Raw genomic sequence first — 72,089 nt, 5'->3', positions numbered from 1 at the left:
GGGATTTACAACGTGACGAATCTAGGGAGATGTGTCACGTTGTAAAGCCCTCCGCCACATGAAACCTGCGTCAGGTTTCATGTGGGCGTACCGGCACAGGGTGGGCGTTCCGGCGCAGGAACGCCTCGGAAAAGTGCCTGAGTGAAATCTAGAAGTCACTTTTCCGACCCCGCTGCGTCAAAACCTTGCGCCTGCTTTAAGCAGGCGTAAGGTGTGACGCACCATGTGGAAGATAGGCCGCGCCAGTGACACAACTCCAGCACTGCGCCAACCTTACGCCGGCAGATGCGACATGCATCTGCCTATCCTTGCGCCATGGTGCGCCGCATTGTTGCGTCGCATCCGTGGTGGCGCAACGATGGCATTGCGGGTCGCACATTTCTTGGTACATCCCTGCTGATTTAAAGAGATGCGCCAGGAAACGTAAATCTGCCCCACAATGTCTAAGAATGGACTTAGACACTGTAGGGGTACAGGGCTCATGCACCTGTAGCCTCACCACTGGTATACTGCACCCAGCTAGGCAGTGTGTGAGTGTAGTGGTACAGGACCTCTAAGGGTGGCACAATAAGTGCTGCAGCCCTTCAAAGGCCTTCTCTGGTCACAGTTCCCTGGGTACCTGTGGTACCATTTACCAGGGACTGACCTGTGGCCAGAGATGCCAATTGGGTTAGTTTTGGGGAAAGAACACAGGCCATGGAAACCTGATTGGCAGGGACCCAGGGCACACCAAGTAAAGGTGCATCAGTAGTCTGGCAAAAAGTCGAGGGGTTCCTGCAACAGCAACTCACTTTCCTACAGCATGGAGCAGTCAGGTCTTTCAGGTAGCGGGTCATTTGTATTTCCACATTAAAAAGATGACATGTATCCCTCAACACCTTTAGCTAGACATGAACAAAAGGGAATCACAGAACTGATATTCAGCACTGATGACAAATCAAGGGGGCCAACAGGAGTTCTTATTATGGTCTGAGACATTGATAGGACATGCAGGAAATGTAACTATTTGCTGTTGTTTCATTTTAGATTCATATCTATTTAAATTGTGTTTTATTCTTCTTTAGTGTTAAGATAAAGAACATAATAGTTGGCTTTGACTAAGGCTTAAGTTATAAGAAAGTGTGTGTGTGTGTGTGTGTGTGTGTATCAATACGAGACATTTTCCAGGTGAAGAACGAGCGGTCTCAAATTGCATTGCTGTAACTCATACAGAAAATATGATCAATAAAATACCAATCAGATGTATTACTTTAATATAATACACTTTTCATTGAGAAAGAAATATCCTATTAACAACTGAATTCAACAATTCTAATATAAGGGTGGCTAAGCCTTAACAGGAGATGGAATAAAACTACTATGACATTGTATATTGACAATACCAGCACTTCCCGCCCCATCCCAGCAGGGCGCTCTATTTTTGCTTTGCTACTCTGGAACTTCTTGCCAGACTATTAATGGGACAGTACATGAACTACTCTCCAGGGCTGCTGTAATTTTAATGCGACAGTACTTGTGCTAGTCTTCGGGCTGCATTCCTTTTAATGGGCAGTACCATAACTTCTCACCACGACTGCCACACTAACAGAACTGTACCTGAGCTTCTTTGTGGTACTGATGTACTTTTACTGGACAGTGGCAGCATTCTTCAGGAATGCTGTGGGGCTGGTGGGACAGAGTTGTATTTTGCTAAAGGGATGCCGTATGCTTGCCTCGGTCATTCAAGAACTTCTCCCCAAAGTGCCAAACTGTCAATGGGATGGTATGTGTACTATGGCTAGCTTCTATACTCTTAATTGACAGTAACACCACTTCATGACTGCCACGTTAACAGGACATTCAGGGGGTAGCTGGATTAGTAAGACTGGAGGGGGGGTGAGCTTCAGATTTTCCGTCAATCACGCAAGTGTATCATGTTAATCATTATATGAGAAGCAGCACATGGGGAGGCTTAAGGGCCAATGGAAAGGGAAAGGAGTGCGGATTGTGAGGGGGTACTTAAAACACAGAATTTTGTAAAATAGCCATGTTTTAAGATATTTCAAATTAGAAGTGTATGTGTTTTTGTCCATTTCAAAATTGCTGCTTACCATACTGCTCTTGTACCCGACTATTTACTAAATAATACATTTATTAGGGGGGTCTAACACCCCAAACACCTCCCCCCCCTCCCCCAAGCTATGCTCCTTAGGCCATTACCTACGTCTTTTTTTGTGATACTGTTATACTTTTAATGGACAGTACCACTGTCCAGCGCCTTGAGGCTCTTAGGGGTGAGTAGCCGTGCTTTACAATCCACGTGATTGATTGATTGATTGACCATCAGGACAGCCACAGTGACGGGACTAGATTAACTTTTTTTTAAACACCCAGTGCACCAACGGGAAGCATGTTCTTTGGGGTTGGGGGGCACCTGCACCTTTTATTTTCTCTCCTAGTCTGACCGGGTCCTCCAAGGCTGCTCTCTGCGGCCGCTTCAGCCGGTGTTTGGAAAAGGACGTCACTCAAGACGCACTTTCAATTGAACTGACGAGAAAACTAAGTAATAGGGAGGTAGACCAGGAAAACGGAGGGTGAGGGGTGCACATTATGCAGGAGAAACAGTGACCTGAGGGACAAATACACCCTTTGGTTAAGGGGCGCCCGGCTGTGCGCGCGAGCTTCAGGACAGGAAGGGTGATGTTAATGGCGGCAGGAAACACGGCGAGCTCGTCACTCATCTCCCGCTCTGCAGGTACAGATGTACTCGTAATTACCCCTTCCCCTGAGGGCTGCAGGCACAGGTGGGCCGGGACTTGTTGTGCCGCTGCCAGCGAGAGGCCTAAAGAGGGACGTGTGGAGACAATTGGAATGTCATTTATTGAGGAAAACACAATAAAACGCAGAGCTCTCTTCCTGCTTGCGAGAACCATAAATTATGAAAATTATACTCCCCGGATGAAGTGGGGGGAAGAGGGAGCTATACATATTGTTTTAATGAAGTTTCAAAGAATGATGAGACCCTCTAGGCGGCCTCGAAAACAGGCTGGCTTTTGCCAGAGTCGAGAGTGCATTGAGGTGCGCAGGACTGAAGCTGGGGTGGCTAGCGAGATAGACAAAGGACTAGTCAGATGTTACAAATGAAATAACCCCATGTTTGCTTCTGAACACGTGAAATTGACGAGTCAAGAGTGACTTGGGAAAATTAGGCTAATGAACCAGAGGAAGGTGACAAACGGACAATCTTATAGATCTCAACCCCTTTTTAAAGCTGAGTTTGGGGAGTTTTGTTTCTTTTTTTTCTGTATTGTGCAGCAATTTGTTTTATTATTTATTTATTTTACTGAATAAATCATATGGTTTCAAAGTGTTTTCAAGATTTAAGGATTAACAGTGGGAACATGTGAAGAGGCGTAACCGACAGTGGCTCGACTATCCTTAAGAGCTGTGAAGTAACCACTGAGAGATTTTCAGCTAGTCGTGGTCTTTCTGCCAACTGCAGTAAGCATTCTGCAACTTTTAGGCTCCTCCTTATAGGTACATGTTAAACTACAAATCCCAGCATACTTGCTTAATAGTGTCCGGTGAGGACCTGGGATTGAAGCAATGCCTCCCTCGTTACATGGGGCAGTTGGAAGTCTGCTGTGTGACACTCACAGATAGTGTTGGATTTTAACCACTAGTACTGACCTATCAGCATCATCCCCAAGCCCTAAAAAAGGATATCAAGACATCTGCATGTAACACTGCGAGTGTGTTGAACGTCCCTTGCTTCAGGCCTGTATGTTTTAATGACTAACTCACCCTTTCTAGAGATTGTGTGTGTCCATCTGCATTTTCCCCTATGTTTTCATCAACATTTCTGTTTTATTGTGCCTTGCACCAGAAGCTCGATCTTTGGCTGGACAGAACTTTGCTCCAAAGAGCGGAAATCAAAGTGATAGCATGCTACATATTAATCCCCCGCCCACCCATCAGCTGAAGGAAAGCCTCCTCACTGCCCAGGAGGTCAACATCCATGAGGTGACGGGACCAGTGATTAGACATTGGATAGCAGAGATAACCCAGGGCTCCAGAGAGATTACAGGTGTAATGAGTCATTTATTGCAAGGAAGAGTCCCGACTCACCTCCTTCATTGCCTGACATGATTCCTTATTTAGAGAAGAAGCCAGGTTCATCGAGTTCAATGTCCTTTCGGTTGCCAGAAGCTTAGCCGTTATATGGTAGGTGATCCATTGGCAAGCATACAAAATAAAAAAATTGCCTTTGCTATTCTTCTGCCCAGCTTCGAAGTCAAAACACGACTGCCCAACTAGAAATGTCATAATCTGAAATAACAGAAAAAACCTGGTGCCCACCATCTTCATGGCTTTCGAAGGTCTCCTCCAGCAGGGCCTAAAGTGATGGGGATAACAAGTTCCACTGCCTAAGAGGACCATTTCCATTTAATATTGTGCCAGCCTTTAAAATATAAAAAAAAATACTTCTTCTCACAGAGATTAAACCAATTTCCTTCCTGCCTGTGCAAAGGGAGGCACGTTCTGTCTCTTCTTCTACCTCTGTCCTGGTCACATCTTTAGATTCGATTTTGCCCATGTATTTCTCAAACAAGTCCTTGGCCTCCTTTTATAAACAAAAGGAGCCAACTGGTTGAGCCTTTCATCACAACTTAAGTCTTCCATTCCTTAAATTACTCTGTTAACTCTTTTTAAAAGTATTTGCAGCAAAGTAATTTCAATTTCACATTTTGCAGCCAGGAAGTCCACATAATATAAATGTGCCCTTCTTTTTGGGCAATGTTGAGTTGCGGAATGACTTCACAAGGCCTATTGTCAATGCTTCTACAATGTGAAATTGTAAGTGCCTAGCTTTGCAAGCTGTTTTATGGGACTGTGGGCGCAGATATTGTTTGTGGTGCAGGAGTGGGAACATACCTTCTTGACTTGCTGGCTCACCTAGCACTCAAATTTTTTTATTCTTGGATTGTGTATTCTTCCAACACAAAAGCATCGTCATGCTTCTATCCACAACAAACCTCATCTGTAACTGGCCTGTCTACCAAACATACCATATTTCAAAACCAACTACCTATGTAGGCATTAAAATTAGTTCAAGCCACTAAAAAAGCCCACCCCGTATGGCTAAAGCTTGCTGGTTCAACATTTAAATCACAACAAAGAGGGGCCATTGATTTGTCGAGGCAAACCAGTCAGCTTTGGCTGACACTGTCCTATGACAACAAGTCTTATCTAGGAGGCTGAAAGGCCATTTTATTAACTAGGAATTCAACACTTTCCTGCATAACAACAAAAAGCAATAGAAACAGCCTAATGTATCCCAAATAAAAAACACATAAATGTTTTATTAGATATGTTTTTAATGTTTTTTGGGTGCTGTTACTTTAAAGTACTGCCGAGGGGCCTTTGGAAACTAAAGTGCTCCGCCTTTCAAGACACAGTATGGTCTAGGTTTGGCACGGCAAATCTTCCCGACTGTTCATGTGACTTCTGAGACCCCTACGTAGGTTCACACAAGCTGCATCTCTTGGTGCTATGGGACTGGTGAATTGAGTCACACAAACCTGTCTTATGCAAAAGGAAAAAGTCCATAAAACACATACCACAAAAGCCACTCAAAAGCATAATTGTCACGGAGGCTGGTCTTCTGAATTTGGCAGCACACAGCTTGTGATGTCTGCTATACCAAGGGGCCATGGAAAATCCTTTCAGTTTTCCAGACGTGCCCAAGAGCCTGTAAGACACCCCAATTAACAATAGACAAAACCCCCAACCAGCATCTCCTAGTAAGAGCTCAGCTAGCTTTATAGAATACAGAGGAAAAACCCTGGGGTATCTGAAACAAATGTACCATCCCTCTCAACTATTTAATGGAGAAGGTGGCTAATGGTGATGGTAGGGTATTCCCATCAAAATATAATTTCAAAAATATCAATATGAATGGAAACAAATATAATTTCAACAATACTGTGATGTAAAAAAAAGAACCAGGATATGGAAGGGAAGTATATAGCGTTTTAATTATTTTATCTTTTTCTTAAATATAGTTGAACTTAACATTGTATTTTTATTGTTTTGATTCTATTTGTTAGTTTTTTGTGTTACAAGTTGCTTTTATTTTAATGTTATGTATGCTTAATTATTTTACTGTAGTTTTGTATTTTCTGATTTGATAATATATTTAAAAGCTATTTTATTTCAATTGTTTTTGCAAGATTGTTGGGTTTGTAGGGAAATCAGGAGGTTTTAAAAATATTCATTTGTTAATTTATGTTTTCAATAAGTTTGAATTTGTTCATTTGATTATTATGTATTTTGTAAAATTATTTAATAGGTAATTTTAAAACATAGCAATACTTTTTTTAATTGTTTATTAGTTAATTAGACAACTGATTTTAAAATAGTCATATAATGACTAAATAATCAGTCATGTTATTATTTTTAAATATTGGGTATTATTTAATGTTAGGTTATTTTGTACCGTAATTCATTTTATTGTGCTATTATTGTTTAAATAACTACTGTTTTTTATTATTAATTTCATGTTGTTTGTGGTAATAGGGTGGGAAGGGTGTTATAAAAAAATGTGTTGATATATTTTTAATATAATTTTATGTTTAGGGTTTTTAGTTTTACATTATATATAAATTAAATGTATAATGTTAAATATTTTTGAATGTGTTTGTGGAAATATATTTTCTTTTGCTTTATTTTATATATGCATATTTTCTTTTTTATTATTTTAGGATAGGGAAATGGTAATCTGAGTTTCCGAAAGCTCAACATTTTCCCTACTGTTGCTTACGCTGGAGTGGGAATTGTAGTTCTGACCCATTCAAAAGGCATCATTTTCCCTAATTTTGCTTACGTTGAAGTGGGAATAGTTAATCTAACTCCTCCAAAGTTTAACACTTTCCCTACTGTTGCTTATTCTGGAGTTTGGAACAGTAAATGTGATCCTCCAAAGTCCAACACTTTCCCTGCTGTTGCTTACTTTTGAGTAGAAAAAGAAAATCTGACTCTTCCAAAGTGCAGCACTTTTCCGACTGGTCCTCAGGTTGGAGCGGGTATAGTAATTCTGATACTATAAAGTCCCAACTCTTTACACATTTTGCTCAGGTTGGACTATCAATATTAAATCTGGCCCCTCCACATTCCAACACCTTCTGTAGGGAATTTGATGCCTCGAAGTCTATGTTTTTATCTGATTTTTTAAAATTGTTTTAATATAGTTTTAATTTTTACGTATGCTGGACCCGAAGAAGGTGGTAGTAAAGGAACAGTGGCCACCGAAACATACGTTGAACATTCTTGTTTGTGGTTCATCATCTGATGCCCAACTTTGTTTCACGCATCTGGAATATGCGCAGCACACCGCTGTTGAGCACTGCGTGTGATATCTGTGAATCTCGTTTTTTTTAGAGTACAATAGGGTGTGAATGAGTGCACAAATTCTTTGAGGACACTGGGTATAATAGAGCCATGAACAAATTGATTATTGGAAAGAAAAAATGAATTCTTGCATGAATAGTTAAATACAAATATGAAAATGTGTATCAAGCTGTGTAAATATGTTCCCCATTATGATTTTGTTTGAAAATAAATTAATTTGTTGAGTGATGCGTGTCATTTAGTCGGATGGTTAACTGGATAAAGGGAATATATTTGAACATGAGGTTTCCTGTTTGTTCCTGGTTCAATTACCCCTCTTCCAAACCTATACTTTTTTGAGGTTACTCGTTGGCCATATATACTGGCTTGTACATTCTAAAGTACAGGTACCATACAAAGTTAGTCACTACGTGAAATGTCTGCCTATCTCTTTTACCTGTGTGGTTATCCATTCTGCTGGTTGCATTGAGAAGGTTTCTAGGGTCATCTGTGGTGATCTCTTTCTATCCGACAGTGCACTTTCCATAGTTCAATGAAACCCACCCGCTACATTATTTTTGCCTAATAGAAACCCTTCCACTCAAATGCAACTTCACTACCAACATCAACCTAGTGTAACAGATAAACTGCGACAACATGGAGCACGTCTTTGATTATTCCTTTGGGCTACTTTTGCAAATGGCCGTTTGCTTACTGATCTTCAGTGCATGGTGGTTGTGAAGCAGTGTCACCTGGCAGTGACTGACACTGATGTCTAGTCTCTCCTCAAAGTCGTGAGTGATCTATGGCGGTCCACTGGCTGAATGATTTGTTGACAATACATCTCCAAAGCATGCCATTTACAGAAAGATTGATAACACTGCAAGTATTCTAACCCAAAGAACTTCAGCTGCTCAATCTGGTTGGCGACATGCAGTATTTTTGAGGTGTCTGCTCATGCTCACTGAAAGAGTAAGAAGTCATTAGTAGAACTACAGAGTCTGAAGCCGTGCCACAAGACAAAGAAAAAGGTATGAATGGGCTGGCGGATTTCCTTTGAGACATCACTTGATTCCTCATCTCTGCCAATTTCTCATACTCGATTAGAAAAATAGCGAAGCTAGTCAGGGCCAGACGGCCATTCTTCTCCTGTGGCTTTTATCGGGCGGGCTACAAGCTGGGAGGCTGCTCCCACAGCCGATAAGCTGCCATGACCTAACCATGAATCTGCTGGTCCCCTTTTTTGTCCCAGCCTCTTGCAGTGTGGCGATACTTTGAACAATATTGCAATAGCTGATTTTGATTTCCACTTCAGGACTACTGATTGTTACATTAAATGAGGTTTTATGTTGAGAATGTAGCATCCTCTGGTTTTGGTTCACCTTCCCCTTTACCATGTTCAACAATGAGCTTTATAGCTCACGTTCTCTATTGTTTACAACCTTCTTCTTCTTTGCTCTCCAATTTTTCTTGTCAGCAACCGTAAGGTCTATTGGCATTGTCATATAAAATATTTTTGTTATTGGTCAAATTGTTTTTATTTTAGTTAGGGCTTAGCAGCTCCTCCAAACATTTAGTTAAAAAAAAAAAGAAAAGAAACACAAAACAAGCAATGACAAAAAGTTGGAGACAGGGTTACTGCATTTGTCAATGCTTGTTTCATGTTTCAGTCAAGGCTCAAAACGCGCCAGACCCATTGCCTACTCCAGTGCTTGTTGTTTAGTGTGCTAAGCCACCTTTTTTAGTTCAAAGATTTTCTTGCTTTCATGAGCTTCCTCTTTACACTCTGCTGCCTATTCCACCTTCTCAACCCTCAAGTGTTCAGTCGTCGTTGTTGCTGTGCTCAATGTTATCATCCCTCTTTCGATTTATCACTGGACACATAAATGGTGAGGCCTTATCACGCCTACTGTTCCCAACTATAGAGGTCACATGCTGATATGTATAAAGACTTATTGGACACGTGAGCAAAATAATAAAAGGGCTAAACCACCAAGTTTTATTAGCAAATGTGAACATGTGTACACTGGAGGAAAGCAGGTATGTGGAATATAGACAGGTTTAGATTTCCAGAGTAAATAAATTGTACAAGAAGCTGTCATTTTTCTTGGCCAAAGTACTGCTGAAACTATGCTACAATGACATCTGAAAGAGGGAGGCTCAAGAATAAAAAAAGAAAAAGCAAGCACTGGCAAAGCGAATTGGTTTGGCCTTGAAAAACCTGAAAAGATGTTTTATTTTTGCAAATGTATGCGATAACCAATGTAAGTGTAAAATGAATAACAAGTACAAAATATGCTGCAGTCTAATGGTGGCATACATGTATTTGCAGAAAAAAAGCAAAAATCCGCCTACCGGACCTGGCAATGAAGTTGACTCTTTTCTAGATGGGTATGCACAAATGCCCAAGCAAAACGCATTCTCTCACTGTGAAGAGAGCCAATAGATGAAGTGGGCTGTCCTGTGGCCTCATGCTGTGGTGAGCAGAAGCAAAATGTGAATGAAACTTGATCAGACCAATGGATAAAGAGTGCTGACTGGAAGCCCTGTGTATATACATAGGTATGTGTGTATTTTTATTAGGGATTTTATAGTAAACATGAAGCATATAAGACAGCCACCTCTGCCAAGACCTAATAACAGGCAGTGATTGTGCGGTATAGTACAACAGAATAATAATTATGTAGAAAGGCCTTGAACAGGAAAGCAGCAGTCATTTGATAACAAAGATATTAACTGATGCCACTGTATGGCCAAGGATGTGAGGGTAAACGATGGTAACTATAATCATATTTTGTTTATCTGTCCAATGGGGTAAGGAGATTTCAAGTCAAGACCGGAGGCTATCATTTGGCCTCCATCTTTTATTGCTTACTCCATGTGTAGCCATTTAAAGCAACTTCTAACCAAACTCAAAACTCTAGAATCAGAATGAACATGCCAGCCCTTATAAACTCTAGCCTAGCAGCCATCTTCCTCTTTTCTTTGCTGTTCCAAGTTAATTAAGTAGCTGCATTATCTTTTTCTTGAATTCATTGTTTAAATGTTTAAGAGATTGAATTTTATGTTTAAAAAAGTTTGATTTCAATGAATCATTTTCTAGTTGTCTGTATTTTTGGGATAATTATCTTTTAGGTGATATGTTTGGAGTTTTTGCTAATATACGGGATAATAAGTGTCTTACTTGAAAAACATCACCTAGGCCTCGACTATACGAGATTTTGGGACCTTTTAGTACCTGTACTGCTGACCACCGAGTTTTTGACATGAGTTGGCGGCACGGGGTGGACGATCTGCAGCCCGAGGTGCTGCAGGGTTCAGTTTGTGTTGGGGGCGTGCGATTGATAAGTCCTTTCTGGCCTTTCAAGACTAGCGTACACAATTATGTCATCACCTGGAGCGTGCGCGATGATGTAGTCACTGGCGGCCATTTTAGTACAGGCAATACATTTCTGTGAGAAGCGGTCAAATATGATAATAGGTGGATAAAGCGTTAGCAATTCACATTTTACCTTGACTACACTGGTCGTCTTCTCACCTGTAAGACCAGAGGAAAAACGGCAGTGGAAATTGCACTAATTGTCCAATGGAATTATTGTAAATTGACGCTTGTCCAGAATGCATACTAATAGGTTGGCCTGCCCTACTGTAGTGGTTTTAACAAACAAGCATTTGAGAAGCTATTAGGTTTGATGCTTGAACTTAAGTACTTACAAAACCAATAAAAAGGTCTGCTGTAGTGAAAAACGAAGTACAGGGCATGGATGAGATTAAACGTGAAATGTGCGATGAGAGTGTGTACATTTCAGATGTAAAATATCTCTCATGTATTTCATTGGAGGTGGAAGGGTTCACACAAACAGGCAACAGAAAGAAGTTGAGACCAAGCATTGGCATAGCCAATAGGTCTCGCCTTTGGGATCCTTATAAGTGTTTAGCCGTAACAGTTGATGTTGTTTCACCAAGGATATTGTGCTGCATAACTAAATACTTATAAGGTCCCAAAGGCAAGACCTATTTGCTATGTCAAGCAAGTAGCAGTGAAGAATATGTGTAAGTATGTGGCATTCTTGTCTATAATATAGCACTTCATATAGCACACTAGATATTGTTGGCCTTGTGAATGGAGAGTAAGTGATATGCAAGTGTTATGTAGGCCATGGAAGCTAATGGGGCATCTGCGGTTGTCATTGATGGTTCTACTAAGCACTGCCTCCTTGAGCATGGACCAGTTTAAGGGTTAGTCACTGAGTTCTTGTAACCATTTTCTTCACTGCCTCTCAGAAATACTGGACATGCCAGAAAAGCTAGAGTTTTAGATTGCTGGTATGCATTTACTTCTTTTAATTTGAGTGGCTTCATATTTCTATTTCCTGCTGCGTGCATGGCACCCTGGGCGCCTGTATTGGGCGATGGCTAATTTTTGGGCACACGTGGTAGTAGTTTTCTGGCATATATCAGTCCTCCTTGAAAGCAGAGTGTATTTTTCGAACTTGTATTTTTTCTTACACTTGAATGTTCTGTATATTTCCATGCGGTCTGAAAATCGTGCCCCAATAAGTTGGTTTCGATGAGTGTTAGAACGCCAGCCAGGTTCTTTATTGGCACAACGTGACAAAGGGAATTAGAGGAGGCAAATTATACTTCGGGGGGGGGGGGGGGGGGGGGGGGGGAGGTTGAGTCCGGAGCAGTTTTGCAAACGGGACCGATGCCAGGGAAGCGTAAGGCAGTGCAAGTGGGAGGGACGGCGGAACGAGGACAGTGAATGCGCGTTTGTCCTGCTGCACTGGCCATGTGAGCGGCTTGAAAGCTCTAATTGTGACGGTTCCAGAGAAGATATTCTGCCTTCAAAGGAGTGGATGTGATGGGCGAGAATGCAGACTCCCGTGGCGCAGTGTCATTCCCATTGCAACGGGACACTTTGAAGGTTGAAAGTGCTGCTTTTAAATCAACACGGGAGGTCCTGGATTTCTGGGGGTGAGGGGGCGAGGGGGAGGCTCACAAGAGACATTCAGAAATCGAATCGTCCTATGTAGATTGGATTGGCCTAATGTAGTTTTTCTTTGCATCTGTGTTAATTGGTTCTGGCAGTCCCTACTTAGAATAGCAGGTGTATGATACAAACAAGCAGGCTTGTGGTTAAAAGCCATGCATCTGATCGTGGCAAAACATTAACTGTGCCAGAGGGTCAATGCCCTCACTGTAGTTCCCAAAAACCCAGTAAAAATCATCAAATCAAAGATCTACCCGTAATGCCTATTTTAAAGAAAATGTATTTTACCTGCACAGATGGCACCTCTGACGACAAGCAGTGGCAGTAGGTTTGTTTAATATGGTAACAGAGGCAGCATTAGACCAAGACCTACGGGAGGCTTCCAGCAAGAGTGGACAGAGCTCATTGTGCAGTGGTGCGTGCATGCGTGCGCAAGCCAGCTCTTTTTTTAAGAACATACTCGTGCTTGTGGTACGTATGCGTATGCCGCCACAAGCACGAGTATGTGCTTTGTAAAAAGAGCTGCACAACGGCTAAAGGTCTCCTATGCAGTGCATGCGCACTGTGTAGGCGAGACCTAATAAAAAAGGGTCTGTGGATTGATCCAAGATGTGACTGTCAATGTCTCACACCAATGGCTGAAAATTCCTGAGTCAAAGAAGCCAATGGCTGAACTTAAGCTCCTCAGAGAATGGACAGAACACAATATGTTCGCCATGAAGGGTGCAAGGGCCGTTACAAATCAAACTAAAACTGAGCCATTTTTTTTTCTTCATTTGAAATGTTCTTGCCTTGTGTGGTAACTAGGCCCAACTATTTTTAAGTGATGTGTCCTGCTTTCCTGGCTTACGGGGCAAATATCCCAGGCAAGCCCTATAAACCTGTGCCTCTGGACAGTGACAAACTGTAGAAAGAAGGGTGCAGCCAGCAGGTATCCTAAAGGCAGAGAGAAAAGTTCTGTGGAAGCACTTTCCCAGGATTTATACTGTGAACTCTGACAGGCTACTGCGGCACAACAAGAGGTAACGCACTGACTTCCTCCTTTCCACCTTCTCCTCTACTACACTAAAAGCAGGAGCATGCCTAGAAGAGGCTTCCTGGCTCTTGCGCTGGTCGTGGAAGGCAGCCACATAATCAGTGCAACGCGGTACATTTCTTGCCACTGCAAAGACCTGGAGGAAAAAATACAGCACAGTATGCGGTTTGTATAAAGCACAACATTCATACAATTCATCGACCCCTTGGTGTTTTCAGTTTAATAATCCCGACAAATGGTTGCCCAGATTGGAAGGTGCTCCTAGCGGCTATTAGGTCTCACAACCCTCAGCTTTGACTAGGGTCTGGGCATTCGTACCTCCAATTTAATTTTGGTCTGACCCGTAGAATGTAAATCCTAGAGTGTAGTCACTCAGACTTCGTGGTGGCTGTGTGCCTTAGTGCTCACTTTCCATGCCCTCCCTGTTCCACAGAATGTGAATTTCAGTAGTAGGTTTCCACAAGAATATCTTTACGAGTTGGCTGGTCTTGCACTTGCCCTCACGCCTCGGGAATGCAGATACAAGGTTGAGAGCTATGCCAATGGCTTTACCACTCAGTTCCGGATTACCAAATAGGCAAAGTAGGCACTAGCCTATGGACCCCACTCCTTTTAGGGGCCCCACTACAACGGATCAAAATAATATTGATTTGATCTTGAAAGAAAATTACAATCAAGCTTTCTTAAATATTGTTTCTAAAAGATAGAAAAAAATAATCAACTCAGAGAAACAAAAACTTTAAAAAGACTATAATGAAAATCCTGCATTAATGTAATGAACCCACTAACAACTTAAAGTACATAAACCGGAGACATCAGGTTCACATAACAGTTTGTCTCTGAAAAGCTCATCTTCTGGCAGCAGCAAGTTTGTAAATAAATCTGGTGCATTGGGTATTTGGAGATAATTTGCAATGGGGACCCCGAATTTCCGACTGCCTAGGGGCCTACACAGGGTTTCATCCAGGAGAGTTACCACGGGATGCTGAAGCATCTCAATGTATTCCAATTACTTAGAGAAACTTTCACAGGCTATGTAGTCCCAAATCCAGTTCAGTACTGCTCCTCACAGGTTCAGATGCCATGACTGCAGCAACGACAGGTTTTTTCAGCATTACCACGGCAGTGCCTCATAAAATGGGGCCCACAATGGGAAGGACAAAAACTGTTCCTGCACAGCATGGGCTGAAAAGGCAATTCCGTATAGGAAATGGTGTGCATGAACACCTGGTGGCACTTGTTGTGCTCCCCTACATGCACCCCAGGGCGCAGACTTTGTTTCCTCTGCGCCAGCCTTTTCATGGAGGAGGAACCGCCATGAAAACCATGGTAGAGAGGAAACTCCTAATATGCTTGGCGGGACTGCAGTGGTCCCGCCTAGCATACTGATGCATCCTTAATGCCGCAGAACTGCTATGGAACATGGTTCCCTGGAGGCTGCGGCGGGGCAATGGCAGTCCGACCACCCTAATCACAATAGGGCTGTAGGGAGACCGCCACCGCTGCGCCCCCACGAGTCTGGCGGTCCTTGGACGGTCAGACTCGTAATTGTGCCCTCAGTGTTCCAGCTATTGCCAATGTGGAACCGGGGGCCACATCGTTCTCATAGTAAGCCGTAGTTATGTTTGAAGCTTTTGTCGAACTAAAGGTTTTGTAATTAATTAACCGCTTTTTAACGGTTTAGAAATGTATCCCTCTTACAATCTGAAGACACCATTTTTTTAAATCTAAAGTTCCTGCAATAAAAAAGGTCATATCCATTAGATTTAAACAGATGAAACTTGTCTTTGCATACAAGGAAAACAGCAAAAGTCATAAATAGTAAATAAAAGTCAAGGGCCATTCGTATATTTAACAATATATATTTATATATAATTCTAGATCAGTACATTCAGGTTTTAACTTGCTTCTTCACAAACCAGAAGAACTTTTACAATAGTAGACTTTCTAAAATAAATACTATTAAAATAGAGCTTCAAAATAAATATTCTATACATAAGAAACCTTCTGTTCGGCCATGTCTTTCATTAGGGAATAGGGGGTAGGGACAGAGGTGAAAATGTCAACAAAACTTTTGCATCAAACAGGTGCTAGAAAGTTGCTAGCCATACATCTGGAAAAATATAGGACACCATCTTCCCACCATATCTTTATACTTTAGTAAAGAATGTGGTCCCAAAAATGACCATAAATGCACTTTTTGTGCTGGTACCCATCACATTACAACAGATCTGCCATTTTTTACATGCAACGCTTGGAATATGCACAACTAAGAAAATTAAACTCTGGGTTTCCTCAAAGACACTTGCAAGCGCCTCATTTGCTTATCTACCAGGTAAACTCTTTTTTCCACGTCATGGGTTGAAAGATGAGCACATGGAATCCCTCCTGCCTCCAGGTCCCTATTTCCCTCAAGAAGAACAATACCCAGGCTAGTATCCATCAAGTGGGTGAGTACCTTGAATTAAAACAATACATATATATATAAAACAAACAAAAAAAAACCAAGCAGCTTGCACGATCCACCCTCATCGCACTCTTGCCGTAGTCTGCAGAGTTGACTAGAGGATGTCAAAAAAATTACGCAATTCTTTCAAATTCAATGCTGAGCCGATATTTTGCCGAAACATTTTGCTGTGATCTTGCTGGTGCAACAAGTATCTTTCTGATCGATGTGCCCACCCAACTGGCATGAAAAAAAGTCACTTTTATTTTCTTAAATGTACCTACAGGTACCAGTACTCTACAGGTTACCCACACATGGTGCACTTAGACCAATATAGCTTATTAAAGCCACTGTACTTATAGATGTCCATAGATTGTCAATTTTTCAGTGGCATGCGCTGCACGTAAAATACCTTTATGTATGGCATCTTCAATGTAATCTTGATGTGAAGCACCAGTTGTGTTACCCTTAGCTTTCAAGGGCCAATGGAAACACATCAGTGCAATGACATCATCATCCAGGATTTGGGGGGAAATGCCGATACTTAGCCACCAAATACTGGACTGTGACTTGGTCAGGAAATTCTCACTGATAAACCAAACTATCCTCCTACAAGGATGGTCAAAAAGTTTCAATAAATTCCACCAGCAACATTTGTTGGCCTTTGGGCAATTATTATACAAAGCGGATGCAATTACAGACAATGCCAAAAATATAAATTTTGCAGTAGAGTGGCCTCACAAAAGGCTAACGGTGGGAACCATCCACTTAATTCACTTCTACGTGTGAATCACTGTCTTGCTACATGGAGTGCATGCACATTTTAGGTTAGATATTACAAGACCTGGCGTTATGATGAAAAAAACTAAATTTGCTCTTGTCAAAAGTGTTACATAAAGAACATTACAGCCTAGTGTTTAACATCAAATGTGGCTATGCATTGTAATATCCCAGATACTGAATCTCTTTGGCACACCCAGAAGCAAGCAATTGTGCTTGCTGATAAGTCTATTCTCCCCTGTGCAGTGTATGTAAAAAAATAATGTATTGTTCCATTAAATACTAACGTTCACATCACTTTGCAGGGTGTCACTTGTGAGCTGAGCAGAGAGGGTCAGGTGTGCAGACGATATAGAGGGTAGAGGACTGATATGTGCTGTATACTACAAACAATCAGCCAACGAATTTCCTAGTTTCCACCCCTCACAAAGGAACTGGAAACAGAAAAAACACTGCCTGTCCTTTATGAATATCCTGTATATGGCAGCCACATTGAAGCTGGACTGTCATAGTGGTGTTTACAATGTATGGAAAACTTGGGGTCGGATTTAGCTCTCGTGGACGGGTTAATCCGTAACAAGAGTGACGGATATCCCGTCCACCAAAATATAAATCCTGTTATATCCTATGGGATTTATATTTCAGCAGAGGGGTCACCGTTGTGACTGAGTAACCCATCCACCGAGATCTAAATCAGGCCCTAAAATTGGCAACTTAGGCTATAATTTTAAGGTTGTCATAATTTCCCAGCAGAAAACGCGTCATAAGCTTTCAGAAAACTAGGGCCGGCTCTCCAAATTGTACCTTGGATATTTCTCAGTAGCTTACAGTCTCTCTCACGGTGTATGCTAGACAGTGAATTCATGTGGAATTGAATTGCAGGTCCACATAAATTGTCACATTTTGGGGGCAGTGGTTCAATGAAATCAATAATAGTAGATAAGTGGGCGCCCTTTGTATTTTCCCTAAAAAGGCAAACCGGAGAGAGACATCAGGAGCCTTAACCCCACCTGTGCCACACTCCTCAGAACATGCATGGTACAAACTGTTGAGTCTAGCCAGAATAGCTGAGAGGCAACTCCTCACTCCTGCTTACAGAGTGTGGAGCAGATGGCAGGTGATCTGCATAGGTTATCCCTGCCCTTTTTATCTTGAAAACATACACTTATTGTTCTCACTTGCCTTCCATCAAAGACACACCCATTTAGGCTTGAGATGTGGAAGTGTGGCTAAGTGTACCCACTGCTGCATACAAGATGGCTGCCAGACAAACATCACTTGCCTTAAGTTGCAGTTTGAATATCAGACAGTGAGGTGCATATATATATACACAAATATACATTCACTCCTGCTGTGATATATACTTGCGCATGGGTGAGGGTCAGTAACCCATTTTTACAAATGCTTGATCCCATTTTCTAAAATCACTTCGTGAATAAAGCAACTAATATAAATAGAACAAATAAATATGTACAGCTGGAAGTGTAAAGTAGGATAGAAAGAACTGTCCACATTTTAATGAAACAATAATGCGCTATTAATGTGAATAGGCTTTGATTAAGCCTAGCTTACCAAAAATATCATTTTTAATGGAACAAGAAAACAGAACCACCATCAGCTGGTGCACTCTAACAGACATGTTATTTGAACACAGAAATGTTTTCCCATGGGAGGAAATTCATTCACTCTTCTGAGCTGTAAATGGCTGTAGGAGTCTAGTAAAGGAATGCCTATTTACACTCAGCCACCTGCCATGTGTATGTCCACCCCCGAACAACCTCATCTCAAGGTGAACTTAGAGCAAGAGGTGAGGGGAGTTAAAGAAGTAAACCCTGAGGCTATCAGAAGGCAGAACACAGATCCCTGTAGTAGGAGTTATAGAAAGTTGCTAGTACATTTATCCACCACCCATTGTTTTTCCAACAACATGGAAGGTGCTAGCCCCTGCGGCTGGTTCCCAGCCTGATTGTGTAGGAGTCCCCAACTGCTCTGTCATGCACCAACTAAAAGTACCGATTTGCCCTGTTGCATGGTTCAACTGAAGCTTGTGGTAGAGGTTATGAGCACTTACCATGGATGTTGGGAAGGGGTTCCTACATTTTGTGCGACCACAGAGCTGCCTGCTCTAGGCCTACTCATTCGAGCATAGAACACTGAGCTACAAGAACGCTACCGGCCTTTGCACCCTAAGTGCACCCGCCCGACCCCGCCCAGTGAATGGTACGGTCACTAAAATAGACATTTGTATTCTCTCTATATTTACACAGATATAAACACTTTATCTTACAGGATGTGTTACGTTGAGCAGCAGCATTAACAGACCAACAATGGAAGAGGCTTTCTGCAAGAGTTAGCACGCCCCGCCACCCTCAGTATAAAAAATAAGCTTCCATCTAAAAAGGCATTCGAGCCTACATATAGGATACCTGGCTCCATCGCGACAGATGTACAAAACTGGTGCCTTTGAATGCGGAAGCATGCACTTGTGCTCTGAAAGAGGAAGATGATGGATACTGAGCTCTGAGTCCCTCTTGCCCCATCTAAAACAACTTCAAAAATATAAGGGGCAAAGCCTTCTTTTATTGGCTGATATGCACCTGAGAAAACCAGGAGACAGGGGTGGAAGAAAAAAGCGGGAGAATTAAACAAAGGAACGCCTGGAAGGACGCATCGCAAAATGCAAGAGTTCACAAAAGAAGAGCAATGTGAAGAAAAGTTTAAGCAATTCCTTAAAAAAAAAAAATTCAAATCAAAATAAAAAGGAATTTGGAAGAACATACTGGCGCTGTATTCAACTGGCCATTAAAAACAGATTGGAAAAAAAAAAAGCCAAGTTTCCTAGCTGGCCTTGCTTTGTGAGCAACAGGACATCAGTGACAGAACTGAACAGAAAGTGGGGGGGAAAACTAAAATGATCTTTGGTGGTCAATAGGTTCATGGCAATTGACCCAAAAGCTGATTTTAATGAATTTGCTGACAGACTACAGAGCTCACAAGTTTCCCAATTCCATGTCGAGTAGTACAGCCAGTTCAGGTCTTTTTTTAACATTCCTATACTTGTATGTTTTCATTTATATTGGAATGGGCAGGGCCACAAAAACCAAATTGCAACGAAAAACAACTGACTGCATCAGCTACTAATAAATGCATCAATGTGGAAAACTGGAGAGCCCTTAAGATGGGTTCCTCTGAAAAGGAACAGCCAGAGACAGACGCATGTCAGGTAGGCACATGCGACTGGCTCTGCCTCACCAATACCCTCAAAAGGGTCTGCCTGAAGGCCTTTGAATTCCAAGTAGGCCAGTCTACCTCTAAATTGACTTGGGGAGCTTTTCTGTACAGCTCAAACACTCTTAACCAATAGTGCTTAGAGGTTGTTTTGGAGAAACGTTATGAAGGTTTTCACTGAGACCAAAGATCACAAAACCCCTCAGTGCTTGCAACCAGAACCCACCAAGTCCAGCTGGCTGGCCCAAATAGTAAAGACCTCCATATTTTCTGTGATGTGCGCGGACTTTCAGACTGTGTTCTTAAATGGTCCAAACGTGCATGATGCCTTCTGAACTTTGATGACATGCTGAAACAAAGTGGCAGCATAATAAAAACAAAGAAAAGACAAGGGACTCCAGGTGCAAAAAGTCTGCAATGCAAATGTTTCGTCTGTTTTCCCGTAGGAGGCAAAGTAGGGTACAACACAACCTTAAAACACTGGTTACATATACAATTGTATATATATATATCTTTATGTTTGCTCCACATATAAAACTTGGCCTCTGCTGCATCAGAAAGGCTTGTCTGGTTTATTTCCTTTGCCGTCCGGTGCCTTGCAAATTACGCTGTTTGTGTTTTTGCACCGGCAGCCTGGCCGGCTGGCTTGGTCATAGCATTTCTGAGACAGCTTAATGCAGCCAGTGGCTGGCAGGTAACACAGCAAGCAGGGCAAGACTAGGGAGAGGGCACCCATGAAGGACCAGCGGGCACAGCAGTTCGACTGGCCGCAAGAACACGGATGGTCAGCACAGGACCCCTCGTCATCCTCGTTGGTGCAGTGGTAGAACACACCCTTAACCAGGCACATGCAAGTAGAATAGTTGACCAGGGACTGGGCCGAACACTGGCACTCGTCGTTGCACACCCAACAGGAGGGCAAAGTCCGGGGGCTCGTACACTCCTTGCACTTGCATTTGCCACATGCCTCACACAGAAGAAAGTGTTTGTCCAACTCTGTGGGCCCAGCTCCCTTCTGGTCCTGCGGCTTGCAATTGATCACTTTGGGCTGTATCCGAACTGCTCTGGGTGAGGATTGTTCCACCACTGGAGGTGGGGCCATGTGATCCAGAAGCCTCTGGTCCGAAGAGGTGCTGCTGCTGCTGCTAATGGAGCTAGGTCGCCCACTGAACGAGATCCATGGGTGGGTGACGTCATGGTCACACCTCTGCAGGTGCTGATTGATTAGCATGGGTTCATGGTGGCTTCGTGTGAGCTTTTGGCTTGCGAGTTGGACCAGCACTGGATTGTCAATGTAATCGTTTTCAATGTGGGTTGTTTTCACCTGGTCAATGGGAAGGATGGTGAGTGGATGCTGCAACCGGCCGTAGGGAATACGACTGTCCAACAGAGGCTGCACCATAGCTGAATTGGGAACTACCGTGATGTTGTGTGGCATCCGAGGCTCCATGTTTGTGATCACTGGGTTACGAAGCTTTAAATATCCTGAAAGGCCAAGGAAAGAAACAAAAATTACTAATTTGAAAAAGACAAGCAACATGCGTTTCATATGACCATATTACTGTACGCAACTGTGGACTAAACCAATGTAACATCACCCTTGTCAAGGATAGTTGTCCTAGAAGAAACCACTGCTCATTATCAGTTCATTGACATCGGAATGATCGTGGATACAACGTAACAGTGCCCTACTACGCGAGTACTACTGCGTGTTGGCCAGATAAGCCTAGCAAAGCCAATTGTCGCAGGACATAGAACTGGAGACAGAACCATTGCAAACTTCCATCATGTCTTCTCCCCATTTAACAAGAGACCATGCATTTGTAATGAATTTTAAGAGGGGAGTTGCTTACTGTAGAAACCATACCAAGGACAAGCAGCAGAGCAATGTCACGGATGTAAACTTACCAAAACTCTAGAGGCAATGGGAGAGGCCCCATGCTTTCTTACCCCCCTCCCATGACATCACAGAATTGATCCTTTGACCCACCCGTAGACTCGTTCAACTCAAAAGTCAAACAAGTTTTATTTTCTTTTATAAAACAGGTACTCTGCTTCCTCTGCCTTTCAGAAGACCTTCCCTTCAAGTCTTGTGGAAAGTGATGCATGCCTTTTTACAAAGGTCCAATCGCAGTACAATTGTTGATTAAGGTGGGTACCATGCGTCAAAATGCCCACGGAAGTGACATCACACTTCTTCTGATACAAAAGGGATGACCCCTTTCCCCATCCATAGCTCCTAAACTACGTACTGTTTGCTGTTGAGGGTAAGGGCAAAGAGTTAAATTACAGAAAGTAAAAGGGGCGCATACACCTGTTATTTTTTTTCCATTCCTGGTGCTGCCTTCATGACCAGAGCAGCAACAGCAAGTCCAGGGGTACAGCTGCTATGCCCAAATGATGTCAATGGTGGTAACTCCGAGGTGAGGGCGTGGCAAGCAGCTGCGTAAGGAGGGTCTTATAAAACTTTGATCCAACGCCATTGGAATCCCTAAATCACATCAGGAAATCCGCTATGGGTGCTTCTAGTTACAGGTACCTGCCTTTAGAAAAACACATTTCTCCTTCCAAGACCTTATAAAAACATGCAAACAAACCACTAGAAAAAGAAAACACATTTGACTTGATTTCCCCTTTAAGGGTCTAATCCAACCTTAACAAAAACAGAGCAGTTTTGCCTGCATATAAACCATTGCTTACTGCTGTTTCCAATTTCGCTGAAAGCGTACAATTTTACGCTGGAACTCATCCAGAGATTCCACTGCAATGTAACACACGAGACCACAGGAAGTAACTAAAGTTAAATCAAAGAGCGGAAACAGCTTGGTTCAAATTTAGAAAGTGCACATTGTTTTTCTATTAGATGTACCATTTCCTCACTGGCTGACCTTCACATTATTTATTAATTCTATTTAAATCAATTTAAAAAACGAGAGCAGGAGAGAGAGAGAAAGAAGAACTAAGCGAAAGAGACAGACGGGGAGAAAGACTCACACGAACTTACAGGGAAAGAATTTCAATGGAAGTAATAAGCTGTTAGTGTATAACATTTGTTTACAATTACAAATCATGCTAAAAAAATAATTTGTACTTCTGTCCAAGGAGAGGGCGTACAAGGGAGCTGTGGAGGCAGAGCACTCTGGGTCCTCAGATATTTGAAGCAGCTTAGTCAACAAGACCAATGGAATATTTTTGGTAAAGGTATTTCCATGGATAAACCAATGCATCATCGCGAAATCGCAAACCCCAGCAACAATAGGTACCATCTAGTGTGGGAAAGACCATACAGGCCTCCATTCTCTTTTCGGTCAAAAGATGCAATGAATCTAATGTCGCTATCCATGAGTAGTCTGAAGACAAATATCCTCAGCTAGAGGGGCACTCTTGTTGCACGGATCTAGGTGGATGCCATGTGCTTAATTGTGGTGGTGGAGAGGTGGTACGGTAGGAAGGAGGCCTCCTCACCGACTGCAGAGTCAGGCTCTCAAGATACAGAACAGTGTGTTCAGAAATATCTTTCAAGAGCGCTGTGTATACCTATTGCCCGCACCAACCTTACTTGAAACACAATGGAGGCTGGTATTAACGACCCCTTGTTCCGCCACCTTTACAGGACTCGCCAAAGTGACTGGTGGCTTAACGGCCGAGTACAAACTTGTGAATAAATCAACACCACCAAAAACTCTTGATTGAAGAGTGCACTGATGAGCTGGAGATGGAAGGTCCCATGAGAGAGCTAAGCTCTACCAATCACGAGCGTTCTAGAATACACTGATGAGCTAGAGATGGAAGGTCCCATGAGAGAGCTAAGCTCTACCAAATTACGAGCGTCGTAGAATACACTGATGAGCTGGAGTCGCAAGGTCCCATGAGAGAGCTAAGCCCTACCAATCAAAAGCGTTGTAGAATACACTGATGAGCTGGAGTCACAAGGTCCCATGAGAGAGCTAAGCTCTACCAATCAAAAGCGTTGTAGAATACACTGATGAGCTGGAGGTGCGAGGTCTCATGAGAGCTAAGCCCTATCAATCACGAGTGTTGTATTTACACTAGGCCTTGCCAAATATTCAACAACGCCAGAGTAATCTGAGTAATTTCAGTAATAGCACATTTAGAGAGGGCGAGCAGCTGTTTATGTTTTGTTGCAACTAGCGCTATTTTCTTAGCGTAAAAGGCATCCTCACATCCATTTTGGATGCAAAGGTGCCTTATCGCACTTAGAAACCTGCTCTATTGCTGGGGTATGGTGGTAGAAATCGTACCCCGAGTGCACATTTAGTGAGCGCAAGTGGCTGCTCGAGCTGCTATTCATGTTCTGTTGCATTTATCGCTCTTTCTTAGCGCAAAATGCATCCTTGTGTCCATTGTGGACGCGAAAGGGTATTTTTGTAATATGTACAATATAAAAGTGCTAAATTCCGAATCACTCTTCTCATAGAATCTCATTTAATTTTTGAGTCATTAGACATGATTACCCAACATGGATTTACAATAGTTACGGCCACCCCAAATTTACATCATTTGAGAACATTGTGTTACTCAAATACGCAAAAAGGACTTGTACTTCACACCTGAATCATCTCTAGGCACTTCCAGGCTAAGAAAGAGCGGTGCAGGTTTAGAAATGCTACACTATTCTATCTGTTTTGGTTTTTTACAGGTACAGCAACCGAAGTGCAAGGAGTTAAAGCAACTGTCCAGGTAAAGCCTTCCTGAACCACCTCGTCCCATGTTAAAATCCTAATGGCTTCTCAGCCAAGCAGGCTCGCAGCAAGACACTGGGACCAACAGTCTGTCGGAGCAGGGGTCTCCAAACTTTTCTGTAATAAGAGCTACTTATGTTCAATGAAACTCATCAATAGCAACTAATATTATTAATACTGTAACAGAGTCCACATCAGACAATATTACATTAGTGACCACTATATGCAAAGTTACTACCAGTGATCACCACAGTGCATCATCATGGTTGCCAGCAATAATGTAAAACAAGCATTGGCATAGCCAGTAGGTCTCGCATTTGGGACCTTATAAGTGTTTAGCCATGCAACAGTTGCAGAACTAAATACTTATAAGGTCCCAAAAGCGAGACCTATTGGCTATGCCAAGCGGCCGCGAAAGTGAAAGTGATCGCGACATCAAAGCGGCCGAAAGTAATCGTGGTAAAGAGCGGCGCGCGCGCCCGCGCACATGCACTGTAGCTCTAGGCTGGCCTGGTAGCACTTTTTGGAGCCCTCTCAAAAAGTCTCGCCAGACCAGCGCATGCGCTGGGTCAGGCGAGACCTAAAAAAGGCTTTGTCAATATGGAGTCCCCCTACATGGGTAATGCATAACAGCCATAGCTAAAATGCTTCTGGCACCAAGAAAATAACATTTATAAAAAGTCTCCTCAATGCCACATGATTTTAACACCCAAATACCAGCTTTAAATATACTTTGGAAATTGACCCATTTTCCTTCAGATATCAATCAGCTCATGAGTTCTGAAAAAAAACACATTTTCTTCTTGAATACACTCTCTCAATGTTGGTACACATACATTAATTCAACCAAGCAAAAGGTTCTAATTTAGTAGGGTTGGCTGCACACTGGAGAGCTACTTACAGGTACGACTGGAGAGCTACCAGTGGTTCACGAGCCTGGAGAAGCCTGAAGGAGACTGTACTTGACTCGTCCTATTGACACACTCGCCGCTCCTTGCTGCACGCACCACTTACCGTGGACTCTCTCTCCACGCCAAGCGCCTACGCACCGTTCTGCTCCTATGCTATGTTCCTCACTTCCAGTCACACCTCAAGGTCCCAGAAAACATAGAGAATTCTACTATTTGTCTGGTCAAGTGTGGGAAGCCAAGATTGGCACTTCATATCCGGTTTCAAAAGTCTACACACTTAGACCAGACCTAGCTCTAAAAACTAGACCTAGTTTGATGCACTGAGTAGAAGCTGCTCTTCTGAGCACTTGACACCAGCCAGTAGAAAGTGCTAGAAAGTGATAATCTGCATAGAGGAGCCAGTTTTTGAGTCACAACCACCTCCAAAATACATGGTGCTGTGCTGTGCCATACTAGGCTCTAGAAAGCTGGCACGGCGGCAGCAAGCACAGGTAAATTATTAGAACCGAAGAATGGCCTTCAGAGCAGAGGTGGGTTTCACAAAGAGCAAACTCAAATCTGCGAAAACTAAATGAACGCATAATAGCAAGGCAGACAGAGAAGGGGTGTTTATGCCCCTTAGTTGTTACAGGGTTGGGTTGAATGACGCTACCTTCTGCTCAGATTACCCCTACGACACCCATGTTTTTTCACCTTTCGCCTAAACGAGACTAGAAGGAAGGATGGGCTGTTTTGCGCATGCCTTTGGAGGACAGAGACGTGAACGTTACATTCGCCCCTACTGGAACGCGTCACGAGAACAAACACTGAAGGGTGTCAGTCCGGACCCATGTAGGGTCACAGAGAGGCCGGAGGGGGTCACTGAAAGGTCAGAGGGTGGTTACAGACAGGTCAGCGCAGGGTCAATGGTCTACTGTAAAGACTGCTGAGGAATTTTCGGTATAGCTTATCTGACGCTTACGGACAAGCGTGCCCCACTTACCTACGCATTTTTCGAAGACAAGCTCTCTTTTGAGGAGTTTGGCAGCTTCAATTGTAGGTCAAATTAAGCCAGGCTGCATCAATGCTTCAGACGTCCATGGAAGATATTAAAATGACGTTTCGTACTTGATGTAACCCAGGGGAAGACAGAGCACCTTTCGGACAGGAGCTAGTGTACCCGGGGAAAGCAGGGCTCCCCTGAGACTAGGGTTAGCAGCCCGAGAAAAGGCAAAGCTCGTGTGGAACGGGGTGCACCTCCCTCGGGAGAGGCAGGGTCCCCCAGACAGAGGGAGTTGCCTCCCTGGGAAATAAAGTACTATCTAGAGCCCCTCGAAAAGGTCAGGACTCTCATGATAAACAACACTGCCCCTCTCTGCACGACTGTGTCTTCTTTAAATAGGTGTGTGTGTGGGGGGGGGGGGAGAGAGAGGGAGGAAATGTGGGAGGGAGAGAGAGAGAAAGTGGAATGGCATGACCACTACCAAACAACTCCAGACATGTCCTTAGAGCATCACCTATCTCAGAGGGGGAGCCTTGGAGAGGACACAGCTGCTAGTGGCATCGCTGCTGAATTCCAGCATTGTTTACAGCACATCCTATAGGTCCAAGGCCATTTACATAGCAGAACCACACATTGCTCCCAAGCCTGCTTTATATTTGTGCAATGGTTTTAATACAGCACCCAGTACTCCTTCAGTGTCTAGGCACTATAAATGATGTACCAGTACCTCCCCAACCAAGAGTTAGGAGTTAGTCTGTAAAAGTAAAATGTATTTCCAAAAGTAGCTACACCCACTAACGAGGAGTAGTTTACACATGAGTACAACGCACCCAATTCACAAAATAAAATAGGAAATAAAATTGCAAGGTAAGGGGGACCACACCTCCCTTAGTCAGGCCTAAATGAAGCAAAACGGGAGTACCAAGGGAGCGGGGGTGGCAGGCAATGCAGACAACAGCCACAGCTACAAAGGGAGAACTTTTCAATCAAAAAGACCACTGCATGGGAAACAGTAGAAAAGTTCGTTTATTCTACTCTTAAAAAGTGTACTTTTGAAATGGGTTAGGAAATCATCTTATAGAAAAGAAACCAAGAATCCAAAGTAGTTTCTTTAGACATGTGGAGCTTCGGACTTCCTGAGGGACCTCTTGGAAACAAGCCAAAAACAGAAGCCAAACCAAAAAACACATTGGAAAGTTTCGATTTGCTGCAGAAACAGACAAGGGTGGTGAAAGAGCAGCAATTAATTTTCATATAATTCGTTTGCAGACACTCAACATTTGCAATCCCCTCCAGTTTCAGACTTGTGAGATGTGTAAAAGAAGCTGGCGCAGCACCCAGACCTATAAACGAGGGGGTTGGAAGTGCTCGTCAGGTGACGTCTAGATAAGTTTCCAACTCCATTCTAGCACCCACAGACGCAAACTGCTTTCAGTCTTTGCCAATGCGCCCCTAATTGCCAAATACCCCAATAAATACTGGGATTGATCCACAAAGGTTTGGGTGAAAATAAATGTTATGCAAATCACCGTTTTCTTATGCATATGTCCAATTACCACATTTTTGTTAATTGACATACGTTTACCTGCTAATTTGCTTAATGTGTACATGGCCTGCACGACCCCAAGCTCAACTGGGAAGGGAAGGTAACATTCTCGAGTAATGGTATTTCTTAACCGTTCTGAATGCTCTAAAGATCACAATTTTTGGGGGGTGCAGTTTTTTTTAACTGCAGCCCCTTACTGTTGCATACATGTTGCCCAATCGTACACGTTTTAGCTGCACTTCTACTTTCTTTTGGGCATAATGTAAAAATCGTTCACGCACACATTTCAACTTTTTTACTGACAAAGCCTTATTTACACGATGAGAAAGCGCCCTGAATCAAGCCGGAGGGTTCATCACCAGAGCTTCCGCGCACCTGAGCCTCCATGCACCACCAACCATTTTCAAGCAGTCCTTGCTGGACTGGAGACCCACACCAGCCCCGCACACAATATTCAAACCATCGAACCATTTTCAAGCAGTCCTTGCTGGACTATAGACCCACACCAGCCCCGCACACAATTTCAAACCATCCAACCATTTTCAAGCAGTCCTTGCTGGACTAGAGACCCACACCAGCCCCGCACACAATATTCAAACCATCCAACCATTTTCAAGCAGTCCTTGCTGGACTGGAGACCCACACCAGCCCCGCACACAATATTCAAACCATCGAACCATTTTCAAGCAGTCCTTGCTGGACTAGAGACCCACACCAGCCCGCACACAATATTCAAACCATCCAACCATTTTCAAGCAGTCCTTGCTGGACTAGAGACCCACACCAGCCCGCACACAATATTCAAACCATCCAACCATTTTCAAGCAGTCCTTGCTGGACGAGAGACCCACACCAGCCCCGCACACAATATTCAAACCATCCAACCATTTTCAAGCAGTCCTTGCTGGACTATAGACCCACACCAGCCCCGCACACAATATTCAAACCATCCAACCATTTTCAAGCAGTCCTTGCTGGACTGGAGACCCACACCAGCCCCGCACACAATATTCAAACCATCGAACCATTTTCAAGCAGTCCTTGCTGGACTAGAGACCCACACCAGCCCGCACACAATATTCAAACCATCCAACCATTTTCAAGCAGTCCTTGCTGGACTAGAGACCCACACCAGCCCGCACACAATATTCAAACCATCCAACCATTTTCAAGCAGTCCTTGCTGGACTGGAGACCCACACCAGCCCCGCACACAATATTCAAACCATCGAACCATTTTCAAGCAGTCCTTGCTGGACTAGAGACCCACACCAGCCCGCACACAATATTCAAACCATCCAACCATTTTCAAGCAGTCCTTGCTGGACTAGAGACCCACACCAGCCCGCACACAATATTCAAACCATCCAACCATTTTCAAGCAGTCCTTGCTGGACGAGAGACCCACACCAGCCCCGCACACAATATTCAAACCATCCAACCATTTTCAAGCAGTCCTTGCTGGACTAGAGACCCACACCAGCCCGCACACAATATTCAAACCATCCAACCATTTTCAAGCAGTCCTTGCTGGACGAGAGACCCACACCAGCCCCGCACACAATATTCAAACCATCCAACCATTTTTTTTTTTAAACAGACTTTATTGATTTTTCAGTTGACATACTTAAACATCTTACAAATATGATTGGGATTGTGCATGAGCCCCACCCTACGTCCCCAAGCAGTTAAACATAATGCCCCAGCATTTCCAGCTGCAATTGTCTAGTAGTCCCGCTACTGATATGAGAAAATAGCATTCATCATAGCTCCGGCCTGTTTTCTAAACCTCTGCCCTTTATGGATCAAACCATCCATCCCCACAATGCAGGGGGCAGTGAGTAGAATGGGGCGATGAAGGAGTTCATAGCTGGTCCCATCCATTCTGAAACAGCCCTTTTTTCTGCTCACCACTGCTGCCCATCCAGCCAGAAGGCAGCACTCCAGGCTGCTGGGAAAATGCCCAAGTGGCAGAATGTCCAGTCCGGCCCTGCCTGACGCAGGCCAGTGCTGCTATTACAGGTGGCCCAGGCAGGCACAGCATGACTACAGTCCACAGAGGTGGAGGGGGTGAGGGTACCTTTACACAGAACACAGAGACCCTGGGTCTACAGACTCTTTTCTAGTCGGCCTTTGAGCTCGCAGACAGAATGGCATTTGTTGGCGTGAGTCAGGCACTCCTTGAACTGTCTCACCACTCCAAGGGCATGTTACCACAAGCAGCTGCTTCTCAGTCCCTTTAACAGCACACGCTTCCTTTCCTGAGCCTAAATTTAGCATTTTTAAAAATGGTTATTGCTTTAAAAAAAAAAAAAAAACATTCATGAGTTTGCACCAGGTTCTGTCTAAACCTTCGGATCCACACCCATTTTGATTATCCCAAAATCTCGCATAACTCCAGGGGAGGGGGGTAAAGCTTGGAGGAGGGGCATTTGGTGTATTGTTATGTACTTGTACACTTATGAATATTCCTAAGAATACCCTGACCTTTATCTTTTATTATTTACTTCTTCAGAATTCTCACTGCCCTCTTTCCTGGTTCCCCTTCTCCCATAGTTTGCTATGATGTAACTAATGCCAATTCTAAAATTGTCGCGTTGACCATCTAATTTGTGTTATTCGGTTATCTGTATGAACTTTGTGTCACTGCTGTCCTTCTGAAAGTGCTCATACCTTTCAGAATTTGGCACTTTGTGTTACTGCTGTCCTACTTAAAGTGCTCATATCTTTCTGAGTTCGGCACTTTGTGTCACTGCTGTCCTTAAAGTGCTCACCTTTCAGTTTTTGCCACCATCTAAAACTCTTACATAAAAATAAAATCTGTGAGGTGCCAGCATCTCAGAGGCCGCTCACCACATTTTACAGGTGGGAATGCATCTTGCTGGGTTAAGTCACTTGTTTTAGCCTCAATAACCCAATGCAGGGTACCTCAGGAATAAGAGTGATTAATTCTCAGGCAGAGTCTGAAGACTTCGAGACCGGCCTTTCAAGACCTCAGGAAGGCTCGGGCAGACTGCAATAGCCTGTAAAAAGCAGTTGTCTGTTTTACAGGTGTCTTTATGGCTCTGCCCTCCATATCAGGCACAAAAACATATCTGTTACGCTCCTCTCAGGCATCTGGAACCCTAAACTTAGATAAAGCATGTACCCCACTTCATTCTGGCTTCTAAGGCAAGAGGTATTCTTCAAGGCGCAGTGCGCCTCTCGCAGCCGAGTGGCCTCAAGCTCAGTCTAGGCTAACTTTGCGGAGAGAAATTCAGCTTCTGACTCAGGAGTCCCAGCAGGTAGGCGCTGCCAACTGGTGGTGAAGCACTATACAGCTGCCACTACTCACTCGGTGAAGTTAGGGACCCTGCTACTCTGAAAATCCACACCTTTAGGGTCAGATGCATGCTCAGGCCCACCGTCCCCTACAACAAGCAAGGTTCACACACACTGAGGGCGGCTTGGGACAGCACTAAAATGTACCACAGCCAAGAATCTGACCACAGGGCCACCCATGCAGGCCTGGGGTTGCCTGGTGCCATCGCCATCTGAATGGTGCCATGCCAGGTTTTACCTTCCTTATGCAGGCCCACCAACAGGATAAACTGACACAGACAGTGGACCTACTGCACCAAAGAGCAACACTTACTGTGAGAACCGATGTGGACTCTTAAAACCAACACAAATGTGTACTCCTGTGTTTAATACCAGGTGGCGCCTTCTTCAGGAGATCATGGTGTCCCAACCCCCCCCCCCCGACTTACTTGCATAAGAGAATTGTGGAGTTTACACTAATCAAGCAATAGGGGTAGGCCATAGGTTAACAACAAAATGGTGGCTGATGCTATAAAAGGGTCCATCAACTCAACTCAGGACCTAAGCCAAGTTTTCAGGATATCCAAATAAAATACATTTACATACTTCGAGCCTGTACGGAAGGACTACATATAATCAACGGGCATCTTAAAAATCTGGCCTGGATCCAGTCCTCCAGGACAAGAGTGGGACAACCCTGAATCAATCATGCATATAATTCGTGTAAATGTTATCCACTCACACAGCTCAATATCTTATTCCTTTTCCAGTGGTATGTTTCAGCAACCCATGTGTGTGAGTGAGGTGGTGGCAATGCGCCGCACAAAACGCTACAAAACCACTGTGAACAAATAAAGAAAACGCCGCCAAGTTTAACGCAATAACAAGAAACAATGCCTAAATCTGCAAATTACTGGAAGTCTTACATCAAAAAAGCCTTTGACAGGATTCCTGCTATTTGACAAGAAAATCCGGTCTGTGGCAATCACTTTTTTTTGCACAACTGCTTGTTTGCCCCTTAGCAAAAAGAAGCATGAAAGAGGAATGCTGCTTCCAAAGGGCGCGCGCTGTAAAGGTCGCGTGACATGGCATTATTGTGAGAGGGACTTTCTTCAGCAAGCCGGATGAGGAAACCAGTAAAGTAATCTCCTGGTCAAATTAGGAATGTACACCTTGAGGGTAAATATCCCTCGTCTCCTAGACAGCAGTCAGCGGAGGGTGGGGGCGTGGGAGAGTTTTTTTTATGGGCTCCTGTCTTGCACTGTGAACATGCGGACAATCTCTTTGCAGGAGGATGGCACCGAAATTGAGCTCCTGAGTTAGAGACAATGTGTGTCTAGCAAGTGAGACGGCGACCCCCCTGCAAAACAGGCTGATCCTGTCATCCTTCTGAGGTCGAGGAGCACGGAGTAGCCATGATGGAATTTAAAAGATCTACCAGCAACTGGGTCTGGGATTCTGCTGAATCTAGTTTCTGTGGCATAACTGTTTATAAATATGTGGACAGCTACAGAGAACATCCCAGTTGCGTTTTTAAACTGGTTTGAGTGCAGTAGTTTCAGAATGCGATTTCTTTTTAGCCGCTGGGTGAACAATAATCATAAACCTACTTGATCGAGAAGAAATATGGCTAAGAGGATACTAACTCCTAGGGTGCTGCTTAACAACCTGGGGTTCCATTTGCATTCTGGGAGTTGTAGCCTTAGCTCACTGAAACTGGACTTTAAAATAAAGGATTAGCAATAGAAACCCAGGTACTAGACAGTAGGTCTCTCTGATGACAAGGAGCATCTGGTACCCAGTCAGGCTGAGACACAAAATAGGCCCGGGCACCAGAATAAAAGTGCCGTTAGTGAGTTACCGAAAAAAGGGACCCATGTTTGCAAATTGGGGCTGTTTTGAATTTGTAAAGTCACACAGTATGAGTGTTATGCAAGGTATGGAGGTATGTGTGCATGGATGTTGCAGGCAATGTTTGCTTTAATATCTTGGAAATCAACAGTAAAAACCTGCCCAGTAAATCATAAAACAGGCCCACAAACAATCAAAATGCGGCCCACACACTGGCCTGTCAGACCAGCCCATTAGGCTGTCTGCTAGGCAGCACCTAGTTGCATTACCATTATATGAAATGGTTACTATGTTTTAATTAAACTTAATAAAAATGTATTGCAAGCGTAGAGCTACCACGTGTAGGTCAGATTTTCTTATTTTTTTGTGACATATTCGTCCAACAGAAAAAAATAAACTTTAACGACTACAGCTTGCAAAGGCCAGACATTTTAGTTTTGCCAATGCTTGTTCAGTTTTTATTCCGTAAAGTGGGTTTGCAGCTCCCTTTCCAAAATATATGTTGATCTTACAGTACCACACAAATTATCACACGGTAAGACACCATGGGAATGTCAACATAAGGAGCTTTTACGAACACAATATCAGAACTTGGGTTTCAAGAAGGATTGGACTGGCCTATTAGATTGTGATCTAGTATTTCGTTCTGACATTGTTTTCGTAAAAGGGTGTGGGGGTGGGAGGGGAGGGGGTGCCCCCCCCCCCTCCACCCCTGATTCCCAGCACCTACAAACACGCCCAGCATGGATGGAAGGCCACCTCACACCATGTTATCGCCGACACCTTTTCCAGTCTGGGACTTTCATGTGACCGCAATGCATTTTGGGTGCTCCCGTCTGGATCGCTTCCACTGACCTAATTAGATTAACACTTCTTATAGCAAAAGTGTGTGAGTGATGGACATACAGCGAGGTGGTCATCCCGGCAGACTGCGTTGGTTAAAAAGCGAGGCTTGATTAAAGTGTCACGTGTAACACGGGGCCATTAGGCAGCTGCTTTTAATCTCACCCTCTCTGGGGCCAGTCTTGGCGCTATGGCTCTTGGCGCTATAGCCCTTTATCGTATCTGCTAACTGTTCCAGTCTCATGAGCAACACACCCAACCAGCTGTCATTTGAACTTCCAGACCTACACATCACCGGGCACAAAAAACTGACATGGATATTCGGTGAATCTACACATAAACATGATATTACTTAAGAAACAAAGCACTGTGTAAAGGGCCAGCCCCTCACATTCCCTCGTCGTCGGTCCAACTCGCTTCACAAACTCCTCACAAGAATGTCCCCGCCAGCCCTCCCTCCACCTCACTGACGTCAAAGTACTTTGTTTAAGGGTCAAAAAGGTACACTGGTCCTCCGAAAACAAAAAGTTGGATTTTTTGGTAAAACGACGAGTTAACACAAAAATACAAACAAAACAAAGTGTCCCGTGTGAATTTATGGATTTTTTTTTCCACTCACCATGGTTCTGATTTTATCGTCCTCGGAAGGATGAATGGTTGGGCTCAGCAGAAATTATAGTTTTACAAATCTCTGCCGCAGGCGCGCAGCCCACCGAGCTACCTTCCCAGCAGCCAGTTGTTCCCTTTCTGTGATACCGCAACAGTGCAGGGTGAACGACTGCACCCGGCCTGACATCACGTCAACCGGTGACAGGACTTCCCAAGCTATAAAGAGTCCCAGGGCTCCGCGCAATCTAATTGCGAGTTTCCTGTGGAGATTATTCCGGGCCTGAGTTCAAGGCGGCTTCCTGTGGGTAAGTACATACAGGCGCATAACCCGCATGAAAGGCCCGGCCCCTGCGCCTTGTTTAATCAGGTGTCTGGGGCAGTGCGGCCCGCACAGCTGCTCGACAACTGCCAATCTGGCCCCGGGGCGGGGCGGGGGGAGGCGACGGTCCCAAACAGCTACTGTATGCCTTCACTCCCCCCAGCCCCTCCCCCACCGTCCCCGGCACCTCAGGTCAAGGGGATCTCTCCGCAGTTTAGAAACACCTAGAGGTGACATTGCAAGTGTGATGCAAAAAAACGTGAAAAACCTTAAATAAATAAACAACGAAGTGTGATAACGCGTAGCTCCAGGGTGGATAAAACACCGCTTGTTGTAGGGCGGTCTGCATCTTAAAGGTCAGAAGTTCAAACCCTGCCGGACCTTGAAAGGTGGAGAGGGTGAGAGTTAATAATGTATCCGAATTTTAAATTCAGCGGGGGCTTTGGCGAAGGTGACACACTGCAACTTCGCGACGCTGCAATGTTCGTCACATTTTGTTTCCTCCCGCAAAACTTACGTTTTTTAGGTATTTTTGAACGTTCTTATAAAACAAGCTTGTTTAAAAACTGGCTATGTTTTAAATGATAAAACGTCACACAGATGTCAAAAGACAACTTCGGAAATTCCGCACAACTCTAACAAGAACCATTGAGCTGGGTAGCAACCTCTATTACACTATTACACGTAGTTTCCTTAGTCAAGTCAACATTCAATATGCAAGTACCAGAATGCAAAGAACAATACGGACTAGTTCAGCACACGTTATAGTTAGGAATTAGCATTTAAAAAACCTTGCAAATTCACTTTAAAAAAACATAGGTTTCACACATGTTATAGTTAGCTGGACATTTCACTCGTAAAAAAACCATTGAAATTCCCCCGTTATAGTTAGTTCAGATAACTATAACTCGCGCGCCCGCAATCCACTGCTCATGACGTCACATATTACATCACTCATGACATGGTCAGTGGCATCACTCATCACTGATGACATCATCCTTGTGATAGAGTGGCGGTCGCGCGAGTTATAGTTATCTGAACTAACTATAACGGGGGAATTTCAATGGTTTTTTACGAGTGAAATGTCCAGCTAACTATAACACGTGTGAAACCTATGGTTTTTTAAGTGAATTTGCAAGGTTTTTTAAATGCTAATTCCTAACTATAACGTGTGTGAAACCTATGGTTTTTTAAGTGAATTTGTAAGGTTTTTTAAATGCTAAGTTATGTATGTTTTATTATATTTTTTATATATATATATATTTTTTAAGGTTTTTCACAGTGCGCGCACGGTGCGCGCAACCCGCGATTTTTTGAAAAAAAAAAAAATGTTTTTTTCACCCTTCGGGGACCTTTAGGGACCCCCTGACAAAGGCTAGGGGGTCAGGAACTCTCTACCCTGCCCCCTTTTCAAGTTCTCCACCTTTCTTTTTCACTGTCACACACAAAACACACAAAATGGCGGCCGACACTTCCTGATTTCGACCGTTTCGAACGTTGACTGACATGAAACCACCAATCAGAATTACGCTCGCGCACGGCACCGTGCGCGCATGGTGCGCGCCTATAGATATTTATGTACTTTTAACTGCAATTTCCTCAGGAACTACTGAACAGATTGACTCCATATATGCAAAAGGCACATCCCTGACCTGAGGACTACCTCTTTGCCAAATTTCAAGTAATTCTGTTCAGCCGTTCGGGCTGTACCTTCGACTAAAGGTCCTATGGGAAAATGCATTTTGGGACCCCCCTTCTTTCTCAGCCCCCGCTTGACAAATCACTCCGAGACTTTCAGGGTAGGAGCTGAGCGGAGCGCCCCATTAGTTTTGAAAATTTCGCGAGGATTCGTCAACCGGCGCCAAAGTTATTCAAACTAGAATTTTCAGATTTCCTATGGAAACACGGTCCTAACTAGAACTATCTACTGGCGACCGCCAGTAGATAATATATGTATAAGTATATATATATATATATATATATATAATATATATATATATATATATATATATATATATACAAGGAACTTCGTCTTCAAATTCCAATCCACAGGGAAAGACGACCACGGACCCGAAACCCGACTTAAATAAAACCGGACACCGACACAGGAGATGCTCTAGCTATCCAGCTTTGGTTTTATTCTTGACCAATATATATATATAACTACCAGTTGGCACAGGGTCACGACACTGTAGTTAGCAACAGCATGAACATTTCCAATAGGTCGGTCTGAAAACTCCAGAAAAGAATGACTCACAAGTAATATACATCATGGTGGTGTATTCCATCCATTCAGAACTCAAACTTGTCTCTCAGGCACATAACTAAGGATACTTCTCTGCTATGTCTGTTCGTACAGCAAGGTAAGCGTCATACGACTTTGTTAATAGCAACATAAGTAGATGACAATATTAAGACAGAAGGGCAAAGGGAGGCATGCTTGACACTACAATTTAATAGATGGGCCATTAGCTCCTCATACAGCTGTGTATTATATTTAGGTGTGGTGCTGTCTTGCCAGCCTCATGTAATCCTAAAAATTAAAAATGCAATCATATATACAGAGGGACTTTGGAGAAACCCTCTTTATTCATTGGTTTCGCCAACTGTAATTCCCTTTTAGTTTCTACCCGCTACAGCAAGGAGCAATGGGTCAGCCCACTCCAGCCACTGGTCTCTTACACGCAGAGTAAGGGACAATCTTTTGAACCACATGTGCGCATCCGCCTAAAAAAGAAGTGCCAGAGACGTGGACAAATACTTTACCGTTTTTTTAAAAACCTTCTTTTCTTTTTCTTAGTCATTTTGATGTGTTTAAACTATATGTTCAGGTTATATTAATTGAAATGTAATATGTAATTGTATTTGTAATAATTAGAATCATATTTCACTATAATGTTCATTTAAACTGTTAGGGGTTTCTATACCTGCTCTGAGTAAATCGGTCTGCTAGGCAGCACCTAGTTGTATTACCATTATATGAAATGGTTATTATGTTTTAATTAAACTTAATAAAAATGTATTGCAAGCGTAGGGCTATCCCGTGTAGGTCAGATTTTTTTTCTTTTTTTGTGACATACTCGTCCAACATAAGAAAAAAAAAAAAACTTTAACAACTGCACCAGTTTACCAAGGCCAGACATTTTAGTTTTGCCAATGCTTGTTCAATTTGAATTCCACATGACACTTAAAACTGTTCAACGTGTGTTCATAGCGGGTTTGCGGCTCTATTTCCGAAATCTATGTTGATCTTACAGTACCACACACATTATCACACCGTAAGACACCTTGGGAAGGTCAACATAAGAAGCTTTTACGAAAACAATGTCAGCACGAAATGCTAGATCACAAATCAAGTAATATGGGCAAGCAGAACGTGATGCACAAGGTAACTACATGATAACTAGTACTCATAATCTTTGTGATTCTCGCATGTCCAACCGATTTAAGTCTTCCACCGCCTAGCGGTGGAGCCAGAAACTGCTAACCAAAAACAAAGCTGGGTCCAGACACTTGCGCATGCGCACATGTGCGTGATACGTGAGGGAAAAGGAGACGTAACGTAACCCTCCAGACCCTGGCTGTTCGGCACAGGGTTCGACGGAATCTCACGCCAGTTAGAGAGTGACTTCACTAAGAAGGAGAGCGGGCATCCAAAACAGGCACTTGGTTGATACAACTTGACGAGGTGGTCCCGGCGAACTGTCTAAGACTTCACAGTCATGCAATTAATAAAGAACGTACTGCTAGAGTTTTGCAGCCACAGCAATTAAAATCCTGCGTGCAATAATAACAAAAACTCAGTAGCGGACATGGAGCCCTTCTGAACAATCGAGGGCTAAAGGAACAGGTGAGATTGTAGAACACACAGAATCACGTGTTGCATGATGTGACAAACATACTACACAAGCACAGCACTGAGCATTGACTTTGGAGCCTGCCATGTGAGGCTGGGGCAGAGTCAGTCACATAGGCACACCTGGTTTGAATCAAAGAACTCTTTCTTTATTCAAACAACGCGTTTTTTGCTCCGGGGAAACAACCAGCCTTCTGCATATTCAATACTAGACTGCGTCTTCATGTTACACATAGTTGTAATTCCTCGAATTTGTTACATATGCAGCGAGTGTCTTCAGATGCCGGTACGTAGTCCAGCCTCTCTGTGAGGACCCGCCAATAGGACAAGAGGTAGCAGAAGCAACAGATCCCAGCATCCCAAGTAAATCCCGTTTTTGACCATATAAGTATTTCTGAGTGACATGACCAGCAGACTCAACACAGACCTCTGCTGAGCCATCCCATCAGACCAGCTAAACACATTTTTCCAACTCTTTAAATCACTATAGAAGAGTTTCGAACTTTTCAGGAATTCTGGTGGTATGGTGGGGTGCAGGCCTCAAGCGCACATCTAGGAAATGGACAAAATAGTTGGAATTTTCTTTAAAAAATTCAGCATCATCAGAGTTTCATGCATCACAGTGACAAGGGATCGCTGATACAAACTTAAGTCACAGAGGATTGCTGCTACAGACCTCACTGCAAGGAAACATTGCAGCTACAACCCACACCACCTCAACAGATTGCTGCTACAAACCTCGGTCACAGGGATTGCTACTGCATATCTTGCAGTGACGAGGAATAGCTGCTACAAACCGCACTGGTAGAAGTGATTGCTGCTACAAACCTAACCAGTATAAGGGATTGGTTCTACAAACCTCACAAGTACAAGGGATTGTGGCAACAAACCTCACTGGTATAAGGGATTGCTTCAACACACCTCACCAGTACAAGGGATTGCTGCTACAAACCGCACTGGTACAAGTGATTGCTGCTACAAACCTAACCAGTATAAGGGATTGCTTCTACAAACCTCACTCGTACAAGGGATTGCGGCTACAAACCTCACCAGTACAAGGGATTGCTGCTACAAACCTCACCAGTACAAGGGATTGCTGCTACAAACCTCACTAGTACAATGGGTTGCTGCTACAAACCTCACCGGTACAAGGGATTGCTGCTACAAACCTCACCAGTACAAGGGATTGCGGCTACAAACCTCACCGGTACAAGAGATTGCTGCTACAAACCTCACCGGTACAAGGGATTGCTGCTACAAACCTCACCGGTACAAGGGATTGCTGCTACAAACCTCACCGGTACAAGGGATTGCTGCTACAAACCTCACCGGTACAAGGGATTGCTGCTACAAACTTCACCGGTACAAGGGATTGCGGCTACAAACCTCACCAGTACAAGGGATTGCTGCTACAAACCTCGCCGGTATAAGGGATTGCTGCTACAAACCTCATCAGTACAAGGGATTGCTGCTACAAACCTCACCGGTACAAGGGATTGTTGCGGCTACAAACCTCACCGGTACAAGGGATTGCTGCTACAAACCTCACCGGTACAAGAGATTGCTGCTACAAACCTCACCGGTACAAGGGATTGCTGCTACAAACCTCACCGGTACAAGGGATTGCTGCTACAAACCTCACCGGTACAAGGGATTGCTGCTACAAACCTCACCGGTACAAGGGATTGCTGCTACAAACTTCACCGGTACAAGGGATTGCGGCTACAAACCTCACCAGTACAAGGGATTGCTGCTACAAACCTCGCCGGTATAAGGGATTGCTGCTACAAACCTCATCAGTACAAGGGATTGCTGCTACAAACCTCACCGGTACAAGGGATTGTTGCGGCTACAAACCTCACCGGTACAAGGGATTGCTGCTACAAACCTCATCAGTACAAGGGATTGCTGCTACAAACCTCGCCGGTATAAGGGATTGCTGCTACAAACCTCATCAGTACAAGCGATTGCTGCTACAAACCTCACCTGTACAAAGGATTGCTGCTACAAACCTCACAGACACAAGGAACAGTTGCTAAGGAACCTCAGTCATTAGGGATTGCTGTTCGAGATTTCCACAGTCACAAGGGATCACTGATACAAACCTCACAGTCAAAAAGGATTGCTGCTACAAACCCCACGGCAACAAGTAATTGCTGCTATAAACCTCATCGCCACAATAGATTTCTGCTACAACCTCAGTCCCAAGCGACAAACCTCCATCACAGTGGATTATTGCTGGTGCAAATATCACGCCCTCTGGCTGCTGTGGCCTTATAGTCAATCACATTTCAAAGTTGGGCATAACAGGGAGCAGTGATTGGCCAAACACTACTGCGCAGGGGGCAGGGCACTTCCAAAGATCTATCTGCCCTACCACATGAAATGTGCTGATCTCCAGAGAAAGAAAATAAGCCCGGCTGGCGTCCAATCCGTGGCAGATATGACTGGCGAAATCCAACCATTGGAAGAACATGCCTTGTTGGGAGGAGTCTGCTGCACCCATGAACAGAAAGATTAATTTGAAGTATGTGAAAACCTGCTTCAATGTTACGGCATTATCCTATCACTAAGGCACGACCTGCACTTTGGGAATGGCAATTTCCTCTGGCAAAACAGGGGTGGGTGTTAGGGAAACTTAAGAGAGAACTTGTATATATCTGAGTTGATACAATTCACTACTGAACCGAGACCACTTGACAAAAACACCTGTTAAATGAAAAGAGGGGAAATAAAAATACATTTTGGAGTACGATCTACAAACCATGACCAAAGCAATCATACATTTGGCGGCATTAAGTTGGCAGGGAAATTGTACTCAAAACAGTAGAAAGGTGCAGTGTGTGGGACATTTTCTGCAGGAGATTATAACAGCATACTGCCTCAGGAATGAGATGCACTCTAAGTATTGCATGTATTAAAAACTATAACCCCATATTTGGAGATATTGCAGTAAAGTTATTGATTATGAACACACTATACCTAATTACAATCCCAGCTCTCCCTGTTACACCCCATTGCATGATTCTGAATGGATTATTTATTGATTCTTGGTATCTGCCCACATTGTGAGATGTTTTAGCTGTGTAAAAAGGAATTACATTTGGGTTGCCTTTAAAATGGGCTATTTCGTCAGTCAGTTAGAATGGGAGGGATCCACCCTTGCTCTGCATCAGCAACATGTGAAACACAAGCAGAATCAGCCCATGTGCACTGAGGACAGCTACTTTTTAATTATTTAGGATTAACTGCAATTAAATAAGGTGGCACAAGCGTAAGCTTCTTAAGTCAGATGGACTCCTTGTTCCTAGGCCTGTATGCAATGGGACCTCTCTGAGCATTTTTCCAGGCAGACAGGAACCTCCAGTGGATGCCATGCACACAAGCACCATATAATTCCAATTCTCTTGCCTCTTCCTGTTGAGACAACATCTGCTTCACTTACAAGATAACCACCCAGGGCAGGCCCCTGCTCATGAGAGCTAGCAACTGAAAATGTGTGCCACATAAAGGTATCGTTGCGGCGACACTTGTATTTTTGAAGAAGCAAACTGCATTTGACGACAGGTGCCAAAATTCGAAGACAACACTTGGTGAAAATTCTATATGGAGGCGCCCTGGTGGTCCAGCGAATGACCGAACTGGTCAGTGTCCTGCCACCCCAACTAGAGAAGGGTCTGAGACCCAGAGAGCGGGTACCGAGACAGGGGTGCCTGTGTGCAGCCAAGCCCAGGCGCCTAGCCCTACAGAGTCTCACCAAGCCCCGCAACCAGGAAATCCCACCAATTAGAGGCACCCAGCCCAGCAGGGAGTCTTACCAAAAACAGACACCCAAGCCCAGCACAGAATGTCACCGAACCCAGCTTCCAGTCCAGCACGGCGTCTCACCAAGTCCAGGCACCCAGCCCAGCGGGGAGTCTTACCAAGAAAAGGCACACGCACAGCAGGGGTGTCACATGGCCCAGGCACCTAGCCCAGCGGGTTCTCTTACCAAGAACAGGCGCCCAGCAGGGAGCATAACCAAACCCAGCTTGCAGCCCAGCAGGGAGTCTCACCAGGCCCAGGCAGCCTGTCCAGCGGGGGGAGGGGTGGGGGCTCACCAGGCCCAGACACCCAGCCCAGTGCGGAGTCTTACCAAACCCAGGCACCCAGCCCAACAGAGAATGTCACCAAACCCATCTTCCAGCCTAGAAGGCATTCTCACCAGGCCCAGGCTCCTCACCCAACAGGGATTTTCGCCAAGCCCAGCTTTCCAGCCCAGCTGTGAGTCTTACCAGGCCCAGGCAGCCTGTCCAGCGGGGGTTGGGGGAGAGGGGGGGGGGGGGGTCTCACCAGGCCCATACACCCAGCCCACGCGCCAAGTCTCGCGGACAGGAGGCTGGCACCACGGAGAGCACATACACCGACTGTTAAAACAGCACACACGCCGATGGAACCTGCCTCTTGGTGATATACCCGGTGCTACCATTACCCCACTTTATCAACAATTAGAATGACGTCAATAATTACTGTATAGTGCACTCGTGACACTGAGGTGGCCACGACCACTCTAATAGCAAGTCTTCCTATTACCTGTTCATGTTATCAATGTTTAATTATATAACGCATATTCACAGGCATTTACTCTTCAGTTATAGGAATCACTGTTTCCAATATCAACAGTACCAATGTTATCGACCTCAGAAGAATGAGTTGCCGAGTTGGCCCTCTTAGACTCCGACCCGCAGGCTGCACAGCACTCTGATCTCCACAGCAGACACGTAGACGCGGAGGGCCGGTTCACCCAAACAGAACATGCAATCTTTCTCTCCGCCTCCAGGGAGGGCGCATGCCTTCTCGCCGTCTGTCTTTGCAATCCTCGGGCCTTGCTCCCGGGCCTCCGCTCCCCCCATTTCCGGGCCTGCTAATGGTTTTTCAATCTACCTGGTGTACTTCCTTACCGCTGTGACATTAAGAGAGGTGGGTGGAAAGAAGGGGGCGTGGAGTCCATTCTATATTCAGCGGCTCTGCCTGGAAATGCATTAAACGCCCCCCCCCCCCTGCATCCGGTGAGCGCACAGTGACCCCGCCATCGATTGGCGGATCAATTCGGATGATGGCTATCTGTACGATTAAAAATACATAATGTGCCGTATGCTGAAGCATGAATCGTATGCATGGAAAGTCCTCAGGCCTGGTACACGGGAGCCTAAAATCCAACATTCTGATCGTGGCACCCCCTTTATACCGAACTGTCTGACTACGCTATCTTATTCCACTTTAGACTTTGCCATAACTGGCAGGGGGTAGACTTTTTGCAGGTCTCTTCAGAGCCATGACAATGAGGTGTAACAGTAAGAGGGTACATTGGAATATATGCTGTTTACGTTTAGCTGTATTTGTCAACCAATGCAGGCTTTAATTATCTTATTTTAACGTCACTTCCTATGAGTAAGGTATAACCAGGTAATCTTACGCGAAGACAGCACATTGGGGGAAAACACAACTGGCCAGTTTTTCAAGAAACGTCCCTGAGTTATTTTAAAAGACGACCTCTCTTCAGGCAATGGATAATAGAGGTCTTCAACGCGCACTGCCGATCTGTCATTGTGGGGAGATAACCAAACCTTGAAAACAGAACGAGTAAAACATAACAACAGAAAGGGTCAGGCCCCACCGTTTACCGCGCGACATGTATCAGAAATCGTGTCATGGCGTCAAAAGGAAGACGATGGGCTTTCATAAAAATGCGTTTGCACAGTTCTAGTGTTTGTGTCACGGTTCTCTGCGGTTCGCAGATTTCTATGCAGATATTTTTCAACGACTAGCCCGAAAAAATGCAAGGCCTCTAGTCCAAACTGCGACAGTCATTTCCATAGGAAGGCTATACTAATGTACAGAAATCACCACCTAATCGAGGAACTAGGGTATAAAACCGTCGGTGGCAAAAATGAGACCTTTTTTCTAATGTAAAATGGCTCGTCCTCGTAACCCCTTGCGGCCCTTTCAGAGAAGGACCGAAACCTCTTGTAATAGCCATTAAAAACGAACACAGATGCAGGCTGCGTCCGCTGCAGCTGCGAATGCAGAAATAATACAGATTGTGCGCGAGATGGGGGCCGTGTTTTTCCATTGACAGAAATGCAAATCGCTCCCAAGGCAACGACGCAGCGAGCGGCGGCGGAGGACGGGAGGAAGCCCCGCGGCCGCTGGGTGAGGAGAGCGGGGCCAGGGCGCTGCTGCAGGGCCGGGGCGGCCGCCATGGGAGGTGGGCGAGGCCGGGGCCCCTGCACCGGGCGCTCAGCCGTGGCAGTGCGTGGCGGGCACCATCGTGGGAGTGCCACCTGCCCCAGCCTTTGGGTGTCTCCCCTTCGTACCTGGAAAAATGATCCCTCCAATCTGTAGGGTGGCATGTCCCAGCGTTCAGTAGTTCGTCGGATACGGCCCCTCGTATTGTAATTGTGGCCTTCCAAAACGCGACCCAATATTGCATAACGTTCAGGAAAGTTAGGTGTGTTCCCTTGTGACAATGTGTGGCTGGTGAGAGAACGTTATGTACCCTGCCTGACCCTTTGACGTCAGAGAGTACCCCAATCTCCAGTTGACAGTAATGATCAGGGGAAAGACCCCACGTACACGTTTAATGTAAGGGGTTCGCCCAGAAATCATGCAAATACACAGGCAGGCATAGGACAATGTCTTCCATGCATAGCATGGTTACTGGACATCGGTGTCTCCCGCACCACACAGTTTATGCTATTTAATGACAGTCGCTGCTGCTCAGATTGGCTTTTGGTGGCCGGAGACACAGCCTGTTAAGTTGTGGTAAATGTTTCTGATGGACCCCACTGCCCAATGAAACTGTAGGCCTTGCTTGGGTGGCAGGGGGGAGCGCGTCCCATTGGCATTTTTAATGTAACATTATGTGGCGCTTATTGGCTGCATCACTAGTCTTAGTATGGCTAATTGTGTTAAGTCGGTTTGTACGGCACACATTGCTTCTAGGCGCTACCAATCAATGGTGATCTGCGAATGTAGCCCTTTAGTGTACGGTGTACAGAAGAATGCTTTTTAGGTACCTTGAGACCCCACCTGCAAGACTTGGAACCTGTCTATGTCCACCTGTGCGGCCTTACATTAAGAGAACATATACAGCGTACGGTGCGATTACATTTACCTGTGATACTATGCATTAAATGAAGTCCCTCATTTAAAGACCTGATGGTTAGATGGCCGGAGGGGAGTTGGAGGGTCTTGCTACCACCTTGTGCCATGCCGATTCTGAAGATGAAGCTAAAAGTGGGCACTCTACCAACAAGCTGCCTCTAGGCTCTAGACGAGGGCTGACTAAAGAGACCAGGTGAACACCGACTGACATCTTCTAACCAAATAAGTGACCTTCACTGGGCCGGAGAACCGGCTTGGTTAGTAAGTGTGCAGTAATTAGAGCTTTCTTGGAAGTACTGTTTATTGGCAACACCATCAACACAACTAGGCAGGTCCCCACCGGCCCCAACTGCCTCTTGCAGTGAGCACGCTGAGAACATCGTGTGACACCCTACAGTGCTCGCCCCCAGCCCCACTGCAACACTGCCAGGCCATCTTCCTTCTTAGCTATGGTACAATAATAGAGGTGAAACAACATAACATTCTGCAAATGCCAACACTCGCATATTCATGTGCCCTCAAATTCCACACATAGCCAGCAACACACCGAAAAACAGTAAATGCACAGGCTGTCGGGACACGTGTAATATCACAGCATTGCCTTTAAGTCTACCTACCACAATACGTAGATACATGATTGTGTTGACTATGATGTTTCGCGTTGGCTAGTTATGTTACGCGCGTTCTTACAGCACATGCTGCAAAAAACAGTGTTTATAGGCGCTAGAGACGACTGCTGACATAGGGGTAGCACATACACCGCTTCCTTATTTTGGCGCACGGGCATTAGATGGGGGAAAATATGGACTTACCCTCGAGAGGGTAAGAAGGATCATTCCCGCTGGTGCCAGGTTTGTCGTCCCCAAAGACGGGCTCAGCAGAGTCCCTTGGCAAGCATGGGTCCCGCTGCAGTCACTGTTGCTCCCACTGCAACCAGTAGTGCCCTTATAGCTCCTGGTGCGTCTGCTCCCGCTGCTGTCAGCTCCGAGTCCAGCCTGCAACTGCCTTGGGAAAAAATGTTTTTTTTTTTATGAATGGGAGGGTAGGAGGTTGATGCTGCGCATGCGCCGATTGGTGGGGGAAACTCATGAATGGGTGGCTGGGTCCAGGCTGCTGCGGGACGGTGCGCATGCGCGGATGCTCTGTGAATGAGAAGACCAGGCGACCTACAACGCATGAGCGCGGCCGCTTTTCAGCCGGAGTGTTTTCCATGAATGGGAAGGGAAGGAGGCGGTGTAGTGCGCATTCGCGGCCCTGCTTTTTTTTTATGAATGGGGGCCGGAAGCTGTCCCGCTGCGCCACAGGCAGTGGGTGTGTTTTTATGAATGGAGGACAGCTGAATAAACTGCAGTGCGCATTGCCCCCCCTTCCCGTATCTCCTGGGAAGGGGGATGGGATCCAAGCTGCAATAAAGAGGGGGAGGGCTGGTGATCGAGTAAGATGGGGAGGAAACGTAACAGGGAGGAAGAAGAGCAAAGGCGTGGAGGGCAGAAGAAGAGGATGATGAGAGAGAGAAGAGGAGGGCAGGGATTTCGAGGCAATTGGGGCACGTATAAAGAGGGCAAGGATGCGTGAGAAGAAGTAGGCGACACCTCTGAGTGAGAGGGACAAGCATATGAGGAGAGAAGGGTGGTGGGTTTCGGGGAAAGATGGCAGTGGTTGAGAGGTGAGAGGTTGTGCGGAGTTAGAGGAGGGTGTCGCTTTTGAGGTCTACAGGGGTATCGGAGAGGGTGGGGCAGGCGACTGGTCAAGAATGAGACGTGGACCAGGGGTTCGGGAGGGACGGAGGTAGGGGAGTTCTGGTGAGAAAGGTAAGGGCAGGGGATTTAAGATGTAAGAAGTGAATGGAATAAGCGATTGAGCAGAAAAGAAAACAGTGTGAGGCGAAAGACGATCAATGGAAGTTCTGAACGTGAGCTTCACAAGCTCACCGTATTTTGAGGGGGTATGAGGTTCAAGGGCACCCTTGGTAGGGAATGCATGAGTAAGGGTGTGCCAGTGGAAAGGAGAACTGTGCGTGAAAGGCCAAGAGTTGTAAAGGTAGAAAGAGGGAGCGCACGCAGGGCCGAAACCGAGGGAACGTTGTCAGCGCGCCTGGCCGCCAAATACAGAGCACCTGAATTTGCTTTGATAAAAGCAAAGAACTGTGATCATCTTCATACACACGTGTTTGTAGACACATTAAGATCTGACGGCCTGGCGGGGGCGGAGTGGAGTGTTGGACGGATGAAGAAGAGGGCAGGGTGTGTGATGAGGCGGGTGAGGCAATGAAGGTATCATAAAGCAATAGTACGCTGTCGCCTCTCGCCGCTCAAGCCTTGTCGTGGCGTGGGACAAAACTGCAATTAATGCTTAAAGGAGGACGGGTGCAGGGATGAGAGAGAAGGCGACAGCCCCCCTCCCGCGAGCGAGAGCACGCGCAGCTCGCACCGTGAAACCTGCCTGCCATAAACCCGCAAGGGGCAGCGGAAGTGTGGGGGAGGCACGCAGCAGAAGGCTGGTGTGGGAGGCAGCGAAGGCCTACTCTCCCCCGAGAGGATGTGAGGCAGAGCGTGTGTAGCGCATGTGAGGGGACGGGTACATTCAGTCCTCTGCTGACACCTCAGAATCCAGGTCCAGATGAGGTTTATTTTTTTATCGGCAGTTTTATATAGCGCGAATTCGTCCCGAAGGTATTGGGCGCTTTACGTGAGCACCACTTGCGTTAGTTTTAAGTATTTTCTACCAAAAGGTATTCATCTTTTAAACCACACACGACGACTTGCTAGTGGTAGGTTGTAGGGCGTACTGGTTTTGGTCGGGCTTGCTGCAGGTGTGTAAAACCACCCTGCAGTGGGGGAGGGGCCCACTGAAAGGCTATTACAGGGTAGAGGGTGCGGGGACTGCCAGGTGCTTTCCTGCAGATATTGCTCTAGTTTTGAGAGGCCCGTGCATGCCAGCGCAGTTACCTGTTGTGCACAGAGTGCATGCCAGTGAGGAGACAGCGCAGGCCCGCACACTGCCCTCAGTGCATGTCTGTGAGGAGCCAGGGCAGGCCCGCACACTGCCCTCAGTGCATGCCAGTGAGGAGATAGCGCAGGCCCGCACACTGCCCTTAGTCCATGTCTGTGAGGAGCCAGGGCAGGCCCGCACACTGTCCTCAGTGCATGTCTGTGAGGAGATATCGCAGGCCCACTCACTGCCCTCTGTGCATGTCTGTGAGGAGCCAGTGCGTGCCGAGGAGACAACGCAGATTCGTTGACCTGCTCTCTATACATGTCAGGACCACACATGCCTTTTTCGTGCGCTTCATGCGTGTCTATGACGCGCTGCTGATCGTGGTGACAGCTGTCACAGGTTAGAAGAGTAGGTCTTGGCATTCACCAGGGTGGTTGCTAGAAGAAATCGGGGGCAAACGGTGAAGATTAAAAATAACACAGAGGTGAAAGGGCACATAGAACTGACCAATAATGGAGCTAGCTATGTGTTTTCCCAAACTTCATTTTCGGGGTGCACCAAGACGCATCACAAAATCATATTTTCAGTATACCTTTCTTTTGGTAAAAACAGGTGTGAGTTGTTTGTTTAGTGCAAACTGGACCTCATCTAGGTGCCTAGGAGTAGTTACAGGTTGGAATATGGTTAAAACTAGATGTTAAGAGTATTGGAAATTAAATAAATCAGTGGCAGCTTCTCGTACTGTATTCAACGTAAAACCCTCCGGTCAACCAGCAATTCTCTACCAGTTATTTGCCTGTGCAACTGACAAATGCACACAATTCTCATGACAGGACTACTTCATTCAAAACGTTTATTATCTTTAGACTAATGAGGATATTACAACCGCACCTGATTTGCAGTTGTAAAAAATGCAATCACAAATACACTCTTTCATAATCCACCATCATGAGTTTTATTTTTTTTAAAACACGCACATTACCAACTATGTATACATTTTGTGGCAACTAATAACGATAATAAAATAAAAACGATGTGGCACTGTTTTATAACCAAACAGATTGCATGCAGTGAACTCTATACACCTAACAAAGGTTTTTCACATGAGATGATGGTGGTGTGCCTGTTGGGTGACCATTGAAGCATGCACAAGGCTGATAGATAGTGTTATACAATTATGGTTTGAAAAAGATGCAGTTCCTTTGTTTAGTCGTCTGATGGCAGTAGAGGGCAGAAGAGATTGTAACAGAGTATTTCGTTCCATTATGTGTGCACACTGCTTCAGACCTGCTGAAGAGATACTGCGCCGCTTCCTGTCGATGGTTCCTGCCCCCCCTTAGGAGGGGCAGTAGAGGTGACTGCCTGTCATTACAAGCTGCCCTGCTTTTACCAATGACTTTAGTATCACAGTGTAAATGGGTGGCGCGGCCTACGCCCTGGCGTAAAAATAAGCAGCTGTTGTGGCAAGCAGCCTGGAAGGCTTGTGGGGTGAACGGGCTTCCCCTCCCCAGGGAAGCAGAAGTCACCCAGCAGACCACGTGACCTCTCCCCCCCCCCCCCCCCCCCATGAAAAATTTGTTAAGTATGGATCACTATCTCTGTGTGACATGCAGTACGTTAAACTAGATGTATGGATTTGAATAAATGAGTTTCTCCATAAAAGCATGTATTTCATAAAAGGGAAACCTGATCCATTGGAGGGAAGTTGGTTGCAAGGTCTAGCTCTCGGACAGGGTTAAGGAAGGTGCTGACCTCCCACGGAGATTTTGCTGAAACAAGTCAATCACGCCGAGAAAGAGCTAAGTGTTCTCCCGCCCCAGTAAAGGTAGATTTTATTTGGTGTTCGTCATTTACGTAGCGCACTATCACTATCTGTATTACCTTATAGTGCTTTCTGGAGTCTGGAGGTGGCCTTCTAAACGCTTCACAGTGACCATTCCAGGCCACAGTCGGAATCGGTTTGTGGAGATGTGCTGTCGGGTGAACGATGCCCTCTCTTACGAGCGTCAGAATTAGTTGTTTTTTTAAGTGCTTGGGGATGCCCGGTTACTCACCGGTAATCGTCATTAGTCCGAGTCCTGGTCTTCCCGTTCCATTCCTTAACAGTGAGCAGCTTGTCTGCTCCCCAGAATTGAAACCCTATACCCAGCAGAGTTTTAACACTCCCCCAATATGGCGCCACCTAGCAGGTGCAGATAAAGGGGGAAGTGCATCACAAAACATCCTGAGAATACCAAAAAAACCCAGAAAACAAAACAATCACCTGAAAAGAAAAAACAGGGAGGGAGGAAAGGGCTCAGGAATGGAACGGGAAGACCAGGACTCGGAGTAAGGAAGATTACCAGTGAGTAACCGGGCATTACCTCCTCGTCCATCTTCCCGCCCCATTCCTTAACAGTGAGCCCATACCCAAGCACACAGTGATTGTAAGAAAAAAAGACCAGAAAATGCAGGAAACAGGTCCATTTAATCACAATGAAAGCAGCATGAATCACAAACCATGTACAGCAGATAAAACATGAGCGCCAAAGGCAGCCGAGGCCGCCATCCTCAACTGAAGATGGTAATGGGAAACAAAGGTATGGGGAGAGGTCCACGTGGCAGCATTACAAATGTCACGCAAGGAGGCACCTTTGAACATAGTTATAAACCAAGAAATCCTAGGGTCTGATCACAAATCAATAGTAAATGTGAAACAAAAATACTTCTAAATTAAGAATGTATCTTTAAACAACAATGGAGGTGTGCTCATGGGGTTATCTAAGGGCAGATCCCTTTAAGGACGTAATCCCTCACTCACCATAGGTACATGCTTCATCATAGGGACTCTCCTCCCAAAGGAAACACCTAGTTCCTTTGAGGGCTACAACCCCCTCACTGTGAGGGAGGAGCTCAGGGATGTTTTAATGGAGTATATTGGGTATCCTAAACCCACCTATGACGAGTCTGACGTGTGAGTGAGGACATTTACTATTGATTTGTAGTCAGACCCTAGGATTTCTTGGTTTATAACATGTTTGATAGGGGATACAATTCGTAGTGGTCTATAAATCTGTCCCTTGAACCCTCCCCCCTTGAACTGCTTTGTTGTTTGAGAACCTTTGAACATAGCCCAGGTGGAGGAGACACCCCGGGTGGACCTACCCTGGACAGAAGAAGGAAGAGGACAGTGAGCGGACTCATAAGCCCAAACAACAGCACACTTCACCCAATGAGTCAAGGTGGACAAGGAACAACGAGCCCCTTCCCAGAGATCCCGTACGTAACATTATTTTTGGAGTGGGCACCAAGGTGTCATGGATGCCCACAGTATGCCAGGAACTACCTACAGTTATGTCTGTGGTGGGCACCATCATTGAATGATGTCATCAATATGGCAAGAATTATCACATTATGGCAGTGGTGACCACAGCAAGCCAGGTTTGGCCTCAGTACATTCCTGCCTGGCTCAAGCTTCTAGGGGTCGGGTCAAACCATTTGTCACCGCTCATGTTTGAGGACAGGAAACAGTTATCTGTACAAAACAAAGGGAACGTGCATTGTAAACCTAACAGTGGAGGTTGGGACGAAACTGCGAGATTATGCCCCAGAGAGAGACCAGATACAGCAATGGACACATGAATGATCAGATATTGTTCTCCAGATCAGAAGATGCCTCCTGGATGGGTAGAGATGTTCTGTGGAGAGTGGGAGAGATCTGCTCAGCATGGAAGAGACATCCTGCACAAAATCATAGGGGACTCCTAAGGAAACCAGGGTCCTCTTCACATGCTGAGATATGCCACCTGCACAGAACCCTAGACATCTGTTGAACAGCCTGGAAGATGATCCCGACTCAGACAAAGAGGACTCCTTCACAGTCTGGGAAGTCTCTTGGTGGGTCTGTCTCAATATCTGTAAACTGCAAACAATTCCTGGATGAAATGTGGTATGCCTATGGGTATGGAAAGTGCTGTGGTATAGTTTATATTTGAGTACACTATGTTTAGCATCCACTTTGTCCTCTAAATACATATATCTCTGGTGAGCAGGAGACAAGCCACACACTGATGCGTTAAAGTCCATTCATACCGGCTGCCTGCATTCGGACTGCAGACCCTGTTGGCGCCATCTGGAGACAAGTCCATGTCTGAACCACTTTTACCAAAGGAGCTAAAAAGCCAGGTCAGTGGCAGATTGTGCAGTGTACACATTGCAATAAAGTGACACAACACACTGAATGTTGTCTCTTCCACAACTTAAGTGTGGTGTGGATCTATCACTTATTGTTTCACAGTCAGATCACAGGCTGTTTTTTCCACTCTTGTAGCCGGAATATTGACTTCCGAATGCCGTTTCATCTCGTTTCGTCATGGTACTGTGGGCTCTTGTATTGGCTTGGTATGTGTGCATATTTGTTCAGTGTGTATATGGTCTTTGTACATGTCTACGGTATCCCTTGTGCATACTTTGTGCTTAGTCATAGTTTGTAATATAAGGGGACCTTACTTCTGTTCCAGGAGGGAAGTTCTGGGGTCTGCAAGTACTCGCCATTATTAAGGCAACAAGAAGTGGGCTGGTATACCTTCTGCAAAATAGACATCTATAGGCATCTATTGTTGAAGGTCCTTTCATTTATTCATTCATGCATCTTAAGACATACCCAAAATACAAGTAATTATGAGGTTACCTAGGTGTGTTCATTCTGCCGATTACATGGATATGTGCTAGGTAAAGGCATATACGTTTTTAAAAGCACTGCTATGGTTCAGCATTTTTTTGTAGGACTTGCCTATCAACACATCTCACCAGGACAGCTAATAAATAATATACATACAATACCAAGGCGAAACAACAAGCCTAACATTTACACAACAGTGTACATGTAACACACCTCCCCCAAAGCAAAAATCCCCCACAAAGAGTCCAATGTTCGGAGTATTACACTCATGCGGTGTGCACCTCCACCGCTCCCGCTGTTGCCAGACAGCAGTCACCAAGACCAATGTGAGATTCATTACAAGTGTGGATTGCACCACCAATTCCAAGTTCAAGAGTAATCGGGTCCATCCAAAACTTGTTATCAATACATTTCTTTATTCTTAATTTCGAAAGTTATAGTTAAAACAGCCAAACAGCTGTTTGGCTGTTTTAACTATAACTTATGAAATGAAGAATAAAGAAATTTGTTTGTGACAAAATAATATACATACATATATACATATTAATAGCACCTTTGAATCTGCCCTCTTCATCCACTAGTCTCTTCCAGCCACGACTGTGCAGGTTAGAACGGTCGGGCGGGGGGGACGGGTGGGGGGGTGATTTCGATAGACAAAGACGAGGGAAAATTAATTATTTATTTACTTTTCCCTAGTGGTCATCTGTTGAATCCCCCCCAACCCAGCCCCACCCCTCTAACCTACACAGGTCGCTCCTGGTCTCTTCAGCTGTCATGCACATTTTGCTTGTGCCCATCACAGCACGAGGCAATGGCTCAGCCCACTGCAGCTATTGCCACTCTTGCACTGCAAGGGATGCCATTTTGCTGGTGCACATTGCCCTAACGAAAGTGCACCCTGGTGCCAGTCTCATTGAGGCAGTGGTTTACTTTTTCAGGCTATTTTTCTTTCCATTCTTTTTTTAAATTTTTTTTATTAAAATTAGTTTTTATTATTATAAAAGTTAGGGCAGAACACAATCACATCAATGTCTTTACAATTGCAGTTTGTTGGTACATTGGCTTACATCAACGCTCATAGCACTGTTACACCACAATACTGGTCAGGTCCCACCGACGGACCCATAGATAGCGCCTCGCCCCCTCCCCGTTTCAGATGGAAATATCCTCATTCGGCAACTCCGGGGGTTGACAGATAAAGCCCCTGCATTTGTTCCAGGCACCCCACACCTTCCCCATTTCTGTGGACAACCTCGGTTAACATATGTAGTCTTTTCTGCTACCATGGCTTCATCCATGTCCTTACACCATGCCTTGACCATCGGTGAGCGTCCGGAGCCCCACAACCTGGCTATATTCAATTTGGCGATCATCATTCCCAATGTTGCCCAGTCCTGTGCCGGATGGTTTAGATCATTTGGCTCACATATATTTAGCAGACATCTTTTAGGTTCTGGTGTTACTGATACCCCCTCCACTTGCGATATGGTCCGCATCACTGCCACCCAGTATGCCATATTCCTTGGACATTGCCATATAGTATGATAAAAAGTCCCCTCTTCTCCGCATTCCCGCAGACAATACGGGTGCGTGGTAGACCCTATTTTGTGTAAGGTTAATCTAGTGAAGTATACACGGTGTAGTATCTTCAATTGTATGAGCCTCAATCTAGAGGGTATCGCAACTTCCCGTGGTGACGAGAGTGCCATCTGCCAGTCCGTGTCATCCATGTCCCCAAGGTCTGCAGACCATTTGGCCCTCAGTGCCTGTGTCGGGTCAGGTAGGTTGTTAACTAATTTACGATAAGTGAAAGAGGTGGCTTTTTTCGTCATGTAGTCAGTAAGGAGTCTGTCCTCTAAGGGAGAGGCTTCCGGCAGGACGGTGTTCGGCGGTATGGCTGCCTGCAGTGCATGTCTAATCTGTATGTATCTGAATTGTTCAGAAGGAGCGAGCTCGTACTGTTCCTGCAGGCGTTCGAACGCTACCACCCCACCTTTAACCCACAGGTCTCCTACCGTAGAGATGCCTATTGCGTCCCAGTTATTGAATCCTTTACTATTTCTAAGCTTTCCGAGCCTTCCCGTGTCCTAGAGCGGAGTAAGCTGTGTGATAACCCCCTGCCATCCCATTTTTTTATGCGCCATATACCATATGCCAATTGTATGTGCCGTCGGACCAATCAGTGGGCCAGGTCGTTTTTTATTGTATAGGGCTGCCATGACTCCTCCATCTCCTAAGAGATATCTGTCCGCCTGGAACGCAGGGTCGGACTGCGGGGCGTGGATCCATTGATTGATTATTTTCAACTGCGCAGCCCAATAATATAGCTGTATGTTTGGTAGCGCTATCCCCCCATCATACCAACCCCTGACAAGCTTTTCCATTGCAATTCGCACCGGCTTGTTTCCCCACAGTAAACTAGAGACCTCTGTGGCTATTGCTGTAAAATAGCTCGCTGGCACTGGGAATGGAGTATTTTGCAAAGCATACAGAAACCGAGGGAGTGCCATCATTTTAAAGAGCGCTGCTTTCCCAAGCAGCGTCAGGGGTAATGCGTGCCAATGCGCGGTGTCCCGTTTTAGACGGTCCAGGGGGAGCAGTAAAATTTTGGTAATAAAGTCTTCCGGCTTAGGCGTCACATAGATACCTAAATACTTAAAGCAGTCTGTCGTGATTAGGAGACCGCACCCTTTAGGCAATTGCGGTGGCGGACCATTTAGTATAAATAAGACCGACTTAGACCAATTAATGGTGTAACCCGATACCCTCCCATAGTTTTCACAAACGTTTAGCAGCACCATAATGGACCATCTGGGGGAGGCCAAGTATAGTAAGATGTCATCTGCATATAACGATATGCGGTCCTCCCACCCCACCGCCCACTTGAGTCCCCTGATGGTTGGTTCCCACCTGGCGAGTTCCGCGTCCCAGCGGGAAGTCGTCTGACATGTGCCCATTGGCCGTGACATGCGCAAGTGGCTTAGCGTATAGCAGGCGTATCCATGCACAGAATTTAGGGCCAAAGCCCAGGTGTCGAAGGACCGCAAATAAGAAGGGCCACTCCACCATGTCGAACGCCATACGGGCATCTAAGGAAAGAACAACAGCCGGTTCTTGAATATAGGGCTTACGGGCCAACACCCCATGGAGCCGTCTCAGGTTAAGCACCGTATTACGACCTGGCATGAAACCTGACTGGTCCGGGTGTATGAGGGTCGTCATATGCGGAGTTAATCGAGTTGCCAAAAGTTTTGCGAGTATTTTAGTTTCAGCATTAAGTAACGATATTGGGCGATATGAGGTGCATTCCTCGGGAGGCTTCCCGGGCTTCGGAATTGCCACAATGGTTGCTATCCTTTGGTCCCTCGGGAGTTCTCCCGCTTCTAGACTTTCGGTATACATGTTTAGGAGGTGAGGGGAGAGCGCACCCGCCATCTTCTTATAGTATTCAATGGGTATTCCGTTGGGCCCTATCGCCTTCCCCGACTGTAGGGACACAATTGCTGACTTCAATTCGTCCGCCGTGAGGACAGCTTCCAGCGTGGCTGCCGCCTCCGGTGTTAATGTCGGGCATTTTTATGTCGTGGAGGTAAGCTAGCGCCTCCTCTACCATGTTGGTCGACGTAGGCGCATATACCTGGGCGAAGTACGTGGCTAAGCCATTTACAATTTCTTGAGGGTCGGAGACCACCACCCTCCCGAGTGTTAATCTGCGCTATCCAGCTCCTTGCTCATTCTTTCTTGTCCAGCCAGGCCAGAAGCCTACCCGCCTTATCGCCAATTTCATATATCTTATGTTGTGTACTCTTTAACTTGGACTTCGCGATCTCTTTTAAGTGGTCTCTGTATTCCTATTGTTTAACACAGAGGGATTGTGACGTTTCTGGTGTCGGGTGCTGGGTATGGTGGTCCTCCGCCTGATGCAAACTCGATTCTATGTCCGCTAACTCCCGTCGCTTTTCGCGGTTATGACCGACTTTGGATGTAATGGCTTGCCCACAGATAACGGTTTTGTAGGCCTCCCAAAGTGTGACTGAAGAGGAGGTTGACGATGTATTTTCTGTACAGTAATGGTGCGTTGCCGTGTTGAGGTCGTCAATGATTTTGGGATTATTTAAATACCCTGGGTGTATGGGGTACATGCGTCGCCTAACTATGTGGTTACACGCGTATGTAAGTAGCATTGGGGAATGATCCGATATCCCTCTGGGTCGGATCTCTATGTCCACTACGTTCTGTAGGCTGTCCGCCGATGTCAAGAAGTAATCTATCCTGGAGAGACTATTATGGACTCCCGATTGGTAAGTAAACTGTCGTGTCGTGGGGTGACGGCATCTCCAGGCATCTAAGAGACCAAGGGCGTCTAGGAAACTCGCTATATGTGATATTTTACTGGTGTGGGGTTTGGGAGGATGCCGGTCAGTAGTTCCGCTGATTGTCGCGTTGAGATCCCCCCCAATTATAATTTCTCCCGCTGGGAGAGCGAGTAGGAATTTACTGAGCGCTGGTAGGGCCACAGCGTGGAGCGCTGGAGGGATGTAGACGGACACCACATTAAAGGATCTTCCCTCCCACTGACAAGCTATAGCCGCGAAGCGGCCCTGATCATCCGTCCATGATTGATGGACAATCAGTGGGGATTGCTTTCGTACCAGTATGCCTACTCCCCGTGATCCGGAAGAGAACTCGGAGTGCACAATCATTTTGAAACCAAATCTGTCCAGTGCTTTACATTTCGTTCCTGTTAAGTGTGTTTCCTGTTAGAGAGCTATCGCTGGTGCACATCGTTTCAAGTATTGTAAGACTAAACCTCTCTTAGGGCCTCATGTAGGAAGCCTAATACCGGTCGGTAACGGCCGATTTTCGGTAAATATACCGTTACCGACCGGTATTTAGGCTTTTGAGATGTAGGGGGATCATTTCATGATTCGGTATTTACCGAATCGGTAAAATTACCGAATCGGTAATTTTACCGATTCGGTAAATACCGAATCATGAAATGAGATGTAGGGGGAGTGTGTGGTGGGTGTGGGGATTCGTTATTTACCACCAACTAAAGGTTGGTGGTAAATAACGAATAGGTGTAAAAAAGCATTTTTGTGCACGTTTAAGTGTGCAATGTGGCAGACATACATGCCCTTAGGGCATGTATGTGCGCCACATGTGCACACATGGCCGAATCAGGGGTGCAACAGGGTGTCAATGTGACACCCTGCCACCCTTGCATGTGCTCCCCCCATTACCGAATCGGTATTTACCGAATCGGTAATGAGGCATACCTTCCCATCAATGGGAAGGTATGCCTCATTACCGAATCGGTAAATACCGATTCGGTAATTACCGAATTTCTACGAATCGGTAATTTTTACCGCATAAATACCTACATAGCATTTACCACTTCATAAATACCGAATCGGTATGATTCGGTATTTATGAAGTGGTAAATGCCAGGCCACCTACATGAGGCCCTTAATCTTTTTCTTTCCATTCTTAATCTTTAAATTTAAGTTTTCTTTGCTTATTTAAACTGTGTCTTCAGGTTGCAGTAATTCAAATGTAATAGTAGCTTTTATTTGCACCAATAAGAACCATATTTTATTGTGATGTGCATTAAACCTTAAAACGGTTTCTGTACTTTTTGCAAGTACGATTGCCTGCAAGGAAGAACATTCACAGTTTTATCAAAATTAAATGCAACTGCTATTTTTTCCAATTTTATATGGGCACCAAGTTTACGTGGCAGCGTGCTTTTCTTATTATTTTTTCGGAATATGTAGGCAGTAATAAAAGAAAGCACTTTTTAACCATTGCACCAGCTTGCCAAAGCTAATCCAGTTGCCTTTACCAATGCTTGCTGGTTTTAACTTACCAGTTAAATAAACCATTTGGTTTGAACCTGAACAGGTTTCACTTCTATATGCAAATCTCCAGTTTTCTCATGACAACGTTGTTTTGTGGTTGGCCTCTTAAGTTTCAGAAAAACGGAACACTATCTGCCCTCTCTGCCAGCTGAAGAGGACTGCCTCCAATTTAGGACAGTCATGAAAACTGAACTGTTCCTTGCAGTATTCTGCTGGGACCTTCAACATCAAAGGACCACTGGAAGAATTCTGGATCCAGATTCAAGTGTCTCCTCTCACATCCGGCTGGACTGCATTCTCATCACCGCCGCTTCTATTTTTGTCTTTATTTCAGCGCTCTGAAATGACTACGGTAATGTGTCAGCACTTCATTCTGCATACATAAATAAATGATTGCCCAGAATTACATACCTTGTTCAAATAAGGCAGCTGGAGTTGTAAAAGTTGGTCTTCCTACTTAAAAATGTCTGAAAATTGCCTAGGGTTGTTGGACACCCACTCAGGGGCATAGGTTCAGGGGGTATTTGGGGTTTGCACCCCCAAATAAATGCATTCTTGGCTGGGTAGTTGAGTCTGGGGTGCCCTGAGTGGGGTCTGCTATGTCTGAGTTGTTTGTTTCTCAAAAGTAGGTGGAGTAGGTGCCTAGTGCCGCAGCCGCCTCAGGTCCGCTCTCCTGCTTGCCTCCTAGCGCTTGCTACATTTCAATTTGACTTCTTTTAGTTTTACTTTTGTTATGGTGCTGCTCGCACACAACAGCGGCTTCCTGCTGTTTTATAGCTTTGCATCCCAAGCTCTGCCTCCCTCCGAGACATACCTAATGGAGGCTGCAGCCAACCTCGCAGCAGACACGTGCAGCGGGTTCGCCACCAGTGTGCCAAAGCTAAGCCCCTCTGTCGCCTTCTGTGACTGGACCGCACTCAGCCCCAGAAACCCCTGGTCCCCACACCACCCACAGCTACTCCTCCACAGAATTCTATTACCTGAACCCCGGATGCAGAGTAGACCACTGCTTCCACGTCGCATCCAACAACACGATTGGGCCTTTCTTATGCTCATGCCCACACTTCCACTTCTCAACCCAGCCACCCGAGCATGCAGATCCTCTCCCGATCACCCCACTCATGCACGCACCATCCACCACCAACCACTGGAATGCATGGTACTCATCACCCACTCCCTCAACAAACATGCCTTTGATGTTTGGGACCTCATCCACATACATGCCGCAAACCTCAACTTCCTCACAGAAATTTGGCTAAACCGGTCATCTGCCTCAGACATCAACAACGCCATCCAGCAGGCTACAAGATTCTGCACCAAGACATAACTTCAGAATCTGGAGGACGAGTCGCAATGATTCACAAAGAAAACCTAAAGTGCACCACCACCAACGATCCGTATACCACCTTGATAGGGCTCCTCCACTTCAAGATCCAAACGGACTGCAAATAAACCACTAAGGGAATCCTCGCCAACTGACCACCATGCCCACAATGGAATTTCAGCAACCTCATTACTGACCTCATTACCCCCGCCACCCCCAGCTCCAAGAATTTTATCCTCCTTGGTGACCTCAATTTCCATCTGGACAACACCACAGACCCCAAAACCACCAACATTCTGGACAGCCTCTTCAACGTCGGCCTCACGCAGCTTGTGACTGGCCCCAGGCACACAGGAGGCCATTTACCGAACCGCATCTTCTCTACCAGCAACACTGCCAAAGTCATCACCACCCTACCGCTCACCTGGACTGACCACTTTATCACCCATTTCAACTTCTTCACCTCCCAACACACAGCCAACAGTAACACCCCCTCCCAGAGCTGCAATGGAAAAACGTCACCCAACAAGCATGGGTAAACACCCTCAACCTACACCATCCCACTCTCTTCGCCGCTGCCACCAGAAAGGTCTAGTGCCTCAACGAATGTCTCTTCACTTTCGCAAACAGCCTTGTTCTCCTGAAGGCCAACAAACTCAGAAAAACTGAAAACATGCAAACTGGTACACAAACACCCTCAGCAACACCAAGAGACACTGCAGAGAGCTGGAAAGGAAGTGAAAATCCTCAAAAACCCACAGACAGGAGCGCCTACAAGAAAGCTCCTTCCACCATGAGATGATAAAGGCCAAGAAGAGGGCCCTGTCCCAGAGAATCGAAGCAAGCAGGAACAAACCTAAAGAACTCTTCACAAATTGTCAAAGAATTCACCCTCCCCGCAGCCACATACAACAACATCACTCCTCGTAGGACCTCTTCAATCAACTCTCAGACTTCTTCCACGACAAAATTTCCAACATATACAAGAACTTCGACCCTCCACCTGCTCCCACGACCCTTCCTCATGCAACTTTCGTCAACACAGGAGCACCAAATCGCTCCAACTGGATCCCGTTGCCCACCAAAGAAACTTCAATGATCATGGCATCCACCTACTCCGATGCCCCCATGGATCTATGCCCACACCGCCTTTTCAAACTTGGCAGCACCACGATAAGTCTGATACTACAGTCCATCATCAACACATCCATTGCCACATTACTGGATGCCTGGAAACATACAGATGCCACCCCTCTCATCAAGAAACCATCTGCAGAGACTAAAGTCCTCAACAGATATCGACCCATCTCTCTGCTTACCTTCCCCAGAAAAATCATGGAAAAAGTCATCAACAGCCAGCTTTCCCTCTACATCGTACAACACAAACTCCTTGACCACATGCAATCAGGGTTTCGCAGCAACCATAGAACTGAGAAGACCCTCATCGCAGCAATGGATGATATTTGCACCATCATGGAGCGAGGACACTCCGCATTCCTAATTCTACTTGACCTCTCCACTGCTTTTGATGGTGTGGCGATGAGATCCCCTTGTGTCCTGAGGACCTCAGGACTAAAGTGGACTTCATCCCCCAAGCAGAAGTGCACCAGGAGGCGCATTTGCAGAGTGGTGTAGAAAGGGGGCGTGGCCTCTGACCACCTCTCAGCAATCCCACTGTTTGTTACTCAGTGAAAGTAACAGGAGGGCTAGTTGGCGCACAGGGACCCTCAAAAGGTAAGGGGACTTCATGCCCCAACCAAGAGCGCACCAGGAAGCACGTTTGCAGAGTGGTGGACAAAGGGGGCGGGGCTTGCTATCAGAACTCAGCACTCAAGCTGTGTGGCACTTACTGGAGTTAATAGAAGGGGTAGTTGGCCCCTCCTTTTACCTCCAGTAAGTCCCACACAGTGGGATTGCTAAGAGGTCTTCGGAGGCCATGCCCCCTTTGTCCACCACTCTGCAAAAGCCCCCCTGGCGCACTACTGGTTGGGGTATGAAGTACACTTTACTCCAGAGGTACCTTGGGGGCCAAGAAGCCTTCCTGGTACCTCCTGTAAGTCCTACGCATCGGAATTCCTGAGATCTGGTCGGAGGCCAAGACTCCTTTCTCCACCACTCTGAAAATGTGACTGCTAGTTAAAAAACCTTATAAATTCACTGAAAAAAACACACAGGTTTCAGGAATGTTATAGTTAGAAATTAGCAATTTAACAACCCTAGATATTCACCGAAAAAACTACAGGTTTCAGGGACGTTATAGTTAGCATTTAAAAAACCTTAGAAATTCACAGAAAAAACACAGGTTACAGTAACATTATAGTGTGAGAAGTTGGCCTGGTATATGATGTTCACTAGTTAAAGTGACCACCTTGTACCATGCCAAGCAACCCTTATGGTGTGGTTGTAAGTCAACCTTTTCGGACTAGCTGCCCTAGTGGTAGCGTAGGCTAAGCAGTCTTTGAGGCTAAACTCGTTAAAGCATGTTAAGCAGGCTGTTTTACCAAATGCAACCCCCTTTTATACCAATGAAAGGACACCACACAGATATATATTCAAAATATAGATGTATTTATTTCTCAAAGTAACCCCTAGACTCTTTATGAGCACAGGAGCACAAATCGTTAAACAAGACAATGTTATAATACACAGAAGTTGCACTTTATATGGATGGGCCCTGGTGGCCACTCAAACCATATACTAAAATAGTGGTATAAGTACCATGAACAGGAAAGGGAAAGGCCTAGGGCCTCTAGAATCGCTGGGCCTACAAGGAGCTAACTTCAGTTAGTGACCAAGAGGTCCACGGGTTGCGTGTGCAGTGAGGAAAGTCACACGCGTGCTCCCATAGGTTTTCAATGGGTGCGTAAAAGTTAAAAAGTTACTGCAGAAAGGGTCTTCTGGGTGGACTTACGATCTCAAGATTCGAAACACAGACACTAGAGATGATTCTCTACACTTGGGCACTGGAGTGCAAGCTTTACCTCACCCACAGGAAGCGGGTGCATAGGTCTCGAAGTGCGTCGGGTTTCTTCTATCGATTCAATGGAGCCTGATGACAAAGATGCTGCAGGCGGTCGGTCCAGAAGAGCTGCGTTGGATCCAAGGGTGGATCGGAGTTGTAGAAGACCTGAAAGCAGAGGGGACAGTGTTCACAGTCACTAGCCAGTGACCGGCGTGGCACCAGGTAGGTACCAGGCGATGTCGGGTGCAAACAGGTGGTGAAAGGTAGCTTGTCTCCGCAGCCACGTGGTCCCTGAAGGTCGACGACGTCCAGGAGTCGAGTCACGAGCTGTCCCACACAGGCTCTCGCTGTCGGCGGTGTCGGCGACTCGAAAGAAGCAAACAAGCCTTGGCAAAGGCAGGAGTCGTGGAAAGAGATGAAAGCTGATTGTTCTGACCAGCAAGGTCAGAGGGGCTGCTCTTTTGGAGAGCAGCTAGGGCCAGTCTGGAGCAACCAGACCAGCATCGTTGATTTTCAAATAGGTCGCCAAAACGGCCACTAGCCAACGGGCCAGGGACCGGGCAGGCGCGTCGAGATGCAAAGTGCAGAGGGGCCCCACGCAGATCGTGGAGATGCTGGAGGGCTCACCTTTTGTGCAGATGCTGCTCGGTGGTTGGGCTTCTCAGGACCCAAAGCACAACTTGGAGGGAGCCTCTGTTGTTGCGCTTGCAGCTTGTCGTCGGTCTTTCAAGATGGCTGGCTCCACGTGTCTCGGTGCCTCCACGGGTTCCTTCTCTTCAGGGACTGTGTATCGGGCGGTGAGAGGTCTGGAGGTCCAGGTCTTGTCGGGCTCTGGGCTCGGGCTCCGGCAGCAGGCGGCGGCAAAGCAGACGTTCAATAGCTGGTTGGTGCTTGCGTTAGCAAGATGGTCACTCCCTGACCATAGGGGAGATTTCCTTCAGTCCTCTGTGCAGCAGAGCGTCGAAGTTCCCGTCTTCTTCTTGTGGTTAAGTTGATTCCAGGATGTCTGAAGTCTTAGGACACAGCTCCTACCTTTAAGCGGATTCTAGGGGCCGGACTACCTGCTAGGTCCCTCCCTAAGGGTGGGACCAGGAAGGGGGGGTGGTTACACCCCCAATCCTTTGTCCAGCTCGCCCCAGGTCCGGGGCTGGTGTGCCCCAGGACCGGATTGAACTGGCATATGCACCGAGGTTCCTTGTGAGCCTCAGGCATGTCTGGTTTCTTTCAAGCCCTACCTGACCAATACACAAAATCCTGTCTGGGGTGGTGCTCGCACCTCCCCTGGCAGGAAACCCTTTGTCCACGTCTCCCAAGCTGGAAGGACTCCCAGCAGCAGGAGGGCAGACTTGTGTCTGTGGTGGCAGCATCCATTTTGTGGAGCTGAGGCTATGTCTGATTTTACCCGGGTTTCAGGTACTGTACATGTCGTGTCCCTCTAGAAGGGTGGAATGCTAACCCCGTCGCCAGAATTGGCGAGGGGTTAGTATTCCAATTCGTATGACACCTTACTCGACATGTTTTGATAAAGCCAAACCAAAGATAGCATTTAACCGCAAGGTTCATAATGCACTTAAGAGTATATGGTATGACGATATCTGGAAACAGTAGAAGGAAGTGGTTCCGACCACTGCAGACAGGCTCAGCTCATGCCAGAGCACCATCTCACATGGAACCAAGCACTCTGCCTTCAGGATTGTTAAGGCCTGCCATAGGAGTGACTTATAGGTTACCAGGTGTCCCATTTAAGGTTAGGTATAGGTATACTACACCTAAGTAAGAGATGGTTACACCAACTTACCTCAGCTGAGTGATCAGCCAGTTGTGTCAAATTTGTTAGGCCAAGCCTGGGGTGGCATAATACATGCTTCAGCCCCTGGTAGGCCTTAGATACACCAATGCCCTGGGTACCTAGTGTACACTGGTACAGGGGCTCACAGGGTGATCCAACCAATTGGGTATGTACCTAGGGTACATGGAGTCCATTTTAAAGAGAGAACAGCCAGGCTGAGATCCTGAATGGCAGGATCTCAGGCCAACTAAGTCGAAAAACCAGCTAGACACTAGGCAAAAATTTGGGGGTAACCATAGTCAGATATCCACCTTCCTACACAACCCCCCCCAAACGAAGGGAGATAAGGCTGACCTTGACCAGGTAAGCCTATATCGCCCAAGTGGCCATATAAGGAGGAACCGGCACTGGCATGGTTACCCCCTGTCTCATGGTCCACTAAGCAATCCCTCACCCTAAGGGTATCAGAGGGTCTCCACCATAGGGAATCTCTACCTTTGGTGTGTCTTGGCAAAGTAAAAGGCTGGTGTTGAGATGGAGTACTGAAGTGAGTGTCCTCAAAGTGAGGCCTCAGCTTCCTCCAATCATCCTCCACCATGGATGCCTTTCTTTCCTTAACTGAGTTGCACTGTGCTCTCAGGGTCAGCCTCTGGCTACCTAAAGTTGGAGGCTGGGTCCCTTTTGTGGGCTTACTGGAGGGACAGGTCATGTTTGGGGCCCTAAGGTCCCATGTTTGCCTGTGCCCAACAGAATCCCTCTGGGGGAGGTCCCTAACTACCTGTAAAGGAGATCCCTCAGGAATGTTTTTACCCATCACCTGACTAGGGCTACTAGCCAGGCAATCCTCATTCTTTTGATGGGGGGGTTCTTGTGGACAGGAGCCCTCTGGGGATCCACTGGCCTCCCTGACCTCTGCAGCCCTGGGCTGACTGAGGCAGGGTAGAGAGAGGCAGGCTACATGCACCAGACTGGGTCCCACCTTGGAAGGGGCCACTGACATCAGAGGCTCTGCCAGGCCAGGCCTGGCAACCTCTGGGGCAGTTCCTTCATAAGGGGTGAGGTCAGATCCCTGAGGAGGCTGACCTTTTCCTAATGTCTGGGGAGAGGGAGACTTTTCTTCCTCCCCACTACTCTCTGTTTGTGTGGAGTGATCCATAGTTTTAGGCTTCACTACACCTATGTCAGTCTGAGTATAGGCTGAGACCATTACAGCCTTGCCAACCCTTTCAGGGGGGCACTCAGTTTGTGTTTGAGCTGTGACTGTCACAGCTCTGCCAGTCTCTACAGGGAAGTCTGTCTGTGCCTGGGCTGTGGCTACCACTGCCCTTCCAACCTTTCCAGGGAGGAAATCTATTTGGACAGGGGTTGTTAATGGCACAACCCCACTACCCTTTTGTGGAAGGCCTACCATTTTAGAAGGGGTGTCTTGTTCAACTCCAGCCCAAGCTGAGAGTTCTAAGTCATTCCCCAGTAAGCAGTCTACAGGCAAGGTTGGGGACACTGCCACCCTTTTAGGGCCAGTGACCCCTCCCCAGCTGAGACATACCTCTGCCATGGGATGACTGTTCTGTTTGCCATCAATGTTAGTTACCTGGTAGGAGAAACCAGGCAAAATCTGCTCAGAGGTAACTAGCCAATGGGCCACCATCGTGATGCTAGCTCCAGTGTCTCTGTAGGCCTCAGCTTTTGTACCATTGATGTAGGGCTCCTGTCTGTACCTACCCAAAGTGTTGGGACAGGCAGTGAAGTTGGCAAACCCCATGCCACCATCACAGACAAAGGTAGTTGCTTGTGAGACCGGCCTCGTGGCGTGGGCCCTCCCGACCAGCAAGTTACTCTACAACCACGCCGAACCTCGTGGACACGGCCTTCCGGCTCCTGTGGGCCAACATCCCGAGGGCCGACCAGATCCCCAACACGCATGCCCGGCCGAGGGAGAGCGAAACCCCCCCCAAACCAGACCGAGAGGCGCCGACCCTGTCACACCTCTGGTCTCTCCCCCGAGGGAGGTTTCGATCGACCACCAGGCCCCCGGTGAGCGGGCGCCTCGCCTGCTGGGTGTCTGGAGTCCCTCCCAGACCCACCTGAACAGATCAAAGGGCCGAGCGACAGGAAAACCCCGTCACACCGCCCCCCAGGCACCAGACCCCTCTCCGCGAGGACTCCGGACTTCAAAGAGGAGGGGAAGTATAACAAGGGGTGCTGAAGGGACGGGAGCAGAGAAGAACTGGACTGACGAGAGCCTGCTGACCTGGTCGCGGCTCGATCGCTCACCTAACAGAAGAACGCTACCCGAACTCTGAACCATCTGAGCCCTGCTGACGCTGTCGGGGCTCCCCGAACTCTGAACCATCTGAGCCCTGCTGACGCCGTCGCGGCTCCCCGAACTCTGAACCATCTGAGCCCTGCTGACGCCGTCGCGGCTCCCCGAACTCTGAACCATCTGAGCCCTGCTGACGCCGTCGCGGCTCCCCGAACTACGACCCTCCGGTGCCTGCTGAGTGACTCGCGGCCCGCTCCTCCAAGAGAAACGGCAGAGATTGCCGAGAGAAACAACATCCCCTCAGCTCGAGGATTGAGAGCTGTGTGCCGGATATCTCGCAGAGACACTGATCAAAAGACTGTCCCGCTACCCTTTCCCTCCTTACGAGATCGCTGCCGCTTGTGGCATTAATTCTGCACCTACCTGCCGGATCATAAAGATCCCTGACAACTACCGATAAAAGCATCTTGTCTTGCAACGAATTACTGTGTGGTGTCCCTCTATCCGAAGAGAGAGTAAGCGCAGCGTGTGCGATCCTAGGTACGAGACCCTTCCAGGAAGGGCCTCCCTGCTCTTGCTCGGCCTAACTCTGGGTAAGGTGGGCCTCCGGGTGGTCGGGAACGCATTCCGCAGCCTCCCCGGGGACGCCTTCCAACATTTGGTGGCAGGCGACGGGATCCGAGCCAACACCTAGAGATCGTGCAGCTTACGCACTACCAAGAAGAGATGGAAGGAGAAACTTCCCTAGGTGCCGCAGGCACCAACCCGAGCACGGCATTCCAAAAGGACCAGTTAGAATCTTATACGCACCGAGAACTGAAACAATTTTGCAAAGACTTTGGAATCGCTACCACCGGACTAAGCACGAAAGAGGACTTCCAGGGGGCATTGAAAATCTGGGTCGAGGCGGGAACTCCCCGGACACAAACAGAAGGAGAGCCTCCCAACGAACCACGAAGCACCCCGGGGAGGAACGGCGCCCCCGAGGGGGGCCTATCCCCAGAAGAACTAGCGGACCGAGAAAGAGGTCGCAACCACGAACTAGAACTAGCAAAATTAAAAATCGAAGGAGAGCTAAAACTGGCTGAGAAAAAACTGGCGGTGGAACAGTTACGCCTACAAGGAGAACTAGAGGAAAAGAAACGACAAAGAGAACACGAAGAAAGAAAACTCCAACTAGAGCACGAACGTAGCCTAAAAGAAATCGAGCTCAAGGCTAAGAAGGCGGAGGCCCGACCCTCGGAAACCCAACCCATCTCCTCCACCGTGGAACCAAAGGTCCACATCCCCAAAGATGTGGTGAAAGAATACTATAAGAACGACGACATCCAGCAATGGTTCAAAGCCTACGAAGTCGCCATGACCTCCCACCGAGTCCCGCAGAAAGACTGGGGGGCTGGGCTGTGGGGCCGGTTCCTGAGCGAGGGGAGAGATACCCTGCTAGACCTGCCCTCCACGGTGATGAACTCCTACAGTCACATGAAAGAGGCCCTGGTAGCCAGGTATGGGCTCACCCCTGAAATGTACCGGCAACGGTTTAGAGACTGCAAAAAGATACCCGGTACCACCTGGGTGGAGTACGTGAACTTTTACAGCCGGGCCTTGGACGGATGGATCAAGGGCAGCAAGGTCTTCACCTTTGAGGAGCTGTTCGACCTAATCGCATGGGAACACTTGTCCGCTAATTGCTTCGTAGAGCTGCGCCAGCACCTCCTGGACAGCAAACTCACAGACCCTCGAAAACTGGCCGTCGAGGCTGACCGATGGGTGAACACCCGGGCCTCCCGGGGCCCCGTGGGAGACTACGGTCGCCACAGTCAGGGACCCCCCCCGCCAGAGGGGCGGAGGGAATCAAGGCCGGCCCAGGGAGCCCCCGGGGGGATCCCCGCTCAGCCCTCCCCGAGGACAATCTCCGCCCTTTCCAGCTCCACCTCCGGCCAGCACCGGGCCACCAGGGAGGCCGGGGCTCCGAGTGAGGATCACCTGTTTCCGCTGCCAGCAGACCGGACACTATGCCAGCAACCCTCAATGTCCCCTGTACCAGCGGACCGCCACAACAACCCCGCCGGCTCGACAAATGGCCTCCGTAGCCCTGGGGGAAGAGATGGAAGACTCCGAAGAATGGGAACCAGCCGCCATGGCCTTGGTCTCCCTTGGGGACCGGGAGATGGTCCCCGGAACGTCCCTATCCGCCAACACGAAGAAGTACCGACAGCAGGTAACGGTCAACGGTCACCGCATCGAGGGCCTCCGGGACACGGGGGCGAGTGTCACGGCGGTTCATTGTCACCTGATCTCCGAAGATCAGATCCTGCCTGGCGCCTTTTGTCCCGTCATATCATCAGACAATTCCGAGAGCCTATGCCGGATGGCCCTAGTCCCCTTCGAATGGGGGGGAGTCACCGGCAAGTTAAAGGTGGTGGTCCGAACCTCCCAGCCCGTGGACTGCCTCCTGGGCAACGACCTTGAGAACTCCCCGTGGGGACAAGTGGAACGAAGAGCCCATCTCGAGATGATGGGCCTACCCGAGTGGGTATGCGCCACCACGCGCTCGATGACTCTCAGGGCGCCTTCCTCCGAGGGGGGAGAGGCCATGCCGCTAAGCACCGCCACCATCCCCGAGATCCAGAATACACCACCAGAGGCCAACGACCCCCTTCTGGACGAACTGACTGCTCCCGACGAAGGGTCAGTGCCTTCCGACCCCGAAACCCTGACCAATCTCGGGGACTTGCCAGAACTGGCCCAGTGGCCCTGCGAAGGGGGCCCCTCCCGTGAAGAATTCTGCCAAGAACAATCCACCTGCCCGTCCCTCATTGGACCCCGACAACAGGCCGAGGCCCAAGCAGCAGGAGACCGGACTGGCACCCACTGGGTATACTGGGAGAACGGCCTCCTGTACAGCGAACAGAAGTCGGCCGAGTTGGGATCGGCCCGAGTACTAGTGGTACCCCTACGCTTCCGAAGTCTCCTCCTGGGCCTGGCCCATGATGTACCCCTGGCCGGACACTTAGGCAGAGATTAGACCTACCAACGACTCGTCACCCACTTCTATTGGCCCAAGATGCGAGCAAATGTGGAGGCCCACTGCAAGTCCTGCCCCACGTGCCAGGCCAGCGGAAAGAGTGGGGGCAAACGCAAGGCTCCGCTACAACCCTTCCCCGTCGTCAGTACCCCTTTTGAGCGGGTAGGGATCGACATAGTGGGACCCCTGGACCCCAAGACCGCCCAGGGCCACCAGTTCATCCTCGTCCTGGTGGATCATGCCACCCGTTACCCCGAAGCCATCCCTCTCCGCACCGTGACGGCCCCCGTGGTAGGCCGGGCCTTGATGGGGATCTTCTCCCGCATGGGGTTCCCCCGGGAAGTCGTGAGTGACCGGGGTACGAACTTTATCTCCCGATATATGAAGTCCCTCTGGCAGCAGTGCGGAGTATCGTACAAATTCACCACCCCGTACCACCCCCAAGGAAACGGCCTAGTCGAGCGCTTTAACAAAACACTGAAAGGGATGATCATGGGCCTCGAGGAACCCCTACGCCGGAGGTGGGACGTCCTCCTCCCATGCCTCCTGTTCGCCTACCGGGAGGTTCCCCAAAAATCCCTGGGGTTCAGCCCATTCGAACTACTATATGGACACCCCGTCCGGGGACCCCTGAGCCTGGTCAAGGAGGAGTGGGAAACCACCCCCCGGGGGACCCCTCCGGATGTGTTCCGATACATCTTGGCGCTCCGCAACCAGACCCGGAAATTCAGAGAACTCGCAGAAGCAAACCTCAAGGCCAGTCAGGAAGAAATGAAGCGCTGGTATGACCAGAATGCTACGCTGGTCGAGTTTCAGCTGGGCCAACAAGTCTGGGTCATGGCCCCTGCGCCCTCCAAGATAAATGGACTGGACCCTTCAAGGTGGTCGAGCGGAAGAGCCAAATCACCTATCTCGTCGATGTGCAGTCCCCGCGGAACCCCCTCCGGGTTCTCCACGTGAACCGCCTTAAACCTCACTTTGTACGGACCGAATTGAGTTTACTCCTGGCCACCGACGATGGGGCTGAAGAAGACACCGAGCCCCTTCCAGACCCCCTGGGGGCGAAAGAGACCGATGGGTCCGTGGAGGGGGTGAGACTGTCAACCGCCCTCACAGCCCAACAGTCCGACGACTGATGCCAGCTACTAAGGCAGTTCGCGGACCTCTTCTCCCTGACCCCTGGGGTCACCAACTGGTGTGTCCACGACGTGAACACCGGCGACAGCCCGCCAGTGAGACATCGAGCCTACCGGGTCCCTGATCGGGTCCGAACCTGCATCCAGGCCGAGGTGGCGAAGATGCTAGACCTCGGGGTGATTGAACCCTCCGACAGCCCCTGGGCCAGCCCGGTA

At 46.7% G+C, this 72,089-nt stretch overlaps 1 protein-coding gene across 3 annotated transcripts; it reads right to left on the bottom strand.

Moving 5' to 3' along the window:
• Positions 1-15,243: 15,243 nt before the first annotated feature.
• On the bottom strand, positions 15,244-46,906 carry SPRY4 (sprouty RTK signaling antagonist 4). Of its 3 annotated transcripts, none has more exons than XM_085618138.1 (2): positions 46,729-46,906; positions 15,244-21,336 (listed from the first exon to the last, which is right to left on the bottom strand). In XM_085618138.1, the coding sequence occupies exon 2, from the start codon at positions 21,299-21,301 to the stop codon at positions 20,405-20,407; it is 897 nt and encodes a 298-aa protein (XP_085474264.1). In that variant the 5' UTR covers positions 21,302-21,336; positions 46,729-46,906; the 3' UTR covers positions 15,244-20,404. The 3 variants fall into 3 exon arrangements, with proteins under 3 accessions (XP_085474264.1, XP_085474266.1, XP_085474265.1); XM_085618140.1 differs by lacking the exon at positions 46,729-46,906 and adding an exon at positions 43,436-43,482; XM_085618139.1 differs by lacking the exon at positions 46,729-46,906 and adding an exon at positions 34,606-34,885.
• Positions 46,907-72,089: the final 25,183 nt, after the last annotated feature.

The sequence above is a fragment of the Triturus cristatus genome, chromosome 7 (genome assembly GCF_964204655.1).
Source record: "Triturus cristatus chromosome 7, aTriCri1.1, whole genome shotgun sequence".
NCBI classification, from domain to species: domain Eukaryota; kingdom Metazoa; phylum Chordata; class Amphibia; order Caudata; family Salamandridae; genus Triturus; species Triturus cristatus.
This window is presented reverse-complemented; position numbering and strand designations above follow the sequence as displayed.

Excerpts from the sequence above, each read along its gene's own strand:
- SPRY4 (XM_085618138.1), bottom strand. The coding sequence starts at position 21,301 with ATGGAGCCTCGGATGCCACACAACATCACGGTAGTTCCCAATTCAGCT.